This window comes from Pyrus communis, chromosome 1 (genome assembly GCF_963583255.1).
Source record: "Pyrus communis chromosome 1, drPyrComm1.1, whole genome shotgun sequence".
NCBI lineage: Eukaryota > Viridiplantae > Streptophyta > Magnoliopsida > Rosales > Rosaceae > Pyrus > Pyrus communis.
Window position 1 is genome coordinate 22,930,116 of NC_084803.1, and position 72,089 is coordinate 23,002,204.

General features: G+C 37.4%; 4 protein-coding genes and 1 non-coding gene across 5 annotated transcripts; 4 read left to right on the plus strand and 1 right to left on the minus strand.

The window, feature by feature from the left end:
• Positions 1 to 21,337: 21,337 nt before the first annotated feature.
• On the plus strand, positions 21,338 to 26,051 carry LOC137732971 (putative U-box domain-containing protein 50). The gene is made up of 8 exons (XM_068472201.1): positions 21,338 to 21,503; positions 21,596 to 21,708; positions 21,802 to 21,929; positions 22,019 to 22,442; positions 22,561 to 22,701; positions 22,938 to 23,477; positions 23,752 to 24,450; positions 25,854 to 26,051. The coding sequence occupies exons 1-8, from the start codon at positions 21,338 to 21,340 to the stop codon at positions 26,049 to 26,051; spliced, it is 2,409 nt and encodes an 802-aa protein (XP_068328302.1).
• A 9,829-nt stretch (positions 26,052 to 35,880) lies between these two features.
• On the plus strand, positions 35,881 to 40,483 carry LOC137742720 (putative U-box domain-containing protein 50). Its single transcript, XM_068482662.1, has 8 exons — positions 35,881 to 36,301; positions 36,524 to 36,636; positions 36,756 to 36,883; positions 36,963 to 37,380; positions 38,175 to 38,315; positions 38,394 to 38,933; positions 39,166 to 39,879; positions 39,982 to 40,483. Exons 1-8 carry the CDS (start codon positions 36,139 to 36,141, stop codon positions 40,177 to 40,179), a joined length of 2,415 nt encoding a protein of 804 aa, XP_068338763.1. The 5' UTR covers positions 35,881 to 36,138; the 3' UTR covers positions 40,180 to 40,483.
• Positions 40,484 to 41,068: 585 nt separating this feature from the next.
• On the minus strand, positions 41,069 to 47,629 carry LOC137742728 (nucleobase-ascorbate transporter 11). Its single transcript, XM_068482673.1, has 11 exons — positions 47,550 to 47,629; positions 46,673 to 47,439; positions 45,755 to 45,852; positions 45,500 to 45,670; positions 45,159 to 45,259; positions 44,598 to 44,733; positions 44,422 to 44,472; positions 43,394 to 43,681; positions 42,821 to 43,055; positions 42,295 to 42,575; positions 41,069 to 41,577 (listed from the first exon to the last, which is right to left on the minus strand). Exons 2-11 carry the CDS (start codon positions 47,331 to 47,333, stop codon positions 41,365 to 41,367), a joined length of 2,235 nt encoding a protein of 744 aa, XP_068338774.1. The 5' UTR covers positions 47,334 to 47,439; positions 47,550 to 47,629; the 3' UTR covers positions 41,069 to 41,364.
• Positions 47,630 to 51,684: 4,055 nt separating this feature from the next.
• On the plus strand, positions 51,685 to 51,792 carry LOC137720550 (U6 spliceosomal RNA). Its single transcript, XR_011066537.1, has one exon. It is a non-coding gene; the product is annotated as a U6 spliceosomal RNA (small nuclear RNA).
• Positions 51,793 to 63,279: 11,487 nt separating this feature from the next.
• LOC137744686 (exosome complex exonuclease RRP46 homolog) lies at positions 63,280 to 66,500 on the plus strand. The gene is made up of 8 exons (XM_068484460.1): positions 63,280 to 63,524; positions 63,759 to 63,872; positions 63,981 to 64,081; positions 64,741 to 64,761; positions 65,141 to 65,213; positions 65,291 to 65,358; positions 65,900 to 66,029; positions 66,164 to 66,500. The coding sequence occupies exons 1-8, from the start codon at positions 63,419 to 63,421 to the stop codon at positions 66,262 to 66,264; spliced, it is 714 nt and encodes a 237-aa protein (XP_068340561.1). The 5' UTR covers positions 63,280 to 63,418; the 3' UTR covers positions 66,265 to 66,500.
• Positions 66,501 to 72,089: the final 5,589 nt, after the last annotated feature.

Here is a 72,089-nt window from a genome sequence, read left to right on the forward strand (position 1 = left end):
ATTGCACAAGTCTTCTTCTCCTTCCTTCCTTGCTTGCGGCACTAAGGTGGTGTAGGGTGAGTTGTGGTGTTTGATGGCTGAAAGTATGAATGAATGAATGAGTGAATGGATGGATTAAATGGTGAGGCATTGGCTGTTTCTATAGGCTAATTATGCACACTTAGTGAAGGACAAGGATTGCACAATCCCATGGAAAAATGGTTAAGTCTCTGTAGAAACCAAAAGGGAAAGGGATAGGGAGTTTCGCCAGAAATTAAGGGCTTCTAGAAACTAGGTATTTTTTGGCAGAATTTAGACTTCTAGAAGGGGTAAAGGGTAGATTTCTGGACCTAAATGGATAAGGACTTATGATATAGGTGTAGAGGAAGGATTGCAACTCCTAAACCTACAAGGAATGGTCCACATGCGGCAAACAAATGGATAAGGCTTCTAGAAACTGAAATAGGTGTTTTAATGTGTAATTAATCCCCTCTAATTAGCTAGATTTAAGTCCTAACCTGATTTGGATAGGATAGGATAGGATAATGTTAGGGTTAGGAAAGGATAAGGTTGGTTGGGATAAGATAAGGTTGGATAAGGTTCCTTATTTCTTGCTATTTCCTTATCTTCTTTGCATTAGGACTTCATCCACCAGATTTGTAGCCTTTCCTAGCCCTTCTTGACTTCAATTTCGTCCATCCTCTATGCTCCATAGTTAAGCTATCAAATCCATGCCCAAAACTGCTCCATTTAGCTTCAAAATGCCCTTTCTTGCTCCTTTTGCCATTAGGACCTAAAAACATACGAAAATAGCTTAAAAGACTAAAATAAATAGTAATTAACTCACTAAATGCAAGAAACAACATAACTAAGTAGCATAAATATGCTTCTACAAAAAAGACAAAACTAATTTTTTTTTCCAAATCCAAATTTAATCATCATACATATACGAACAATAATATCGAATTTAGGTTTTTTGTTTAGCTTACCTAATGAGATTCAAGCATGGAAGTTGTGGACCTAGGGGAGATAGGAGGTTGCAGACTGGGGGATGGAGGTTGCAGAGACCTCCTTTAGGGTTTCTTCCTTTTTATTTTATTTTTAATTTCTTTTCCAAATTTTATGTTTTTTTTAAGTTTTATTTTTATCTTTAATATTAGTTAAAATCTACATAAGCATTCATGGCATTTAATGAATAAATAAGAACCCTTGGATGTTATAAAATCTAAGGGCTACAAAAAAGTGTTAAAATGTTTGTAAAAATATTTGTTCCTTGATCCTATCCCATATATATATATATATATATATATGTTTGTATAGTTTCCATATATACATATAATAATGAATTTTCTATATGACTGCCGTAATTAAATTAATGTTTATAATAAATGATGTAACAATGAGAATTAGGAAATCATTATAAATCTTACGGGATGCCTTAATTAAATTTACGGCTATGAATAGTATTATGTTGACTAGAATTATCGAATCACTGTGGCATGACTATATTTATGCTATATGCTCATCATTTGCTAAATCGGTGTTAGTACTTGCCCGAGCTAGGGCCAGTCTTTCACGTGTATGTTCACATCGCACTCTACGCTCACTTTGGATCCATTGTAGGTGCCAGTCTTGTCCTAGATTGCTATAGGCAATTAGGACTCGTATGTGATGTGCATAGTGCCAATCTTCACGTGATTGTAGTACTAGAGCCTAAGTCATGATTACACCTAGTTTTGTTCATGTCAAAATATCTCTACATGAACTCGTGTGTCAACATATGTTGATGAGCACTCAATATGATATGTTCATTTATGCGAGAATATGTGATTACGAACTTCATATGTTTATTTACGAAAGTTTGTGACGTATTGCATTCTTGAGATACTGATAGCTCTAGTAAGTATTTTCATATTATACGTAGTATTTATATTTTAGAAACTATACTTGTTTTACGGCTTATGTTTTCGAAAAGGTTTTTATCAAGCTTTATTTTCAGGCCCACTCACCCTTATTTTTCCCCCCTCCAAGTTTTAGTGGCTGAGCTTTTGTGTCGACGATGATTTCTGGCAAACTATTGTTATGGGAATACTACCAACGATATAATTCCTCTTTTACCTTTACTGTACTTTACTTATGCTCTGACATCACGCGTGAAATGGGTTTATTCTCGCTCACAAGCGCACTCTTATATATTTAGGCACATTTAGGTTTAAATTTATTCAAATTTTCCACATCACTATACTTTATGGCTTCATCACCCTTCGGGTGTCGGCTAGCACATCTCGATTCGAAGTCCAGTTGGACATTCCAGGTCGGGGTATGTCACAAGGCCCTTGTCTTGTTTAATTAATATTAATTATAAAGGACTAAATGGTCTAAATCCTAACTACTAGTATAAAGGACTAAACCTATATAAGGCTATTGGGAACCATATGTTTCCCAATGTGGGACATGGAATCACAAAACTCCAAGGTTGCTTCATCACACTTCAAGTGTTAGCTAGCATGTCTCGATTTCAACGTCAACATGGATATCCGGGCCGATGTGTGTCGTATAAAGTTCGGATGGAATTATAATCTTGCAAATGATATTGAGATTTACATAAAATGGGATTATAAATCTCATAAAATGTCAAACAATTAATGTCAAATATATAGAAATATAAATATTAATAGTAATATAATGAGGTGTACAAAGTCAAGGAACTTTGATCAAAATTGAATACCATTTAAGGTTTTAGTCAAAGAGTGTTAGTGACTAGGGACCGAATTCAAAGTCTCCCAATTTAAAATTCACAAATCTAAACGACATATTAATAGAGGGTGAAAAGACTATTTAGTCTTCTATCACACACAAAAAAAAGTTTTGGGCAGTAATGTAATTTCACAAAACAAAATTTTGCTGTTCTTTTATTTAAGCTTTACCTACATGTGTAACATCCCACATTGCCCAGGGGAATGGATCTTGTAAGCTCTATATGTATATTCCCATCTCTACCAAATACGAGGCCTTTTGGGAGCTCACTGGCTTCAGGTTCCATGGGAACTCCGAAGTTAAGCGAGTAGCACGCGAGAGCACTCCCATGATGGGTGACCCACTGGGAAGTCCTTGTCTGAGTTCCCAGAAACAAAACCGTGAGGGCGTGGTCAGGGCCCAAAGCAGACAATATCGTGCTGCGGTGGAGTCGAGCCCGAGATGTGGTGGAGGCCTGGGTCGGGATGTGACAACATGTGATTTTAGCATATATCTAATATTAAAAATTAAAAAAAAAATGAAAGACAAAAATCTCTCTCCCCACTCCCACTCCCACATTCTCCATCACCCTCTCTCCTTCCCATTTTAAAAACAAAAATAAAAAATGTTTAGACACAAAAGTGTGTGACATATGTTAGTGTTTAATTGATAAAATGTAGAATTCGTGAGCTCAAATATAATTTCCTCTTTTTTTTTTTCTCATGCACCCATGTCTAACCTTGTTGATCTGCAAATATTTGATTAATTAGTACAAAATGTTAGATTGTTAATACAACAATTAAAGACAAAATTAGACAATAGAGTAATAAAATTAGGCATTTTATAACTATTTTTTTTTTCAGCGTTTGTTAAAATTTAGCTTTATTTGTCACAAAAAGGAACTTACATTTTTTTAAGGCGCCCCTCTTAGTTCTGACTTCACCACTGCTTGTTATAGGTTTTAACCACTAATTGGACTAACTTAAGGCAAGGGGTTTGGCTTGTTTTAGCTATACCGAGATATATTTAATGTCTGAGACCACATCTTGGTAAACTGAGTACGGTCGAATGGCCCTAATTTCTAATGCTGGCCATAACTGGGAGTATCGTAGGCGAATTTGGTAATTTTACCATCTCCTAATAACAAACAGTAGCTAATTTAAGTAAGTTTAGGATAATATAGAAAACCTTTTTTTCCAAACTTTCTTTTCAAAATCTACGACAAATGGAAATGTACAAATTCAATTTCTCTTTTTTTTTTTATATTTTATTTTGTGTTTTGATACAATGATGTAAATTGGGTGCCTATTTAACAAACAAACGTTTCATAATGATACACTTGCATGCATGCATGTTTATTTGCGTAATGAGTGAGTGGTGTATGTAATATGTTTGTAAAATTCTATACATGATTATGCTGATGCATGATGTCTATAAACTGTGCTGCTATGTTTAATAGATGAAGTATATATAATTAAACTTATAAAATACTGACATTTAAAAATTGTGATTCTTGTGATATTGTTTTACTTCTTGCAATTGAAAATAATAAGGTTATATTAGATAATATTTCGTTTTTAACTTTTAGTTTTCAATTTTTGTGTTTGAGGTAACAAGCTAGTATGGGGAGAAATGAGGATTGAATGAGGGTGATGCGAACGAGGAGAATAAATAAAGAAAAATTATGAAAACAAAGTCTCGAAAGTAATAAAACCTAAAACCGTTTTTGAATTATAAAATTTACCTAGCTTTCATTTTGTGTTTCTTTTTTTATCCGTTTCTTCTACGTCGCTCACAGTATCATTCCTCCTGGACCTCCACTTCCATTTCCAGTCATCTTTCTAAGAGAAAACTGATGACAAAGGCCTAATTTTACGGCTTAACTTTTCTGTATTCCATAATCCTAAATAAAAGTATATACAATACTTGTTACAAAAGGAAACAAAAATAAAGGACACAATATTCTTCCTAAAACATGACTCTAATAATTACAAAATATTTACACTCATTTTCTCTTAAAATATAGACCCACGCCAATACTCCCCCTCAAGTTGGAGTATAGATGTTACACATGCCCAACTTGATAAGTGAATCATCGAACCTCCTACTACACATGGCATGAGTAAGGATATCTGCAAGTTGTTCCTCTGAGTTCACGATCGGTATTGACGCAATCTTCTTTTCCAGCCTTTCTTTGATAAAATGTCTATCAACCTCAACATGCTTAGTCTTATCATGCTGTACCGGATTCTCAGGTATTTCTCTAGCAGACTTATTATCACAATACAATTTCATCGCCTCCTTCTCTTTAAAACCAAGACCCCAAAGCAACTTTTATAGCCAAAGAATCTCACACACACCATGTGCCATACCCCTATACTCGGCTTCAGCCGAGGACTGTGATACCACATTCTGCTTTTTGCTCCACCGCGTAACCAAATTACCTCCAATAAATGTGAAATACCTAGATGTAGACCATCTGTTAGTCACATCACCTACCCAATCAGCATCAATAAATCCCTCAATCCTCATATGTCCATGATGTTCATACAAAATTCCCTTTCCCGGAGCAGACTTCAAATATGCCAAGATTCTCATTACTGCCGCCATATGATCCACACTTGGTGAGTGCATAAACGAACTAACCACACTTATGGCACAGGCAATATCCGAACGAGTGTGAGACAAATAAATCAGTCTCCCCACTAGCCTTTGATATCTACCTTTGTCAACTGGTTCTTGATTTGGATAAATCCTCAAATAATGTTTCTCTGTGATGGGAGTGTTCACTAGTTTACATCCCAACATGCCTATTTCCTTTAATAAATCCAGAACATATTTACGTTGAGACAAGACTTTCAAATCTCCACTCCAAGGAAATATTTCAAATCTCCCAAATTCTTCATCTCAAATTCAGCGGCAAGACTTTGTTCTAATTTCATCATCTCCTTCGAATCATCACTTGTTATTATCATGTCATCCACATAAATAATTAAAGCCGTCACTTTACCACTTCTCCGTTTCACAAACAACATGTGATCAGAGTGACTTTGATAATACCCAATCCTCATCATAACTTGAGTGAATTTACCATGCACGAGGAGATTGCTTAAGCCCATAAAGTGACTTTCGCAACCTACATACTTCGGTTTTCCCTCCATATACCCCGAAGGAAAATCCATATATACTTCTTATTCCAGGTGCCCATGAACAAATGCATTTTTTTACATCAAACTGTTTCAGTGGCCAATTCAAAGCTAAAGAAATAAGAACTCGTACTGTATTCATCTTCGCTACTGGAGAAAAAGTTTTCTGATAATCAGCACCATAAGTTTGTATATAACCCTTTGCTACTAACCTTGCTTTATACATGTTCACGTATCCATCTGCCTTGTATTTGATTGTAAAAACCTATCTACTCCCAACCGGTTTTTTTTCCTTTTGGTAGCTCTGTTACCTCCCACGTATCATTCTTATGCAGTGCCATCACTTCTTCATCCATTACAGTAACCCATTTAGGATCCTTCAAGGCCTCCTCAACTCAGGTTGGTGCCTGGATTACTTCCACATTCCAGGCTTGACGTTCCGGTGCAAGGTTCGAGCATGACACATAATTAGCTATTGGATACTTCATTTTTCCTTCAGGAGAAAACATGTCAGGTGGAACACCACAATTTTGCCTTGGCGACAACTTATACGTACTCATAATATTATCTGGATTAGTTACATGAGCATCAGTTATACTTACTTCAAAAATATTCAAAGAAGACACATTGGTAGGCACTAATGAGCTTGAGAGAAAGAGGGTACGGGTTCGATAGCTACTGGTTTGGCAGACTCCTACCGATAATCTGCATCATACTCGGCAGACTGTTGCCGAGAAACATCAACTGTTTTTGTGCCTGGCAACTGAACAGTAGTCCAATTTTCGACAGGCTGTTGACGAAAGTCCTCACTATCTTCACTGTTTTCATTCTCGACAGTGTCTTGCCGAGAGCCTTCACAATTTTTGTTTTCAACACACGCTCACCCTGAGCTACCAATTACATTGTCTAGTATCTCCAACCACCCAAGATCACCACTAGTATTCTCCCCCTGATGATCAGAATGCGATGGAATCGAAGCATAAAAATACTCGGATTCCGAGAAAGAAACATCCATGGTCACATACATGTGGCGAGTTTCAGGGTAGTAGCACTTATACCCTTTCTGTTAGGGAGCAAACCCAAGAAAGACACATAGGAGAGCACATAGATCTAATTTACTACGATGAATCTTGTGAATATGAACATAGGCTACACATCCAAACACACGAGGAATGAGAGTATTAGTGGACACTATAAGAACAAATTTTGTCAACACTTGGAGAGGTGTACAAAAGTCCACAACTCGGGATGGCATACGATTAATCACATACACGGCATAGGTAATGGCTTCAAGCCAAAAACGTTTAGGCACAGACGCACCAATAAGTAAGGCACGAGCAATTTCCAAGATATGATGATTTTTCCTCTCAGCAACTCCATTTTGTTGTGGAGTATGCGAAGAGGTAGTTTGATGAATAATTCCACGATCTTGTAGAAACCGGGATAACTCATAATTTATGTACTCTCCACCATTGTCAGAACGCAAAACTTTAATATCAGAGGAATACTGAGTTTTAATCATTTGTTGAAATAGACGAACACATCACAAACCTCACTTTTATTTTTCAACACATACAATCACGTCATACGAGTGCAATCATCCATGAAAGTAACAAACCACCTAATTCCTGTAATACTACTAACAGGGGAAGGTCCCCACATATCCAAGTGTACTAGCGCAAACGGAGAAGATCTTATATTCATACTTGGAGGGAATGAAGCATAATGACTTTTGGCCAAAATACATACTTCACATTTTAATTCTGAGTCCTCAATACCACCAAACATGTCAGGCAATATATGTTTCAAATAACCAAATGATGCATGCCCCAAACAACGATGCAATAACAATACCTTCTGTAGATTACTATTACGTGACGCATGAACCAAATTAGCTCTTCCAGGAACCACGTTATCCACATAATATAGCCTCTCTTTCTTAGTGTCACGCCCAATGATCTCCTTTGTCTAAATATCCTGAAGCAAGCAAAATGAAGGATATATTAATACAACACAATCCAACTGTATAGTGACTTGAAGTACAGACAATAAGTGATGGGACAATGACGGAACCAATAAACAATTATGTAAGGGAAGAAAAGGTGTAAGAGACACTGTTCCCGCTCCAACAACAACAGCAGTAGTACCATTGGTAGTTACCACACACTTTCTATAAGGATCTTTCAGACTGAAACAAAGTTCTATCATACATCATATGATTCGTTGAGCCGGAATCTAAAATCCAACCGATATTAGTCATTGTAATAACAACTGCACAGCATAACAAACTACGAAATTGCAGCCAACGGTTGCAGGTAACCATGCAGCACAATACTGCAATTCTAGCAGTAAACACGTTGATCCACGGACAGAAATAACTAGCACAAATTGTAGCCCACGATATAAGAGAACAATTCATGTGCCGTAAGAGCAGCAAATCCCTTTTTTCTTTTTCTTGTTTTGGTCAACAAATTTACATGCTGCAATCATGCAGCAAGAAGCATCAAATCCCTTTTTAATTTTTTTTTTTTTTTTTTTATCACTAGCAGTAGCCAAATCACAGTATAAAAGAGGAAATAATCCACAAGGCACAACAACCTAAATACAACACAAAAAACCAAAGGCAATTATCTAAGGATAATTACCCACTGTGCGAATAACAATCACACTTATTTACCGGGAACAGTGAAGTTACAGACTGCAACACAATTGCATGGCAACAACAGAAATCCATGTTTGTAGCTCTTACACGGGCAGACATCACAGCAATTGTGAACCGCGATCACAAGCAGCAGCAATTGTAAAACAAACACACCAATACAATACACAATTGAAAAAGCACAACACCACACATGGTAGCAACAAGATCACACTGTTGTAAATCCAATATACACGGCCTGACCGATTTTTGCAACAAGCAGCACAGGAACAAGTCGACCAAACACAGCAGTGGAAAAAAAATTGTTTTACAGTTTCTAGGGTTACGGAAAACTTGGCTCTGATGCCAAATAGAATTTTACAGCTTAACTTTTCTATATTCCATAATCCTGAATAAAAGTACATACATCCTCGTTACAAAAGGAAACAAAAATAAAGGACACAATATCCTTCCTAAAACATAACTCTAATAATTACAAAATATTTACACTCATTTTCTCCTAAATATAGACTCACGCCAATAACTTTAATGAAGAAAGAGTTGCTACCGGCATCACCAAAGTTCAACTTATGTACAATGCTGCCACCATGCCCAAACTTTCACTTATTTATGATACTGCCAACGTTCCCTTGCTTATGTCCTTATTATTAGTGAAATTCCATAAGTGTAACAAAGATAAAAATCGAAACTTTAGAATAAAATGATTATTAAACGTTCTCTAAAAAAAATCATATATTAAAAAAGGTCTTGATTGAGATTACATGAATTTGTTGACATATCCATAGTGATCATGCCCTTTTTCATAACGTGTAATATTTTATGAGTCAAATGATCGCTAGCAATTGTTGATCTTTTGGTTCAAGTGAACTAATTCATGAGTCACCACCACCACGGAGTAATGGACGTGGCCACCTCTTTTAAGAAACTGATCACAAAATGCCACCTCTCCCACGAACAAGTTGTTTGGGCGAAGATTTCTCTGGAGAAGGATCCTCGAACCTCAGCCCAGCTCCCCAAGGGATTGGCACTTTGGGTGTATAGTTGGGCTCTTGCTTGTTGATGTACTACAAGAAGAGAACATAGTTAGTTCTGAAAGATGTCTTCGTAGGGCCTTAGGTCTAGGCCTTGAGGCTCGCAATCAAAAGTAACTGAGTGCTAGGCATGCCACTGCTATCTCAGTATAGTAGATGTAGAACAAGAGTGTTTTTAGTCAATTACTTGCGTCCCAAGTTACTCGGACTTCTTGTTATCAAAGGAGATGGGTTAAGTTCACATTAAGTTCTTTTTCTTGCCTTGTAAACAAGAACTTTTAGTTCATAATCTTGTATGTTCGAATGAAAGGAGTCCAGAGTCCTTTAAGCCATTTGTTTGGTCCTAGATTGCTTTTAATGAAGACATATCCATTAAGCTAACCAAATCCATATACAAATAAGACTCTTAAAATAGGTAAAACAGGTGGAGATGACTTGAATACATACTAGAGAATGCATTAAGTAATAGATCTATTAACTTAGAAAACAACAAAGAGCTTCGGGCAACATTTCATCTTGTATGGCAAGGTTGAACTTCTTGCAGTTACTTCTCTTTGAATTAACAGGGGTTTATATGCTAAAAAGGGATGGATGGTAAACAGGTTTACACAAGGGAATCGATACTACGCCACTAAGGGAGATAGCACAGCTTTAAATTGGACAAGAGATAGCTTGTTGCTAAAAGGACTAAATCTAGGTTGATTTCAGCTTTTGAATCAAAATCTAGCTTAAGAGTTGAGTTTGTATGTTTGTTTGTTTGATTGGTTGAGTGTCCTTGTCTCTGGGGCATCTTCCTCATTTTATAGGCAAATTCACCCGACTGCTATGACTTTCTCTTGCCCGAAAACACTTGGAGGGTGGTAAGTCATCAGCTTTTTACTTGGAATGCCACTAGAAAATGTTCTTTGGCTGGTAGTAGGTTAGTCTTCATCACTTGTTACTTCAATGGTAAGCACGTGGCTTATATCTTGGCTGAGAAGACTTCAGTTTGCCTTTGGGCTTGTGCTGGGCTTCGAGCAAGTCCCCTTTTAGTTAGCATCATTGGGCTTTCCTTCATTTAAGTCCAATGTTCAAATATTAACGTAAATAGTGCCCATTTTAATCATTGTTGAGTATGCAACCCAAGACACTAATAATGATTAAATAGCCGTTGCACGCCTTCACTCGGGACTTACGCCATTTAAAACAGCCGTTGGTTAACTATAACCCTTACACTAACCCACGAATTCCATCGTTAATTAACCACTTATTATATAATCATCATGTAAACTCCTCGGCAAAATACCTTAGCCATTTCGAGCCTTCAAATTCCCAGAATTCTCAGAGTCTTCAAATTTTCCAGAAACTTATCTCGTTCTTTAGTTCTTGCCCCCAATTCTGATTTTCTTCCCATATTCTCCTCAAAATCATCTAATGGCACCGAAAGTTACTCGAACTCAATCTCCCTGTGAGACTGGTGAGGGGATCTCCACCATGCGTCGCTTGCTCAATGGCCTTCATCGCCCTCGTGCTGGCCTGCATACTGAACTTTTCAACCTTTGCCTCACTACATCTCTTCTCTTTTGGAACTCGGGTACCAACACTTTTGGCTTTAGGATGGGCCCCATGTCCTCAACTATCCTGGATATGGCGCAAGTCTTCGGGCAAGGTCCTAGATGTTACCCATGACTGGTCATTGGCTTCTACAATATCCTCAGAAAGGCACACTACGTTTAATTTCTGTTTCAAAACTTTTATGGCATTGAGGAGCAACCAAGTAGCTTTAATCACATCGGTAGATTCCACTTGTAAATATAAAGCTATATTCCCTTACAATGATATCCACAAGCCCAGACTTCCTCATAACTTCTGCTTTCTTGATCACTTCATCATCATAGTTGCATGCTTCAGGATCAACTACCATGACCATGTTGGTTTTAGGATCAATGTCAAAGACTTTGGTAGGACTTGTGGAAGAAGGCTTTGCTATAGAGGCAAGGATTACAGAGGTGTCTTTTGAAATTGAGAGGTTAAAGGAGCAACTGTTTGTACTTAAGGCTAAACGAGTGACTCTAACCAACCAGCTTCACAAGATGATTGAAGCGGTCAAGAAAGTAAATGTTGAAGTTGAAGATGCTAAGCATAGTTAGCTAATAGTAACATTGTTTTAGAGGAACCAAGCAGAATCTTCACTATCATGTAGACATACCACTCTATGACAGCTGCCATCACCAAGGATGTAATACTATTGAACTGATTTTTATGTAACTTTAACATTTAATGAAATGAAAATGACTTCTTTAATCCACTTTAGCTTACATCTCCTCCTTGAAACTCAACTATGATGAGCATATAAGTGAACTTTTAGATCTCTTACAATATCTAAACTTCTTTAATGTAACAATCCCTAACATCCCATAAGGTTGGGTGATATTTCTTCAAAAACTTAGCATTAATTGGATGCCAGTATAAGCTTCATTTTATATCTACCAAGTAATATCCTCTTCTTTCTAGTACTTGGTTGATAATGAAAGGACCCTCCTAAGTCGGACTCCACTTCCCAAAGCCTCTAATTTGAGCTCCTAAAGGTAACACTGTTTTCCATACTAATTCCCCCTCCTTGAAGGTTTTTAACTTTGCTTTTTTATTGTATGCTTGGGCAACAGCTTTCTTCCCCTCTTGAATTTTATCTAGAGCTTCAATTCAGCTAGTTCTTCAACTCCTTGACACATAGCCTGAATATATTCTTCATTGTGTAGCCTGAATTGGTTCTGAATTCTAATAGAACTTACATTAATCTCCATGGGGAGTACATCATCTTGCTCGAACGTTAGAGCATAAGGAGTAGTTCCAGTTGCTGTCCTCTCAGAGGTTCTATAAGCTCAGAAAGTTTCTCCTAATTTCTCATACCAGTTCTCTGGATTATTTGTTACCATTCTTTTAATAATGTTCACCAAGATCTTGTTACTGGCTTCTGCTTGACCATTTGACTGAGGGTAGTAAGGACTAGACTGAATCATTTTTATCATGAACTTACCTGCAAGCTCCTTTACTTCCCTTGAAATAAAAGATGGTCTGCGGTCTGTGACAATTGTCTCGAGCACCCCAAATCTGTGTAGGATCTTGGTTTCAATGAACTTCTTGACTGCAGTTGAGGTGATAGTTTTGACTACCGAAGCTTTTACCCACTTAGTGAAATAATATGTTGCCACGATTATAAATGTATGCCCCTTGCTAGAAGCTGGATAAATTTGCCCGATGAAGTCCATTTCCCACCTTCTAAAGGGCCAAGGCTTGACCACGAGGTTCAAAGGTACTAAGGGTACATGTTAGAGAGGTCCATGACATCCCCAATTTTCTTCTCATTGCTTTCACTACACCCTCTGCCCTCAATTTCACCATCATCATTATCAATATATATCCTCCTCAACAGTCAGTCCTCTTCAACTTCTTTATTTTCTTCATTTGCTAAATAATTCTATATATAGTTGATGCAGCATGCAGGACCAATATAGTGTTTTGTGTATATATAATTACCTTATTGAAATAGTTACTGTGATGTTGGCCTAGTTTCACTCAGAGAAGAAGACTGCTTACAGCTTACTGCAGCATCTGCATGTATGTAGGAACGTACGTTGTGGTTGGTCTCCTGAATCTGATTGAGCCGTGCCAATATTGTTATGAATGAGGGCAGGAACTTTCTGATGCACTGGGTTGACTTTGAGAAGCAAAGGGCTCTTGTTTTTTTGGAGAAGATGTTCTTCTTCCAAATAGAGGTAATGGACTCCCTTCTCTGCCAAAGCAATTTTCACTCTCATGACATAAAGACTTGTCTAGAATCCCACAAGTGGAGCAAAAACAGCAACAACAATGCAACAAAACTGCAGCAAAAACATTCAATATATGGTGCAGTTTCAGTTTCGATGCGGTTTTGAAAACCCAAAACCGAAACCAAACCTTTTTCTTTGATGCGGTTCGGTTTTGAAACCACAACCGTTTCAAAACCGCAAAACCAAACTATTTGGTGTGATCCGATTCGATTCGTATTTCGGTTTTCGGTCCCAAGTGCCCACCCCTACTTTCCAATCTCCCAGCCGCCGTCCACATCCTCTCCAACCTCTCTTACCAACCATCGCTCTCTCCCAAGCTCTCTTCTCCAGTTTTCTCACTTCTCAGTCTCAAAGCAGAATTCGATCAAAAGTTCGAAACCCTACAAAAAATCAATCACGTCATCTTCTTCCTCTAGTCGCAATCGCCGTCACTCCAATCATAAATGGTAAGGCAATCTCTTGAATTTATTTGCATTTTATAAAATTAAGGTCTTGATTTTTAATTTTTACGTTCAAATTGGGATTAGGATTGGGGTTTTACTGGAAATTCTTGTTGATTTAGAAATTGGGGTTTAGGTTCACTTGTGCACAAGGTATTGATTTTTTTCGTTTTGATGTAATGTAAATTAATTGGGTTTTGCTGCTGTCTCTGCGTAATGTGGCGCATGTGCGTAATGTGCACATGTATATGTGCGTAATCTCAGTGTGTGTGTAGTGTGTGTGTGTAATATGTGTATGTGCGTAATCTCTGTGTGTGGTTTGCAATTTAATGATTTTATTTTTTTTATTTTTTTGTGAATAATTTATGAATCTATTTGAACAATTTAAGCTTACTCGAAAGTCTGTTGTATAAAACTCTTTAACAGATGTCAAAGTGTGCAGCTCAATACTAGTGTTGAAGTCATGGATAAACCTGAATTCTTAGTCTGAAGCGCCTTATTTTGGTATATAGATAAGCCTTTTTGGTATGCATTCTATACAATTCTTTCTTATTTAAGTTAGAGACCACTTTTGATGAGTTATTATACGACTACAAGACTGAAGAACTCCCTTGCTGCTCATGAAAATAAGTTCTTTTATAACTAATATGTCCACTTTTGACAAATTTGTTGGCTCAAGTGTAATCTGCTTCATGTAAGATTTTTTTTTTTTTTTTTTTTTTTTTTTTTTTGGCATTTTGCTCTGTACTTGTGTCATACAATAGTAGATTGGCATTGTTAATTGCTGTTAATCATTGTAAAGTAAGATGAATTATTAAATATATTTTTGATTATTCTTAATCATTCTAATTAAGTTCTAATAGAACTTAGAATAAGCAAGAAGACGCCGGATAAGGACTGCATGTCTCATTGCAACTTTGGTAATTGACAATGCTGGAGGGGGCACTGAATTATGAATGATGCAACTTCTTTTATTGAATATAGTTGTTTTGGTGTGATGTGCTCATGTGTTTCTATTTTATCATATTCCCCTACTAGTTACAAACTGTAGTCATTAATATAATATCAAGTTGTTGTGAGAATTTTCTTAGGTGTCATAATTTCTTTTGTATTCTTAAGGGTTACTAATCAATCCCATAGTTGAATTGCTTCTTAACTATTATTGTGTTGGCATCTAGAATAGCATTCGACAATTTCTGTCATAGGAGGCTTCCTTCAGGTAATTTATCTTTTGGCGAATTTATATTAAATTGTTGTTGGCATCTACAATAGCTTTCACCATTTCCAGCACATATCACAGAAACTTTAGAATGAATAATCTAGAGCGTCTGGTTTAGGCTTCCTAAACCCCAAAGCCTTTGGTTGGAATTGCATGGCTATTTTACCATCTAAGATGTAAATGAAATTCAATTCTTATATAAGGACATGCATGCTTTCTTGTTGACAAATTGATTAAGCTTTCTTGGATTATTGTAATACTATGGTGTTATTGCAGCTCTTACTCATTTTCTAATTTTTTTACTGTTGTGTCAAAGTGTCTTTTTGAATGTATTTTCATCACGATGTAGTGTGAACTGGTGCATGATTTGATTATCTCGGTACTAAGGATGCTTTTTGTCACTTGATATTTCTTTGAGTTTGTTGGCTATGAGTATTATATATAACCAAAGTTCTCTGCTTTTCTTGATTTTTTTTTTCTTTAATATAAGTGAAATGTCTGAGAGCTTTTCTTGTACTCTATGTCCAGAGATTGGAAACTGGAAAGTTAATTGTTTGTATTTGGGAATGTAAGTGTTTTTTTTTTATGCTTGAAATCTGCTTCAAGGTTAAGGAAAGTTGATTTATTGTTTTTAATATGTTTCAAGGTGAGAGAAAGATGATTGAGGGATCATGGCAACAATAAGAATAGGATCTCCTGTTTTGGAGCCAAGCACTGGTAATTTCTTGTCATCTTTACTTGCTACTACTTTATAATTAGTCTGGTAGTGTTTTTTTGAAATCCATTTTTATTTATTGTGTTTTGGTTGATTTTATTTCATTTTTATGACATATGTAGTCTCTATAAAGCTAACTCCAAATCTTAGTATCTTTGACTTACCACACATCTCAGGTTTTGTTTGTCTCTCTCTCGATTTTCACTCTCAGATTTGTATGACAATGATTACGTTTTCTTTCAGTATCACTTTTCTTACTTGAGATTAAATGTGTATTTCTACATATAGCAGTACTATATATTTTCTTTTGCTCCATGTGCTTATGTCTATGCAGATAGACATAGCAATTAGTGTCGTTCAAGTATTAGGAGCAGTATTTCATTTTCAAAGGACTTCGTTTGGAGGTGTTCAAGGAAAAGTGAAGTATTTCAAGTGACAAATTTCTTTGTTATTAGAGACCTATTTGGTATTTCATGTGTAGTTTGATATTGACCTTAGCTTTGATCAACTTGTAATACATTTTGACAATATGATTATTTATGAAATTATTGTATTATAGTAAATGTGTAATTTTGTCGATTCTTCTATATATATATATATATATATATATATATATATATATATATATATATATATTAAAAATTAAAATAAATGTAAATTACTGTATGCAAAATTAGCAGTAATTGTTGATGCAAGTCTTTGTTTACGATGTACGACGTATGCCGTAATTGTTTTCATAGTATTATGAAACTCAACAAACGTCGTATCAAATGTAAATTACGTCACACAGGTATGTCGTAATTGTTTTCGCAGTATTACAACACTCAACAAACGCCTTATCAAATATAAATTACGGCACACATGTATGCCGTAATTGTTTTCGTAGTATTACGACACTTCATTAACGCCGAATCTAATACCAATTAAGGTGCGCAAGGCACGCCTTAAAGAGCATTTACGACGTGTTTTGCTTAAATTATTCATGGCTACTTGAGAACGTCGTATTTGACAAAGCATCTTTTACGACAGGGGCTTTTACTACTTGGGGACTTACGCCATGAATAACCGTTTACAGCACTCGTTGTGCGTCGCAAAAGACCAAATTTGTTGTAGTGCAATAACAATTTGAAAAAAAATTCTAGTTACATAATAACATATGGTGCACCACCCTTATTCCATGTACCATAAAAAATTTATTCTTCCCGTCCCTTCCTTTGTTAAAGATTTAAAAATCCATTTTTTTAGCCAAATATTTAAGGAGATGAGGATCCTATCTGAATCATCGTTGTGAAGATCCTTTGTAGATTTTCTTTGTGAAGATTCTAAGGGTTTAAGATCATCACAACCTGTCTGTTTATCATATATTATACGGTTAATTCTTGTTAAATACTATTTATGTTTAATTTTAAATAACAAAAATTCATACCGATGTAAAATGAACATATAAAATGTAAGGATCCTGAAGGGATTAAAGCCCGTTTTAAAAATCCTTTGCTAAACTCGTGTAATCACTACTTTTGACCTTTGACCGGGAAAAACACGTGCGCGGGATCTTTGCGCTCGAAATACATCTCGGTGATTTCGGTTACGCGCGTGCACTCCATCTGCCCCAAACCCGACAAGCTTCTATTAACTTAACCTAATCATGCCTTCAATGTTAAAACAATATTTTTCAATCTTACTGACAAAATCACATTTTACTTTTATATTGTTCTCCCATTGCTTTATTCATGTGCTTAATAACATACATTTCTTAGTGTGTGTGGCACACCCACACCACTTGTTTGAATTTAAGCGGAAAAATATTAATTTTTTTTTAAAGTGGAAAAATATTAAGTGAAATTAAGCCCTGGTTTTGTATTTAAGTGATTCTAAAAAAGTAGATATCAAAAAAAGTTGGTAAACTTTCAACTTCAACTTTTTTTTACAATTTTGGGTGAAAAAAAAGCCAAAAAATAGAAACAGCAAAACGCAACTTTGAAAAACCGACTTTTCAACTTCTACGCAAACCTCTTTTCTAAGAGGCGCTAAGCGCTTAATGAAACTTTCATGTATCCCAAATGACCGTAAGCAATTAAATAATTTACAATCACACGAGATGCTTTTATCATCTTCCATTTTTTTCGATGAGCTATTTAGGAATCCGTCAGAGTCGAGGCGGCAATGCAACGGGCAAGATTGCACCAACCTTCTCTGTCCATGGCGGCGCCAGATGCCTCTCTCAATGGTGATATCCAGTCTACCTCCGATGGTAATATACCCACAACCCAATTGAACTAACAAAATCCAAGATGGAATTACCAACAATCTGAAGCTCGAACACTCACCTTCCATGCCGAGACTAGATATTTTTTTGAGGTCGTTCAAGATCGTGAGGCCGTACTTCAAGACCTTGGAGCGGCAGACCTTGAGCTTTTGGACCAAGCAAAGCTATCCTAGCCCCTCCTCCATTATCGACCTGGTTTTTGAACTTGCGATCTAACCCGCCAATGAACCATCCAACACAGAGGAAATTTTTTCTAGGATTTCAATTGAGAAAGAAAGATATCGCATGGAGAGAGGAAGATTAAGAAAGAAAATGTGAAATGGGTTGGAGCGGCAGAAAGGATGAGAACGGGAAAGAAAAGAAAGCAATGTGAGAGAAAGAGGGTTTGAGAGATGCTTCTAGAAAAATGTGGACTGATTTTAATTATGATAATAAAACATAAAAAGATAGGGATTTTAAATAATAAACCAGTTTAATTTTTTTTATAAAATAACCATTAGTGTTGGAGATGTTTATGATAAAGAGTAATAGTTGTATAGTAAATAGATATTATAAATATTGGATTATATGTTAAATGTTGGATTATGATTTCTTGTTAAACGTTGGATTATATGTTTAAGATAAAGTTTATAAATATTTTTCTTTTAAAAATAAAGTATATTTAGTAATTCACCTTTATTTGTTAAGAAACTTAAATTAATGGCATATCTAGTATTATACCCTTTTTGGTCATTTCATACAGTCACAGCTGTTTTACATAAAAGTTTACTAAACACTATAATATTGTTTGTTTTTTTTTTTTCAAAAGCACTTTTACAAAAAAGTTTACCAAACACTTTGCTGCTTTATTTCATAGCTACTTATTCTCACAGCACAGCAGAAGCAATTTTTTTATAAAGCATAGCAATACCAAACCAGCCCTAAGTCTTCGACGATAGTCGCGTGACATGCACCTACTTTCACCGGAAAGGGTGAGAACCATTATATTTAGAAACCCCCGGTAATTCCTTCTTCACCAATTTTATAGAGTAAAACTCATCAAATTATCATTTGCATAAATTATAACATGTAATGTATCACCTCATATTTAGTATAATATAAAATTTTCTATATTAATAAGGTGCCCATTTGGTGGAGTACTTCTAAAATATTATATTCAACTTCCACGTTGATTGGGTGGGTGTCTAATACAAATTTTGTTTATTGTGCATGTGTACTCAAGTTTTTCTTAAAGGTTTTAGCACATTTTCTTACAATGATTAAAACGGTGCCTACTTTACACATGATCAAAGACCAAGTTACAATTAGATTTCTTTGAAGTTAGGGTTTCACATTCACCACTTCGGATTTTTTTGGGTTAGTACCATGTTCACTTGAGCTATATTTCAATCGTGACATCTGACTTTCTGATACAATCGAATAATTTGGTGTATGATTGTTGTACTATAGTTCAAGTTTCACTTTGGCCCTCACTTAATCTACAAAAGGATGTAAAACAAGAAGCTTTCTATTTGCCCTATAAAAAGGCAACTCTCTTCAATTTCATCCTAACATTTCTTCACTATCACCTCCATTTTCTCAAAGGCGCATGAGACTCTGAGATTTTTTTTATATTTTTTTTAGTACAACGATATATTTTACACTAAGGGAAGGGAGAGTTAGTTAAGCTACACAATGGGCAACCTAATTTGGTATTGAATTCGCCATCTACGAGATTTGAATCTAAGACCTCTTATTAACATATTTATGATGAACCGTCCATTTATTTTATAGTTTTGGATCACTAAACAGTCTCCAATTTAAATGACTCTTTTTTTCTTTTCTTTTTTAAGAAATGATCTTTAAAAGATTAAAGAAAAAATTCGATTATAAAATTTATATGGTAAATAACTACATTCTGCTAGGGATGTGATAACTGATACGTACACTTCTCAAGGAATGGGATGCAAGTATTATCCTAGGAATAATAATACGAAACCTAATAAGCTTGTTAAGGTACGTTTGTTAACTATTATGTTTTCCGTTCTTTTTTGCTAACTTTTTAAGTTTTCAAATACTTAGTTTATTAAAAACTTTTACCAATGCACTTGAGGTCCTAAGTTTGAGAAAATATTGTTTACCATCTTAATTAATTATTTTAATATATGACAAGGGGACAATACTTATCAAATCTACCCGAGAGGCCCCAACACAAAATCTAATTTTGTGTAAATTCGTATCATGTTAATACGTCATATACAATCTTTCCAGCTCTACTTCAATTGTCACGGAAACTAATCTAATTCATTATATTTAAAAAGGCCTTTTAGCCAAAATGATCCCTGAGATTGACATAATTTCTCACTTGGTTCTTGAAATTTGAAGTCGATAGAAGCGGTCCATAAGTTTGTCCACTATCAATCATTTTGGTTTTCCATGAAAATTTTTGTTAAATAAGGGTCAAAATGACAAAAATACCCTCAATTTAGTAACAATAGGCCAAAATTATTTAACAAAAATTGAGGGTACTTTTGTCATTTTATTCTTATTTAATAGAGATTTTTCATAGTATGACCAAAATGATTGATGGTGCGCAAACTCAGAGACCACTTTTATAGTTTTCGAATCTCATGACTAAAGTGAAAAGTTATGTCAATCTAAGAGACCATTTTGGCTAAAAAGCCTTTTAAAAAATAAAATAGTTATTAAACAAGTTTTCAGTTTTCAAAAAATTGAAACTAAAAACTAAAAATAAAATGATTATCAGACAACCTCATAATTCTATAGCGTTTGCATGAGATTGCTTTTGAAAAGACTAAAGAAATTTTTTACAACCAAAAGCATTTTTAATTCAAGCACTTATGAGTAAAAATGCTTCCTAGACAAAAATCCCAACGAGATATCAACTGGCCCGGCCAAGAATTATAAATCGAATTATGACCAAAACCTCATTTTAATCCGTAAGAGAGTCACATAAATCTCATGTCAAGTCCTAAACATAGATGTCCAGTCCCTACCTATCAATGAACGTACATTCCCAGGAAAGACACCAAGAAAATTCCAAACCTTAAACTCCTATCGTTGAAAAGTATAACAAAGTAAATCTTGCCACGCTAAGCCAGACAGAATATTCCAAGAATAGGCCGTCCTGCAACAACTGACAGAGAAACATAATATTAAACATCGTATATGCTTACGATATACGAGGCAAACAGGATACTGAATGTGCTTGTAATTTTTCTATATGTCCATATCCTTTGAAATTCTCATCCCATAAAATTTGGACATATTTCAGGTAGAATTCTGTTGATTTAGGGTTTTAGCTTTGAAGAAAGTGAATTGAATTAGCCAAGCAGTCATGGAAGCCCCAGTAGAGAAAGTGTATGTTGCACTTGGAAATGAGCTGCAAGATGGATTTAAGACCTTGGCATGGACACTGAGGAGGTGGAAATCTCAGCCTATTTCCATAGTCATTCTCCATGTAACCTACAGCATTTCAGGGAAGGATTATGTTTACACACCATGTAAGTTAACCACAAATATTGGATTTCAATCTCCATGTATTTTAATTGAATTTCAGATTGGATTTTACTGTTTTTTAATTTATTTGTTGCAGTTGGCAAGCTCCCTGCAAGTTCTGTAAGTGATGAGAAATTGAAAGTTCTTAGGAGGTATGAACAGAAAAAGATGGACAATATCCTTTCCAAGTATGTAGCGTTCTGCGGCAAGGTCTGTACCAATTTCTATGGAGTATGGAGTATGGATCTTTGTGCATGGTGTTTCTGGTTTTTGTGTTTTTATTAACTTTCATTTTGCTATTAGGTGAAAGCTGAAATACTTAAGGTGGAGCAAAATGATGAATCTATTCATAAGCTCATCCTAGACTTGATTTCGGGACTTCACATAACGAAATTGGTCATTGGATTTACATTCATCAAATCATCATCATGGTATGCAACAGCTTAATTTAGTCCTAGTATGTATATAAATGCAACTTTGTGATTGTAAATCCAATTCATTTTACTTATTTCCCGAATAGGAGAACGAAGACTGCAATCAGCGTGTTATTTTACATCCACGAGCACAAGACTGTGTCCTGTGAATTGTTCATAATTTGTGGGGGAAAAGAGTTATTTCTAAGAGGAGAAAATGATCAAAGAATCCAGGAGGATGGGAAAGGAGTGATGGGTGCAAAAAAGAAAGACAAGGTCAGCTTCAAATTTATGTTAGAAAAGATGTTCCTTGAAAATCGTCACAGCATGTTTGGTTCACCAACAAAAAAGGACTCGGCCAATTTGCAAAATTTGTGGGAGAATTGTGTTCAAGAAATGGAAATTTACTACCAGCAGTTGTGTTCAAATTTGGATGTAGAAAATTGTGACCAGGGAAATGGTACAGGTACTTCTAAGCAGCCTAGTCCAACAGAGGCTATAATGCTGCAAATTAATGGGAACCCTAATATGGTGAGTTAGTAGCATATACAAATTATATCATGAGTTTCAGTATTAATATATGGAGGAAAAAGAAAAAGACTTGGATGCTTCATAAACTAATGCATAAGAAAATTTGGCATATTGTCAGAGCCCTGCAGAAAAAATTGGGTTTCTTAGGAAAACAATAAGCGAAACTCGTGGGATGATAAGAATGAAGAAGAAAGAAGCCAAGGAAAATGCTGACAGGCATGCAAAAGCGGAACGGGCCATTTGTTTATGCGAGCGCCGGGTAATATTATATAAACCTGAATTATTTTTCAGATATATATTTCGATATGTCACGTTGTTAGGGGATATATATGGTCGCAGACATAATTTCATTAATCGAGTGATTATTGAAAATATGATGACAGAATATGGCAGACTGTTAGAAAAAAAAAAAATTAGCACTCAAAATACTCTTAAGTTGTTGATTTATTCTTTTGTTTCCATTTTATCTGGTTTAAAAGAGAAGTGTTTTTATAGGCTCAGGAGTTAGACGTTCAAATTAAAGAAGAGGGTGACAATAGAAGAGAGTTGAACAAAGAATTAGACACGGAAAAAGAACAACTCCATGAAGTAGTTAACGAAGTTGAAGAAAGCAGGAACAAGATGAAGTCACTCATAGAGCTTCAATATGAGCTTTCACACAAGCTCCATATGTCCAAAATGGCAAAATCACAAGCGGAGGTCCAGCTAGAGAATGAAGTGATGAAATGTACAGACATGGGGAGAGAAATTGAAGTACTCCGACAAGAAAGAGATGTGTTTCGACGAAGGATTGAATTTTGCAGACAACAGGATGCCACAGGAACGGCAGAAGGGTTGGGTGAATTGAGCTGCTGTCTCAGAGAGTACACAGATGAGGAGATCAAACAGGCCACCAACGAATTTTCAGAACGTTTTAGATTGAAGTCAGTAAGTGATTTGAGCAGTGTCTATAAAGGGCGTATCAATCATGTCACAGTTGGTATCAAAGTTCTTAACTCGGCTAATGGACTGTCCCAAGAAGATTTTCAGGCTAAGGTAACTGCTATAAGAAATGCTAAACGAATATGCATGGGATGTGAACTTATTTGTTACAATAAATACTAGAGTGTTGCTTTATGGGTGGGCATATAATTTCATCAGACAAGTGTTTACGTTGTCAAATAGTGCATCTAAACCACACACCTGACAAAAAATCATGATCGATGAAACAAATTCACAGTTCTACAACACAAACATCTTATATTGTCAGATATATCGTCTAGCAAGAGATCATTTCTTCAATCTAACAAAAAACTATGCATATGTATAGGTGAAGCTAATCAGCAACATCAGACACCCACACCTGCTTGCCATGATGGGCTACTGCTTCCAGCCAAACTGCACTGTCTTTGAAGACATGCACAATGGTAGCTTGCAAGACGTCTTATTTTCCTCCCATGAAAAAAAGAACCCGGCCCGGGACCTTCAGTGGCAGGACCGCATCCGCATTGCGGCAGAGGTTTGCTCTGCCTTATGCTACCTCCACATGGCTCAGCCCAAACCCATTATTCATGGCCACCTCAGCCCATCCAACGTCCTCCTTGACCACAATCTCGTGGCCAAGGTCAGTGGTTTAGGGCTCAACCAGTCCTACGACGAAAGTCATGTCGGATGGGACATACAGGCCTTTGGGATTTTGACTCTCAATCTTATAACTGGGAAGAACTGGGTTGATGAGGCAATGCTCATGGAAAAGGCAGGATTAGTTCGAGTTTTAGATGAGAAGGCTGGAGCATGGCCATTGGATTTGGCAGAAGAACTTGTGAGCTTGGTGTTAAGGTGTTTATCCGTTAACAATGGACCCAATACGGATTTAAGAATGGTGACAATAATGGAGGAACTTTGTGAAATCAGAAAAAAGGCTGATGTTTTAATAGCAAGAGGAGGATCTGGCTTGAATATTGAGGGAATTGTGCATGGAGAGGTCACCAATGAAGTCCCGAGGGTTTTCTTATGCCCCATATTTCAGGTTTGATGTTTAATATCTCACTAGCTTTTGGTAGACATAAAAAAAAATGGTCGATCTCTTTTTGTGTTCATGTCGTATTGATCATAAACTGCATTTTTAACGGGTCTTTTAGGGTTGGTTTGGTATTGTTGTGTTTTGAAAACAAACTGTTTCTGCTGTGCTGTGAGAATAAGCAGTTGTGAAATAAAGCAGCACAGTGCTTGGTAAACTTTTTTGTAAAAGTGCTTTTGAAAAAAAAAAAATCTATATTATAGTGTTTGATAAACTTTTATGTAAAACAGATGTGAAAAAAAAATGGTTTTTCAAAGCTGGGTTTTGCAGCTTTGTGTTTTTAGCTTTTTTTTTTTTTTTCACCCAAAACTATGAAAAAAAACTGAAGCTGAATGTTTACCAAACATAAAAAAGCTCCTATCTTTTTTTTATAGCTACCTTTTTCAGAATCACTACCAAACTAGGTCTTAGACTATAACTCTTAAGCTAGGGTGGAGAATGCTCGACCCAAAACCAAACTGCTTTTGAACGGTTCGTTTAATGGGTGACACTTCACAATAAAACTTTATTTTTAACCCTTTTGAACCAAAGATCTTATGCATGATTCTCTCCGGCTCATCATTTTTCATGAGTGACCGGTTATTTTTTTATTGTCTTTTGATACTTAGGAAAGCAAAGTTCTATGATTTATGCACTTAAGAACAAAACAAGCAGAATATTAATACTAGTCTATACCACATTAATGGGTCCAACTGTTATTAAACTAACCACCTCGAAATTGTAATTTGTTATGTGAATCCGAATTTTGAGTTCAGACTCAGTGAAAAAGAAGGCTTAAACTTGTGATAAAGTTAGAAGGCTTAAACTTCTGATAAAGTTAAGAGTATCTCCAAAAGCCTAGTTATTCTAGATTGCTTAACTATTTTAACTGAAAATTTTTCAAAATCAATCTTTAACAAACTAGCTATTCCACAAATAAAATTAACTTAATGAACAATTACTGGCTAAATTTAGCTAAGTAGAGACAACTTTTCAGAAACTTAAACTTATAATGTATTTAAACTTTTAGCGTTCTCTCTTTAAAAGTTGCAACCCTCTATTAATTTGGCATTCAGAAGGACTTGACCCACTTATATGAGCATGCTAAAATTTTAGTATTTGGGTGTCTTGGCCCGCTCAATGTATGAACATACATTTTTTCTTACTTGAGCAATATTCGATCTAGACTAATCTTAGTTCCGAAGAGAGAGATTCGCAAAAGAGGAGTATATTGTTTTAGTAAACTTTGATATGTTCAAGTCTGCCAAACCTACTTTATTTTACAAGAGTTTGCAACTTCGATATGTAGAGACACTTTTGTTGGTGTTCACAAGAGTAAAGAATGATACAAATATGTGTTATTTTGGATGCAGGAAGTAATGAAGGATCCACATATAGCGGCTGATGGATTTTCGTATGAGAAAGAAGCCATTGGAGAATGGTTGCGACTGGGACACGATACATCACCGATGACAAATTTGAAGCTTGAGCACAACATTGTAATCCCTAATCACACCTTACGGTCTCTCGCTCAAGATTGGCATTATAAAAGATCAATTCTATATCCATGAATTGTGACGATCTTATTTTAGAAATTCCAATGGACATAATATCTTTGTTGTACATATTTTTAGCAAGTGTGTGAATTTTGTATTGTGTAAATTGTATTATTGATGTATTTCACTTAATCAAAACAACAATAAAGTATTCATTTTTAGTGAAAATTGTATGATTGGATTTAATTACTATTCATTATTTTCTTATGATCTGGTTATTTGTGAAAAGAGAAATATTTCTAATTTTCAAGAAGAAATAGTCATTTTCTTAACATTCAAGCATATATGTAAGTTATGATCCCTAAATCCTAACTCAAATCAAAACTTGCCATTTTAAATTTCATCCAAATGGAATCCTAATTTGTTTTATATCAAGGCCCCAATAGCCTAACCTCTTACATGTCCTCCACTTCTATTGCAAAATGATAAGAAGAGCAAACACTTGTATAGTGCCAAAATAGTTTCAGGACCACAACTCTTACTGATTGGAAGCTCCAAAATTATTTATTTTATTGTATTTTATAACTCTAACCATTAGAAGATAAATGTACGAATAAACGGATCATGTAAATAGAGAAAGCGAGTATCGTGAAAAGCTTCAACCGTGTAAAACCACATGAAAAAAAAAAAGCTTAACTAAGAAAAAGAGACCCACGTACCATAATAAAAAATTTAAACATAAACCACCACATTTTTATAAGGGGGACAACTGATGGCAAACCACGATTATCTACCATTTTCGGGAGCCGAGAAGACTCACAAAGGCATTTCAGTCTTCTCCTAACCACAAATATGGCTTTAATTTTTAGTTTGAAAGAAGTCTCGCAATCTGCTCTTTACCACTGAACCACCAGCTTGTGGTTAAAATAAACCATCACATTGAGTGAGTCTATTCCAAACACCATCCATGAGAGAGTATTATATGGCAGATATTCATTCCTAGTGCCAAATAAGGCGTCTCGTGTATTTTATTTATAAAGAAATAAGGCACAAAACTAAACAAATATGTTAGAAGTGATTTTCTTCCGTACTTAAATTACAAATTTAAATTTAGAAACATTGCCACATTATTTTAAAGCCAATTGGATAATCTTGAAAAGAATTGCGTATTCGTAAAGATTTAGAGAAGCTGTAGGTAGATTACGAACATCTCATTGTTCCTCATCCTAAATTATATTGAATTATTCTGAAGATACATTATTATTATAGAATGCTAGCCGTGTCACATCCCGGCCCGGGACGGATCACTTCCCGGGCCAGCTTCACCATCGTAGCACGATATTGTCCGCTTTGGGCTTACCATTCCCTCACGGTTTTGTTTTTGGGAACTCACGAGCAACTTCCCAGTGGGTCACCCATCATGGAATTGCTCTAGCCCCCTTCTCGCTTAACTTCGGAGTTCCTACGGAACCCGAAGCCAGTGAGCTCCCAAAAGGCCTCCTGCTAGATAGGGATTGGAATATACATATAAGGATCACTCCCCTGGGCGATGTGGGATGTCACAATCCACCCCCCTTAGGGGCCCGACGTCCTCGTCGGCACATTTCCGGCCAGGGATTGGCTCTGATACCAATTTATCACATCCCGGCCCGAGGCGGATCACTTCCCGGGCCCGCTCCACCACCGTAGCACGATATTGTCCGCTTTGGGCTTACCATTCCCTCACGGTTTTGTTTTTGGGAACTCACGAGCAACTTCCCAGTGGGTCACCCATCATGGGATTGCTCTAGCCCCCTTCTCGCTTAACTTCGGAGTTCCTACGGAACCCGAAGCCAGTGAGCTCCCAAAAGACCTCGTGCTAGGTAGGGATTAGAATATACATATAAGGATCACTCCCCTAGGCGATGTGGGATGTCACAAGCCGTACCTGTAATTGGCTTCTTTTATTGTGTAAGGTGTTAATGTGACTCGCACAACAAACTATATAATTGCATTATCCTAATTATTATTACTACTCTCCGCACAACAAATTATATGATTGCATTATCCTATTTGTTATTATTCCTCTCACAACAATCTATATAATTGCATTATCCTAATTATCATTATTACTCTCCGCACGACAAATTATATGATTGCATTATCCTATTTATTATTATTCCTCTCACAACAATCTATATAATTGCATTATCCTAATTATTATTATTATTCATCTCACAGCAAACTATATAATTGCATTCCTAATCATTGTTATTCATCGCACAACAAACCCTTTGGAACATGAAATTACATCAATAAAACGATCTGTATCGTAAGTTACTTGCAGTTTTTTATGTTTTACTCTTTTTGAGTTTCTCTCTCACTATTTATTTAGATATATGTTTTACCGTTTTGAGTTTCTCTCTCACTATTTATTGAGATATATATATATATATATATATATATATACAGTAAAATAAACAATGTAACCATTTACTTATGGACTAAATCCACAATAATTGCAGTATAAATTGTGGATGCAAATTTCTTCCTTCTTATTCTTGGACGAAAATCTACATGCAAAAACAATTAACACCTTAGGTCAAGGCCAAGGGACAAAGTGGTAATTATAGGGGTGTGATTGGCCCCTTTGGAGAGGTGGGAACCGGCCACATTTGGTGGTTTTTGGTTTAATTGCAAGATATTATGTCACCATAATATCTTGCAATCAATTAGGAAATTAATTAATTAATTAATTAGAAAATAAATTAATTAACTTAGGTAATTAATCTATTTTGAATGAATATTTAGAGGTTACCTTGTGGGGAGAATTTGATGAGGATGGATGAAATATGTTTTGAATAAATATATATTTTGATCACTTTTGACCTTGATTGAGTGATGATTGTCCGTTGCTCGCGCATAGGGGTTCCGATGTACCTCGAGGGTAGACCCAGCAGTTTCTGACACAACACGAAAATAACGAGTTTCGGGTCAACATGATAACTAATTGGGTCATTATCGAGTGACCCATTAATAACGGGTATACACGCAGGTAACACGTGGGTAACCCGTTTCGACCCGTTAAGAAAAAAAGTTATTTTGATCATTTTAAAGTTTAATTACTAAAAGATATATTATAAAATACAATAGCCATATTAATATATACAATATATTCTATATTAAATATATAGTTTTGTATTATTATTCTATATAAGTTAAAAAAAAAAAAAAGTTTTTGTCATTATTTATTTTTATTATGAGAGTTCCTTATTATCATTACTAGGATAAATTTTACTTAACTTGTTGTCTAAAATTAAAATAAACTAGTATAGTATTTGTATAGGCAAGAACTAAGAAGACATACATACAAGTATGAAAAATATGAAAGAATATATAAACACTCGTGATTCATCATTATTCCTCCACAAGTAGATAATGGTTACACTTACATTATCGTTTAGATTTTTAAAATCCTCCAAACCCTCATGATTAATGTTTTTTATTTGAGGGCAAAATTAATAAAATTAATAATAATTATTGTAGAAGTGTAAAAAATGTAAAACAAATTATACAATCATTCATAGTGACAAGCTTTACAACTTTCATGAAGGAGTTAGCTTCGAAATCCAACACTATAATCCATAAACCTTAAATTTATATTTAACTGTCGACTGTCATTTACGCTTTATTCTTCTTACTAAATTTCATTTTTTTAATTTTCTTTTCTGAAAACATGATCATCTGGCGGATGTAAAAATTATGAACGGTTCAGATCTTTGATATCATGTTTCGATATTTACGGTTAACTGAAATATGAGTCGATGTCATATAGTTTGTAGAAACTTTATAAACATCAAGCAATATTTTCACTAACCGTAAAACTCTGAATATAATATTAACGATCCAAACTGTTCATCTTCTTGCATCCTCTAATAGATCATATTTTCAAACAAGAAAATCTGAAAAACCAAAATTTGATGAGAACAATGAAGCGTAAATGTAAACAACAATCAACGGTTAAATTTTGATCTATGATTTATATGATTATAGTGGCGAATTTCGAAGTTAAGCTCTTCATGAAAGTTGTAAAGCTTGTCATTATGAGTGTTTATATATTTTTTCTATATTTTTTACACTTCTACATTAATTAAAAAACTATTAAAGACTTTACTTAAATAATAGCCGTAAGATAAATAAGAGTAAATCTGTACCGTTGGATTCTATTTCACTTGTATTATTATAACTTTTTTGGACAAAAAAAAACCCCTTCTCTATTCCAATATTTTCCAATTTTACCATTTGATCAATTTAGGTAAGTGAAAGTATACTTAAAAGAGAAATGTGTTTTCATGTTTTGGATGTAACAATATGGTATGTATATATTTATTTAGTATTATGTTTTTCATTTTATTATTTATTGGTTTAAAATATATTTTCCTTAACGGGTAACGAGTCGAGTCATATTACCTGTTAATATTATCGAGTCGATTTCAGGTCTTGTCATTTTACCGTTTATTTTAATGGGTGTTACACGACACAACCTGTTAAGATATCGGGTATAACACGAAAATGACACAAACGCGGAAAACACAATACGAATGTCAGTTCTACTCGAGGGTAATCTTGTCTTTTTAACCCAAAAATCCACATGTCGCCTCCACATTTTTCTTGATTATTTTTTGCCACATAAATGCCCCCACACCTGTTGGGCTGCTCATAGGAAAAGGCAGCAGGTGTAGAGATCTACTTGATTTAGGAAACGTAGGATTGTTTCCTATTTTGATGTAGATTCCCTCTTTAATTGGAAATTAGATCCTTCTAAGAAAAGGAAATAAATCACTTCTAAAGTTAATTTAAGTCTACCTTAAGTAGATGATTAAATCAACTTTAGAGAGCAATTTATTCTATCTACAAGAGAGAGAGAGTTAGAGGATACTTGTTCCCCCTCCTCAAGCAATCTTCTACACTTGCCCGTGCAAAGGATCGTCTTTTGTTGCTTTCTTCATCTTCTCTGTGCCGCACCGAGGTAAGAAAAAATTAATTTTCCTTGTCTTCTCATTGGATAATGATGTCGCAGGGTAGGCTAGTAATAGCCTGGGTTAAGAGCCCTCTGTGCTAAGGATTGGCCTCCGGAATGATTTCCACAAACGCCTTCGTGGATTGAGCTTAGAACCTTTAGGTCGTCGAGAGGCACTAGGCAGCGGTGATGTGGTTCAGTGTAGGATGTCGTTCCACATGTAGTAGCGTGCTGCCTTTATTTAGAGCTTTCTAGACTCTAACCTTTCCGTGGGGAGTGTGTCATTGACCAGGTAGTCTATAATAGAATTTGCCAGTTTGGAGTTGTACTAACCTGTGACACTTCGGCCGCCGGCTCCACCTCTATGCTTGGCTTGTCTAGATATTCCACCAGGATAAAGCGTTTGAGTTAATGGTCAAGGGCGAAGCCTAGGCCAGTTAGTGCGTTCGTGTGGGCGTTGTCTGCCCGCAGAACTTGAGTGAGGGTGTAAGTCTGAAATGCCTAAAGTTGCTTGCGTACTTTCTCTATGTATTGCGCTATCCTTGGATGTTTTTCCATATACTCCCTAGTAGTCTGGCTGGTGATTAGCTAGGAATCAGAATGAATTGTAAGCTTTTCCACCGCCAAGTCTTTTGCCATTCGAAAGCCTGGTAATAGGGCTTCGTACTCTACTTCGTTGTTGGATGCCTTGAAGCCTAAAGTAATCGCGTGCTCAAGCATCGAACCGTATAGGGTGACAAGGACCATGCCTGCTTCTAAGCCTTTTGTAGTTAGATGCGTCGTCGACGTGCAAATGCCAAAAGTCTCCATCAGGCGAACCAGGCACGGTTAAGGAGTGCTCGGCTACCTTCGGAGCATCGTTGGGTCGCTCTGTTACATCGCCTAAGCTAGGCATGAAGGTATGGTAGGGAACCATGGAGTTGGGCCATGTTACACGTAGCAGGAGATGCTTAACTGCTGGAATCAGGCCGCTTTAGAGCCGAATTATGGAGCAAGGGTCGACTGGGGTTGTGTGATGTGCAGTAGGAGGTGGTGCTCAACTTGCTGGTACATGTTGCTCCTATGTAGAATTTTATGAGGCAACAAGGACAAAACTTGCTTCCGAGTGTCCTTCTAGTGTTCGTCTGCCCTTGGCGGGCCTTTTGAGCCTAGTTGTTGTGTTCGTCAAAAAACTTTGCACCGCCAGTGTCTGCGCCTTTATCGTCGCACATTTGGATTAGGCGGAATAGTGCGCCATAAGGATGACTACTTGTGTTTGAAGTTATAACTTGAGCTTCTGAGTTGCAACAACTATCGCCAAAGTTAGCTTTTAAATTTCTGGTAGCTGGTTTCCGCATAGAAGAGAGCTTTTGAAATGTGGAGTACAGGTAGTTGGGTCCCTAACTCTTCTTATATAAGGGTAGAGCTTATTGCTGCTTCAGATGCAGCTGCTCATCCAGTCAGACCTTGAATCTCCTTCAGAGTAGTGGGGGACTTCATATTCATGATCGCTTGGATTTGCCTTAAATGTGCATCGACGAACCTCGTCCCAAAGTGCATGCTTCTTTTCCAGAGCGAAAGAGTCTACTAGAGTAAATCTTCTTTCATGATCAATTTTCCGAACAGCGGGTGGTCTGCTGGGAGTCCTTTTTGGAAGGCTGCTCTAGCTATCGGGTCGTTGCATCTGCCTATCTTTGCCTTCTTTGCTTTGAACCTCTTCACATAGTCACAAAGCGACTCCTTTGGGTTCTTCTTGACGTTGAACAAATGGTAGGACTTTTTCTTAATCGAGTGATAGGATGAATATTCTTTGGTGAAAACTAAAGAAAATTCGTCGAAACTCCGGATGGATTGTGGCAGCATGGTGTTGAACCAATCTTGCGCCTCGCCTTGTAGAGTGATGGCGAATATCTTGCACATGAGATTGTCGTTGTTTTGATAAAGGATCATTGCGCTTCGATAGTGCTTTGGTGTATTTCCAGGTCTTCATCCCCTTTAAAGGATGTGAAATGTGGCATGCTGAACTTACGTAAAGGCTCTGCCTGCTCGACCTTGTCCGTGAAGGATGACCTGTTTATGTTGGTCATGTCCTATTGTAGTGCCTCGTTAGTGACCTTGTTGTGTTGGAAACCGCGCAATCGCTCGATCAGAAGCCTTTCTACTTCTTCCTGAATTTGCCTTTGTTTGGATAACAGAGCTCTCGGCTACCTCAGATCGTGACCTATTGGTTGAGGCTGCTCTTCTACGTGCTCATCTCATCTATATCACGGCTGCGGTGCATGTGGTTCATTCCTAGCAGGCAAAGGAATTCTTCACAAGCTGCTGATTGAGCTTGAGCCTGACTGAGTGACTGCTTCTCTCCGTCCTTCGTGCTACATATTCCGATGTGAGGTGGAGGATGCTCCTTGCAGGCCTAGCCGCGAATAAACACTTTACCTGGAAGGTTGCTCATCTTGAGATCGGAGTGTGACCCCAACCGTGAATGTATGCTCGTCAGTGGGCCTAGAAGAGAGTGCACGCTCCTTCACGTGCTAAGATAGGAGTATACACTATCTCGAGAGCCTAATTGGGAGTGTACACTGCTCGAACACTCGGTCTGCGGCTGGTCGAGTGGTTGCTTGCCGGGATGCTGCTGGAGAGGTTCTTCATCTGCCCTTGTCCTACTTCGGGACACCATGTCTGTAGCACGTTGCATCTCGGTGTGCTACAAGAGCTTATTTACCGATGTCGTTTGTTGTGCAAGGGTGCTCGTCAATTTTATAACTTGTCAAGACAAGTGTTGTTCTCCATTTGGGTTGAAAGAGCTTGGAATGAATGCGTCTCCTTGAGCAGTGGAAGTGTGGTAGACTCTATGTTACATCCCGGCCCGGGGGGGACCACTTCCCGGGCCCGCTCCACTACCATAGCACGATATTGTCAGCTTTAGGCTTACCATTCCCCCACGGTTTTGTTTTTGGGAACTCACGAGCAACTTCCCAGTGGGTCACCCATCATGGGATTGCTCTAGCCCCCTTCTCGCTTAACTTCGGAGTTCCTACGGAACCCGAAGCCAGTGAGCTCCCAAAAGGCCTCATGCTAGGTAGAAATGGTAATATACATTTAAGGATCACTTCCCTGGGTGATGTAGGATGTCACAATCCACCCCCTTTAGGGGCCCGACGTCCTCGTCGGCACACTTCCGGCCAGGGATTGGCTCTGATACCATATTGTCACATCCCGGCCCGGGGGGGACCACTTCCCGGGCCCGCTCCACTACCGTAGCACGATATTGTCAGCTTTGGGCTTACCATTCCCTCACGGTTTTGTTTTTGGGAACTCACGAGCAACTTCCCAGTGGGTCACCCATCATGGGATTGCTCTAGCCCCCTTCTCGCTTAACTTCGGAGTTCATACGGAACCCGAAGCCAGTGAGCTCCCAAAAGGCCTCATGCTAGGTAGAAATGGGAATATACATTTAAGGATCACTTCCCTGGGCGATGTGGGATGTCACACTCTAGGCGCGAGATTTGAGTTGGGAAAATCAAATCCGCGAAGAAATGGGGTGAAATACCCTTAGTTCAATCGTAAGCCCAGAAATTTGAAGCCAAGACAGTTAAAATAATCTTAGATTGATTTGGGCTGCTTGGAAGGCCACGGGAGCAGGCTGGGCCACTGGAGTGGGCTGCTCAGCATGTGGCACACGTGGGTGCAAGGCTAGGGATCGGCTTGGCAACGCATTGGGTTCGCATCGAGCTTGAGTGGCTCGGGCCGTCTCACCTTGGGCTTGGGCACGTGTGGGCTTAAATGGCACGACTTAGGCCGTGGTTGTGGCGTCGTAGGCCTTACCAAGGGTGGTTGCCGTGGTGGTTGCCACAGTGGTGCCCCGTAGGTGTGGTGCCGCTCCACTCATCGTTGTGTTAAGCCTCGTAGATCGCTGCGATCCTAATCCTTGAACATTGGAATTTCCGTTCATCGAGGTTTTTGAATCTCTTGCCATTGTACTTTTCTTTTACATTTTATCGAAGAATTTTTAAAAATAAAAATTCCAAGAATATGAACGTACGAAAAATCTACAAGTGAACAAGAAAAAAAAAAAAAAAACTTGAATGCGAGAGTCTTCTACGAGTGTTTGATCAAGACTCTCAATGAAAGCACCAATTTATGGATGCAAATTACTTCCTTCTTGTTCTTGGACGAAAATGCACCTGCAAAAACAATTAACACCTTATGTCAAGGCCAAGGCCTCAAGCGCCCACGATGAATTTGGGGGGGGGGGGGGGGGGGGGGGGGGGGTGGTGAGCTTTGGCCGAAGAACCTCCGATTCCAAAGTTAGAATTTTGAGGGAAAAGTGTTTGGAGAATTTAGAGTTGCAAGAGGGTTCAACTTAGGTTTTTGGAGAAATGAAGTGGTATTTATAGGGGTGTGGTCGGCCCTCTTTTGAGAGGTGGGAACTGGCCACATTTGGTGATTTTTGGGTGTAATTGCAAGATATTATGTCACCATAATATCTTGTAATCAATTAGGAAATTAATTAGAAAATTAATTAATTAATTAATTTAGGTAATTAATCCTATTTTAAATGAATATTTGGAGGTTAACTTGTGGGGAGGATTTGATGAGGATGGATGAAATAGGTTTTGAATAAATACATATTTTGATCACCTTTAACCTTGATTGAGTGATGATTGTCAGCTGCTCGCGCGTAGGGGTTCTAATATACCTCAAGGGTAATCTTATTTTTATTACTCAAAAATCCACGTGTTACCTCCATATTTTTCTTAATTATTTTTAGCTCCACATAAATCACCTCTTTCTTTCGCTCTCTAAGATTGTGATGGTGATCGTGAGGGCATGTGGGTGTACTGTCGAATGTTGATTTGTCATGCCCTCTAGAACACAAAAAAGTCCAAGGGTGACCCTCCTACTACCATAAAAAATTAAAGGGAGTTGAATCCTTTTCTAAATTTCTAGTCCGTTTGACAAATCCATACAAACCTTGAGAAAATAATGAATCCAACGCTCCCACATCAACTTTATCTTTCCACTTTTTGTTAAAATCTTACTGACTACATGCCTATTTTCAATCCTTCTCTGCTGATTGGTGTGGTATGTATTTATTTATGCAGTTCTGTGCATATATAATTAATGGAGGGCCTTACATGTTTCTGGAAACCAAACATATGATTTGAAGTACCAAGGAAGGCAATGGATACTCAAGCAGAGAAGGTGTATGTTGCCGTAGGGAATGATATAGAAGATGGATTTAAGACCTTGGAGTGGACCCTAAAGAAGTGGAATTCCAAGCCAATTTCCATTGCCATTCTCCATGTAACTTACAACATTTCCCAGGAGTTTGTCTACACCCCATGTAAGTTGCATAATTGGATTTCAATTTCCTTGATTAATTTTCAATATTTTTTGTACGAGCAAGAAATTGGCGCAGGGGGAATCAAACTCGGAACTTTGGATGCATGGTGTGAATGCTCTTAACCAATTGACCTACAAACCTACAAGGCCCTTATCATTTTCCTAACTTTTAGTTTGATAGGAATTTCTATTTAATTTTCTTTTATTTTTCATTTTGGTTCAGTTGGGAAGCTCCCTGCAGGTTCTGTGAGTGATGAGAAATTGAAAGTTTTTATTAAGTATGAGCAGGAAAGGATTGACGAGTTGCTGTCCAAGTACATATCATTCTGTGGCCAGGTTTTTGTAATTGCTTGATTTTTTCCTTCGATTCCTGCTAAAACGGGATTAATTATATTGTCCTAACTACCATCACAAGTTGTTTCTTAATTTTCCAGAACTTTATTTGATGTTCATAGGTGAAGGCTGAATTGCTCAGAGTAGAAAAATGTGAGCAACCAATTCATACAGTCGTCACAGATTTGATCCGTAGACACAACATAACCAAACTGGTTATTGGATTTCCATTCCTGAAGAGTTCATCTTGGTCCGCTTCTTCATTTTATTGTTTTCTTTTTCATTTTCATTGATTAATTGTACTTAACTTTTCGCTCTTTGCCATGTAGGAGAATGAAGAGTGCGGTAAGTGGATCATTTTATGTTCATCATCACAAGCCCGATTTCTGTGAATTATTCATAATTTGTGGGGGAAGACGGGTTTTCCTCAGAGGGGAGAACAGTAAAGGAGTCATAGAGGATGATCAAGGTGTAACAGTTGCAAAAATCAGAGAAAAATCCAGTTTCAAAGCTTGGCTAGCAAAAATGTTCAATGAAAATCCAGCATATTCCCTTGATACAATTTCTCATCCCTCTCTCGGATCTTTTGAAAATCCCTACTCCTCTAGCTCACAGAACCAACGGGGAAATAGTGTCCAAGAACTTGAAAACTATTTCCAGCATTTGTTGTCTTTGAAAATGGATGAAGAAGGAGTGCACAACAGTCGAATGGAGTTGGCTACGCCGAAACATGCGGACTCTGATATGGTTAGTTGGTAAAAATGACTGCGACCTTGCTCGTCTTCATTGATTGTTGTTAGATTAGTATGATTTAATTAATTCAAGACACGAATGTGAAAATTTAAACTAATCTAACAACAATTAATAAAAAAAATGAGCATCCCCCTTACTTTTAAGAGGTGAGCAAAATTGTTCCCTTATAAAAAAAAATATTTATTTAATGCTACCAAAACTATCTTTCTTGGTCTAATTTTGAAGTAGGTAAAGAATGATGAAGCTATTCAACGGCTCCACTAAGCTCTCTTTTGTACCAAATACCATCATTTTGTTTCCTTGCTTAAATTTCTTTTTGACCTTAGAAACATATGAGAGTGTTGGTTATACTCCAAACCTTCTAACACGTAATGAGCTAATGTTTTTATCTACAAATCACGGTGTAATACATATCACATTATGACACGTGCAAAACTAATTCATTAAAATTACAAAAAATAGTATGTGAACGTGTCATATTTTAATTTGCATACATAAAGAAATAACTTATAGCATGTCAAGCTGTAATTTGTTTGTTTGATACTAAGTATAATTTGCACTAGAGCCTCCTTGTCAAGTAGAGGTCATGCCTATCCTGTCCATGTGTTTAGACTTTGCTTCCCCAAAATTCAAATAGGACCAACCTTTTGCCATTTTAAATTATAGGAGAACCCAAATTAAGTATTATATATGAAATTCCTTTGATCTTAACATATAGTAACAGTTCATGTTATACTGTTCTATTTTTAATATCTAAAAGAAAAATGCCACAACTTGGCTCATATCAGATTGCTGCAGAAGATATAGAGTCCAGGAAGAAAACTTTAAAGGAAGCTCAAGACATGATCAAGTTGAAAAGAAAGGAAGCCAAGGCCAATCTTGAAAGAAGCACTAAAGCACAACGGGCCATTTCTTTATGCAATCGTCGGGTAATACACATGATATAAAACAAATCAATTTTGTTCTTCTTTTTTCGTGAACCTGTAATGAATTTTCATGTTTTATAGGCTGAACAACTTGAAGCAAAGATAAATGAAGAGGCGACTAAGCGAGAAGAGTTGAAGAAAGCATTGGACTCCGAAAAGGAACAACTTCATGAAGTTATAATGGATACTGAAGAAAGCAAGAATAGGCTAAGTTCACTCATGGAGCTCCAGTTTGAACTCTCAAACAAACTTCAAATATCTACATTTGCAAAATCAAACAGTGAGGCCCAACTAGAAAAGGCGGTAAGTACCCGAGCGGAGATGGTTAGAGAGATTGAGGAACTACGGCAGCAGAGAGATGTTCTTCATCGTAGAATCGAGTTTTGCAAAGAGAAGGATGCGATTGGAATGGTCGCAAGGCTTAGTGACACGAGCTGTGGTTTCAAGGAGTACACAGCCGAGGAGATCAGATTGGCAACAAATGATTTTTCAGAGCGTTTGAGAATTAAACCAGGAGGAGATTGGACTCGTATATATAGAGGGCGCATCAACCATGCAACAGTTGCAATCAAAATGCTCAACTCTGGTAATGAACTCTCTAAGCAAGATTTTCAAGCCAAGGTAAACCCTATACAAGAAAATGTTCATGTTCTATTATGTTATATTGTGAGGAATGTGTTGTTCCAATTCATAAACCGATAATATAACATATTTGACTGTTTACAGTGAGAACATTACGCATTTCCTAAAATATATGCCCCTATAACCGAAGTAATTGATTGATTGCACACCGCATATCAGTTTTGAGGTTGTTTCAAATTGACAGAAAAACGTTGATGATTTGCATATGCAGGTGACAGTCCTTGGCCACTTTCGGCATCCAAACTTGATCACAATGATTGGGTTCTGCACTGAGCTAAGGTGCATTGTGTTCGAATACATGCACAATGGTAGCTTGAGAGATATATTCTTGAGGGACATATTGTTCTCCTCCCACCTAAGCTCGAAGACAAGAAAAAGAACCATAGGATGGCACGACCGTATACGTATTGCATCCGAAATATGTTCGGGCTTGGGCTTTCTCCACATGGCAAAGCCAAAACCGATTGTTCATGGTCGGCTTTCCTTGTCCAACATCCTCTTGGACCGCAATCTTGTAACAAAAATCAGCGGTTTTGGCCTATTACTTACCCATGATGAACAAAGTGTTCGATCTGACATTCGTGCTTTCGGAGTTTTGATGATGCATCTTTTAACTGGAAGGAACTGGGCGGGGCTAGGTCAGGCAATGAACATGGACCAAGCAGCTGTGATCCGAGATTTAGATGACATGGCTGGACAGTGGCCATTGGATCTAGCAGAGAAACTAGCAGGTTTAGCATTGATGTGCTTGACAAGTAACCGCAGGCCTAGTCGAGATTTGAACCTGGCAACATTGACGGGAGAGCTTCATGAGTTGAAGAAAAGAGCTGATGATTTAGTGGCAAGTGAGCGGGTGAAGGACGAAGATGTAAAAGCAAAAGAAACGCCTGATGTACCTAGTTTTTTCCTGTGCCCCATTTTTCAGGTTTGTTGTCCTTTCAACTCACATAACAGTGTTTCGTTTGTTTTACTGCTAATCATACAAGAAAATACATAATTTACTAACAGAGTGCGCTTAACTTTGCAGGAAGTGATGAAGAATCCACATGCGGCAGCAGATGGGTTTTCATATGAACTCGACGCCATAGAGGAATGGCTAAGAATGGGGCATGATACATCGCCCATGACAAACTTAAGGCTCAAGCACACATTTCTTACCCCTAATCACACCCTCCGTTCCCTCATCCAGGACTGGCATAATAAGAGATTACTTCCACCCCCATAACATGTATATACGAGATCAGATTGGTTTAATTTTCGTAGCAATCAAGAAAAGAGAACTGTCATTTCCGCCCAAGAAACACTTAATCATGCATGCTGATAATCAATCCCACGTTTCTAATTACAGTTGTATGTCTGCAGTCTCCCTGGTGACAATATAGATATCCAACACCTAGTCAAATATAATATGCATCTCACTCTCGGAAAATCTATATTTTCAAGTCACAGGACCAAGTCTGCTGCATGTCAACGACTCTAAAACTAGGCAACTGTAAGTCCGTTACATCGTCTACAACTTCTTTTTGCTTCTTTTGCAACCCTCGTATATGCATTCCCACTTTTTGAGACCATCGGCTATCCAACTTCGAAGCCAATCAGATATAGGTGCACTATAATCTACTGTAGAAGGATCCCTCAAATCGTTGCAACTTGCAAAATGTGTCTTGTTTGAGCAGTAGATCTTATCCTTCCGTTCTGTCAATGTCTTTTGTCCAAGGAGAAAATCCTCTTGGTTCTTCATATTCTTTTACATTATGATGAACTGCAATGGAAAATCAACTTTTGGATAGTGCACAGGTTAGTCCAGAATATTGGCGGATTGCTTTACGGCTTGCTTCACCGTTGAACTCGTCGATCTGAGGGAGGTAATGGCATGATCTGCATGAATCGAGTTCCAACTCTGGGTTGAATGACTGCAGTGTCACTCTTCTTTTCTTTGACATCCTCCACCTCATCTTGTTAAGACAAGGTCTTGTAACGAGGTTATTTATTGGAATAATGAGTTTAGTCAAAGACCAAGTGGGCCGTAAAACTAAGTGGGATGTCGCTAATACAGGAATCACACTCCTACATATTAGGCCCGAAAAATTGAATAATTCTTCCACTAATGCAAGAGTCAGTTAATAAATTTCTATTTAGGAAGAATAATTGTATTATGAAGTTACAGATCACAAAGAGAAATTTGTAGCCCTTGCTAAACTTTCCCAGTCATTTGCAGAATCAATTGAATTGATTGCAAACTATTATCTAACCTCGTAATTTTACAACATTTCCAATTTGGTGTAGGCAGCTAATTGCTGTGTATATAGTTATTTTTCTTCACTTGAGCCGTATCCAAAATCTACCAAGTGCCCTTGAATTTTTATTCTACTCCGAGCTCGTACATGTGGTCTGCTAAAATATCACCCACCTAGACGTTTCGCCTGGCAAAAATATCTGGAAGCTTTCTTGGCAAGGAATAATCTTCAAGCGAAGATGGATCCATCGAGATGTCTTCTGGACGTGACCATAAATAAACCCCTCGTTCTTGCCGGCTGCCTGGGACAGTGTTTTCCAATACAAATGCTACCAGAAACGTCACCACCATGTTCAAAGACATAAGTCCATTCATAGCAAAATCAAGCTGTCAGACATTTAAACAGCGAATCAGCTCGTATCTAACTCAAAGGACACAAACAGAATTTGAAACTGTTCAAAGAACAGACTCTGACAATAAGTTTCTTTACTTGTTCTAAAATGGACCCTAGAGGCGTCATATTATGATCATCTTTATCTGCCTAGCAAAAAAAGTATGGGCTTTTTACACATAAGCCGATGATAACATCACAATTTAGAGAAAAACATTTCAAACCCAATGCTTTAGAGAAAACCCCAACTTATTTTGCAACACCAAAGGAATTTTCACAGGTAAAATCAATTAGAGTATGACAAATGGATAGATGACGGTTTTTTACTCCAACTGAGCGCTTGATTTGTTTTTTCTATAACTTATAGTTCTGGGGATCTTTTCTCTTATTTACTACAAACTTAATACCTAAAAATGATTTTAACCATTTTCAAAAACCAGGTCATCAGAATAAGTGGTCTTTTAACTAACTAGAATCTGAACTAAGTTGGACAGTCCATGACAATCAAGCTAATCAGCAGGAAATTTTATACAAATGGTATTTCAAAACTAGAATGTTTCAGCGGTTCATCACTATTTTCATAGAAACTTCTCTACTTATTTTCTTTCTTTCCTTGTCTTTTAATTTTTAGGGGGGCGTGGTAAAGCACTGATATTTCATGCGTTTGTAAACTTAGAATCATAAAGGAAGCAAAGATAAAATAGCTTTCTTACTTGTTTAATGTTGGTGTGGACAGGTCCATTAGATGCTGCACCATAGGGAACAAAATAGCTAGGCAGTATGAGGCTGGTTTCGGGTTGATATTGTTGAAAATATGCTGGGATAGAGAAACCAAGGAATAAGGAAACACCAACAATCATTATGTTTCTAAAACTTGCTGCTCGACTATACTGCAAAGTTGAGAGACCCAGTGCCACCACAAGGGCCCACGTGAAGCAGAGTACTGAAGCAGCCAAGGATAGTGGTATAGAGGCAAGAATGGCACCCACTTTTCCTACAGCATGAGTGAAAACAATACATGTTATTCAGAAGAAGAAAAGAAGTTCTAAATTATCCACCAAGAATTGCCAGCAAGCTAACTATATCTGTCAACAATGGCAACCAAATAGGCATGCGAACTGGTATTGAAAAATTGGGATCCGATATAATATTTTTACATGCACTAAATTGTCAAAATGATACAACATGTATCCAGTACATATCATAATTTAACACTTATTACTTTGTGCTTCACTTTACCTATAAATGAGAAGAAGATTAGGAGAACTGCTCCAAGTTCCACAGCCCTGCGACTTGCTACCTTTGTTATGTCAACTGTGTGCATATTTTCTGTCAATGTTGTTGACCCAGTACCTGAACCCCAAACTCCAGCCAATATACTGCAAAAACCCTCCAGTGCAATTCCTCTGCTGACAATTCCTGGGGTTGGAGGCTTCAAATTAATTCGCACAGATGTAGTGTGGTATGTTCCAACCTAAACAAGTTATTGTACCATATGCATCAGTGTCATGGTGGTATTTCAAAAATTTTGCTTATATACCATCCTAAACATACAGATCTAAAGTTTCTTTAGCATTAACCAGACAGAGATTGGCCTTTGCCAATTACAAAGCCTTCAACGTAGCACAAATTTATAGCATTATTCAAGGGCATTTTACTAATCCCCTACTCAGAGACAAGACATTTTGGGAGTTTATATGCTTGCCTTACCAATGGCCTGACATAAGCAGCAGTGGTGTGTGCACAAACACAAGCATGTGAAATCATATTTAAAACTGATTTTCAGCTGCATTTGAGTTACAAGGTACCCACCGAATCAACTGATGCAACAAGCGACACAAAGATGAGGATAATAGAAGTCCTGAAATGGAAGATAGGAATACCCCACTGTAAAGGGTAAGGAATCCGAACCCATGCAGCAGTTCTCAATGCATTCGAAACATCGGTCCTGCAATGTCTCATTGTATATGCATGCTTTCTGCAAGCATCTATTAAGATATTTGAACTAGGTACATCAGCACTGCAGCCCTTGTAATCATATGCTCCACCGGCTGTCAAAAAGAATGCATAAGTCCAGATGATCATAACACTCAATGGAACCTGCAATGAGAAAATGTTTGCAAGATCAATTAAGTCACAATCTCGGCTTGTACCAAAAAAAGTTACAAAAACATTGTAAGTGATACCAACAACTAGACAGAAGGGAGCAGAGTGAATTATCATGTTATTCATTCTTCTTTTTTAACTATCAAATGAAAAACTGTAAATTGTTTGGCCTTCTTGTTCATGGGCAGGGTTTTAGGAGAGGCTTCAGATTGGTGGTTTGGCTTGGGTAGGTTTTTAGTCCTACAATTTGTCCAATGCATCTCTTATTAAGAATTTGGCATGTCAGACAGTCATGGGCAAAACAGTCGTGTCCAACAAAGTCCATAACTGATGACCACAAAGATATACAACAAAATTACCCAGCCAGGATTTGGAAAACAGATACAGCAATAGAGCTTAGATGTCAATTAAAGTACATATTCGAACCTGGGAGTAAGAACTTGGATACTTTTAATCTTGTCCCAAAAATGGGCAAAGCTTAGATAGCATTAGAGGCCTCCCCTAGAATGATGTTGGGAATTGAAGTTTCCACTATGGCACAATACGTGGACCATATGAGCTCTTTTTCCCGTCAAAAGAGCAGGCAAATTATAGGATAGGGTTCAGTCACACATACCAAACACTGAAATCTTCAAGCTTAAAAGACTTCAAAGAACAATATCTAATTTAATAAATAAATACAGTTTCAGTAAAATAACACATTTGTAAGGAAATTAGCATTTGTTAACACTTACCGCATAAATCTGAAAAAAGCGATTCCCAAAGATGGATACCCCTCGAAGGTACTATAATCGAAGCAAAAAAAGTAAAGGAATTAGCATTTGTTAGCACTTACCAAAAGCATTTAAGACAGTTAATGAGGTATAGAACTACAGGCTTCATAGGCATATGTAGTACCAAACATGCTCACCAGGGTGAATATGAGAACCAAAAGTATCAGCGGAACACTGATTTCCACACAACTACCAGCTTGAGGAAAGCCATAGCTAAAAAACGCTAAACCTACAGCGGCAACTGTTGGTGCAACAACAGTGGGATTTATCAATCTGAAAGGAGTTATCATACATATCAGAAAGGGAAATTGCATAACTTATACATGCACAAGCAAACATTAATCAGTTTTAAAGTATTAGCCATAGCAAATGCGCTAGGCCTCCTGAAACAAACTATATATGCAACCATGATTTAATTTCTCAATACTACGGCTATATTCTATCAAATTATCTTTGCTACGTCCCCATGACATGATTAAACAAGCAAAATATGCAAAAATAATATGTCTCCTAAGTTGTTTTACACTGTCAATTGTCATAAATAAAGAAAATGAAAGATAGATAATCCAGTAGGATTAGGAGCAGAGCCAATGTATACAAGAAACACATTTTCATTCCAGAGAATATATTATTTGTCTTTTCAACAAGCACTGAAATATTGGCAGAACGAAAATTTTACAAGAAACCTCTTGGATTACCTCAGCAGAAAGGACATTAAACCACTAAATCCCAGGAGGCTTTGAAATATCGAACCAACAATGACAGCTCCTTGCAGTTCTCTCATTATATGCCTAAATTTCTGCAACAAAATTAATGAACAATAAAATTATGAGGTCCCTGTTACTTCTAACATGAAAATAATGACAGTCAACTTAATTTCAGAAGGGTATAATTTTTAAATACTCAAGATGCAACAGCAAAAGCCACTAATTCAAGTAGGAAAATTCACCTTGATGTAAACTTTCTAGATAATTATGGCAAAACTCAAGGAAATTACAGTTGATAGAATCTCAACCATTGTTTGTTCTACTGAACTTACATGCTCTGTAACATTTCGATATTCCTGAGCATTAATGATAACTAAGGCCGGTGCCAAGTATACAAATGAACTTCCTTGAACTAATGGAAGTCGGGTTCCAAAGTAAGAGTGCAGTATTGTTGTAATGCCAGAAACCAGCAGCACTGTTGAAATAACCGTGGCAGTATCCTTCTATGGTTATATAGGCAAAAACATACAGTGAGTTTTCCAGTTTAAGTTGACAGACAAAAAGAACACAAGACAACACATGCTTACATCTGTTCCACCCATGGCCGGTACCATGATCAGGGGGATGAATATAAGTGAGCCAGCCAGTGATAAATAGTGCTGCAGACCGTAATACATTAGTGGGACTGCAATAAAAAACAACCAAATGAGAGTAAGGAAAAACAAAAGCTGTGATCTATTCCAACAACATTCAAGAGTGGAAATTCATTCTTCCAAAAAATGTTTTTCAGTAGTAAGGATGCTTTTCAATTACTAAACAAAGCCAAGGGAAATCAATCAATTTATTCTAAGAGAAGACCGCAACTTATTTTACTTTTGAAAGCTTTGTCTGCACTACATAATAACATGAAAAAAAAAACTTACGCTAAGCCACTAAGCTTGAATCTAAAGCTGGGAATCTTATTTAAACTAAAAATGTTCGAGAAAACGTTTTTCAGCTATGCCGCTCTGGAAAAAGAATAGTGGGTTAAATTACAAGCATGTGTGTTCTTTCTCTCTGCTACTTGCCCATATCTGATGGAAAGGAATGGAGGTTGCTTAAGGGAATCCAGTCTCCCCTGTCACAAGAATCCGTCTATTTGTTATTTGCCGAGGTTTACTCATATTAAAGAGTGAAACATTGAAAGATTAATTCCCCCATATCAGCTTCTTTTCCCTAACCTTTTCAAGTACTGAAAACTTAGTAAATCAACAACTTTGTTCCACTTACTATAGACTTTTACAAAGAATAAAAACAAAATAGCTGTCTTTTTACTAAGATGGCTAAAGCTAATAATAAGGCTAAATTGATTCTGTCCTATGGAACATTATTGTATATTCCTAAAATTAATGACTGCAACCATCACACAGCAACTGCATAAACAAATACGATTATGCGAATCAACCTATGAATCGACACAAAGACCCATCAACAAATTATCACAACAGAAGGGCGAGTACACTAACCAATCCCCGGATTTTCTCTCAAGCCAAGCTTCATTGCAGACGGTCTCCGCCACCCTCCATCAAGAGGTTCTTCCCCATCTGCATACAAATTCATTTCCACATCTCTCCCATCAATTATCTTCGGCTCCACCGCCGAAGCAACTGCTGTGACTCCATGCACATTCCCACTCCCATTCCCACCCCCATTCCCATCCCTATTCCTATGTGCATTCCCACCATCTGAAGCGCCCAAAACAGGCACATTCCCAATCCTCCTCTTACCCTCAGCCCTCACTGCTTCATCACCCTCACTCCTCAACCCTCCATGTCCAGCCCCGGCATCCGGCTCAATCTCAACCCCTTTACTCGGTTTAGTGCGACCCAGAACCGGGTCGATCTCGATTTTCGGAGAGGACCCGCCGCCCCGCCTCCTATCAACACCCCTGTCCAAACCGAACCCAGCACTATCATTCCTCTCACTGCCACTAGCAGCCGTCTCCCCTGAGAAAGTAGAGACGAATCCGGTTCTTTTGGCCCAGGATTTCAGCTCTCTCGGACTGTGATCCCTCCTCGGCACAAAGGCCGAGATCTTGGGTTCAACAGAGCCAATTGCAGCTCCACCCCTCGGACCCCTCCCCCTCTCGGCCTTGGCCAGTGATTCGGAGCCCGACCCAGGTTCCATTTGAGCTTGTTCTCAATTGGGTCCAAGTTTTTTTAACCAAATGGAGCTCCAAAATCAAAGAAAAGAGAGAGCTTTGCCTCAGTTACTCGCCGGAGAAGAACACCAACTAAAAAAACCAGAAAACAGAAAATATTAAATTGGAAAAAGCTAGAGGGAGAGTGAAAGCAAAGCAAGAAAAAATTATTATGTTGATGTGTGAAATTGAAAAATCTGAACTGTAATGATGAATTGGTGATCAGGTCGGCTGGTGATTGAGATTAGTATGTGAGTGAGTGAGGATTTGATTTGAGCATCTTATTACCGCTTTTGGAAGTACTTTGCCGCTCGCTAGTTGCTTTCAGTTGAAGGTTTTTCTTTTTAGCTGGAATTACTGGAACGCCCCTTTTTTCTGGCCGTTAGAAAGAAAATGCCATTTCAAACTTTGTCATTTTCTTACGCCAATGTAGTACCCTCATTTGGATTTCGCATCAGTCAACAATTGTCAATTATCTTCATCAGCGGACTACCGACCAAAGCTTCATGTAGACGTGTCAGCGGTTTATTACTAATCACTAACTTATTTGTTTTTATATGCACAAAATGTAAAGTGTGAGGGTTTGGTTATAAAATGTTTGGGTTTGTTATAATTAGAGGTGGAATTATTCAATATAATTCATAATTAATTTTGTCGATTTTCTCATGTAGGTATTACTCAATACACCTTTCAACAAGTGGAATCACCAGATAGTATATCACACATGTAACTAATTTCACATTGGTCATTCAAGTGTGGAACAAGGAAAGGTTATAAGTCAGATAAATCAACAAAGGCAAAGTGGACCCAATTCGAGTCCACTCGAGTCCAATCAAATGACTCGATCTGATAACATGTTAAATTGTTCGAAGAGACGGCCAAGCGACTAACCCACATATGCGATTCCGTGAGTGTGGTGTTTTATAACAAAAAGATCTTGTACAATTAGGATTAAAACCATTTAATATAAACAGCATGTCATTTCATGTTTCTTGTGTGTAACTCATTATTCAACACTCACTCGTGTGGAACCACGTCATAGGCCACACGTGAATCCACTCCACAGAGGGTTAGTCAAGCTACACACATGAATATTGTATACTTGGTATAGAGTCAATAATTTGCGTCCAATTGATGCCTATATTAGAAAGTATGTGACAAAGAATAAATGGTAGAGTAAAATGAAGAGCAACTTGACAAACGAAAAAGGAAATTCTAGTTGAACGCATTATTTATCTCTCTGCACCCAACTTAAAAATTAGATATGCATTTTCTAATTTACTGTAATATGAAATAATTATTAAAGACAAATGCGTATAAGATTAAAAAAAGTCACTGTTTTTTTCCAAAAAAATTGGGATAAAACACATTTTGATAAAATCCATGTTAATACAAGGTCCTTTTCCGATCCCTAAGAACAATACATGCCCAAGAGAAGGCCTGACTAAGGCCTAGGGAAAGCAAATATTGAAGGAAGACCCCAAAGGCCCACAAGGATAGAAAGGGATCTTGCTGAGCATTATTGCCGATCGCCACCAGCTCGGCTCGACTAGGTTACATAAACTACTTTCCGACTGACATGAGTACGTGGATGGACTGACAACTTTATAGGACAAGGCTCAAGGATCATGCCTATTCAATCGTCAACTCACGACACATAACAATCACCATTCAGTGTCAAAGTCTATGATGGGATGTAGGCGTGAAGGGAACGATACTTGGTCGGGCATAATTGGGTAATCGAGTTGAAGCAAGTCTCTTGGCTCCCATCACTTATAGAAGGATGCACACCCGAATGTGCAACTGTCACTTCATCGCTAAATAATTGACTAATGGATTAGAGCGGCACTCGTCATGTGGTGCTCTACATGAAGCGCTAGGCAAACTACCTGGAGGATACTCTACAAACGATCGCTTCCCAAGAAACTCTACAACTAGACTACCATTAAATGAAAGCACGTTAACCAAGGCAAGATATTTATTAGACTAGATATTTATTGGGTGGATAGGAGGAGGCCATGTCACCTTCTCTTTGAAGGCACGCATTAGAAAATGTGGTTATTTGCCTATTTAAGGGGAGTGAGGCAGAGGGAGAAGGGGTTGGTAGAGTTGGGGTGAAATGGGGGCATTTGCTCCACCGCTTCACCAGGCTAACTAAGGGTTTTGAGCCACTTTGTATGTAACCCCGTTTATGGATGAATCATCATATATCCTTGTGTAACTATTTAGCCCAGTATTTCACATTTTGTGTGCCAAGCCCACCAAGAGCTCAATATCTTTGATTTTTTCGTCCAGAATCTATGAGCATCCGCCCAGATTCGTCTGGGTTTGACCTACAAATTTTGAGCGTTAACAATCCATATTGCAAATCCTAATCAAGAACTATCAGAATTGAGACCCTTAATTCATGCAAAACCTAATGGAGAAGTTGCTTCCTTGGATTGAAGAAACCAACGTGATCACATGCTGACATTTTGTTTTGATGGCATGCTTATCTTAAACAAAGTGGAGCAGAAACTTTAGACCACTGCATCCATTAGTATCATTTCTTGGGACGAAATGAAACTAATCAAACACTAATGAAAGGAAGATTAACATAAACACTGATGATGATGGTGATGATAATATCAACGAGAAAAAATCGGAAATTATAATGACTCCATTATATTTTATGAGAGATTGAGATTCATGGACTTTTGGGTTTGTGCATCCAAAAATATAGGGCTGTAACATTTATATGTTTTTCCTTTGTTTGGTTGGGTGTAGAAAAAGAAACAAGAGAATCAATGTGAGACGTGGGATCATAGTGATTGAAGGTATTTAAGGGTTTAGGGAGATTATTTATTTATTTATTTAACAAACGATATTATCTAGTCTAAGGGGGAGGGAGTGGGCTAAACCTCACAATGGGCTAGCAATAATGTGGTTCGAATTCGCCTTTGGCGAGAATCGAACCTAAGACTTCTTACTTACAAATGAAAAGGAATACCACTAGGAGAAATGTTGGGTTCAAATATAATCTCCCCAAAAACAACGTAAACATTGGGTGTAGAGTGAATTATTTCACTTTCGAGGTCAAAAATTGAGCTTTTAGTTTTGAGTGTATTGTGAAATTTTCTTTTGTGTTTCGAGGGTATTTGGAAATTTTCTTTTGTTCTCAAATTTATTTTTCTTCTCTTTTAGTAAGAATTCCTATTCCTTGCAGTGACATTCATAGCTTAAAAGCGATTAAAGATTTTACTAGTGAATGTTACTTTTAAGTTAAAGACAATTAAAAGATGGCTTTTCTGTTTGCTGGAATTAAAAGATAACTCACTCAACCTTTGGTTCGAGGCTTTATACACATAATTAAAAGTTGGTTTGTGGACCATCACAAGAGATCAATTGCTGGATCTCTTCACTACTGTTTGGATACTTTTATTTCAGTTATAATAATCAAAGAATAATCCCCAAGTCTATTTCTCCATTATTTTGCTTGTTTTCACTTTTAAATGAATCTACGTCAGAGATTAGAGAAAATAATGAAGGAATATAGTAGTAAATGATGCTTTATTGCACTAGTGAAAAACAATTATGCTCATGCACTGTGGTGGGGTTCGATCTCTACTTATTCTTTTCTTAATAACTAAGTATTTAACCCACTAACGCTATCACTCTATTAGTCAAGATCTCAAGTCTGTCTCATTGCTAGTTGCCAGGCAAATTCAAAAGAAACTTAGCTTGTAAGAAAACTAAGAGGTGTGAAAAATACTTTTCGTTTCATTCACTTGATAATTCAATGTACACATTTGACCCTAACATTTACAGCTAATTACAAGAAAACCCTTGACTAACTCACTCCAACTATACAAGAACTATTAGACTCTTTACACCCCCCCCCCCCCCCCTTTCAAGCTGAAACTTGATGCATGAAATGTTCCAAGAGGAAGCTTGGACTGTAGGAAACTAAATCTTTGTCACTATTAGACTCTTTACACCCCCCACCCCCCTTTCAAGCTGAAACTTGATGCATGAAATGTTTCAAGAGGAAGCTTGGACTGTAGGAAACTAAATCTTTGCTTGGACAAAGATTTTGTGTGTGTATAAACTATTTGGTCTTGACCGTAAAAAGACAATCTCCTCGTCCTGTAATTATAGTCTAATCCGAAAGAAATTGGGTCCTTTTGCTTTGCTTAATTATTGTCAAAGCAGTGGAGACACTTATCGTAAAATATAAGTAAGGTAGTAGATAAAATAAAGACGCTTTTGTAAGATTCCACATCTTCGTTTTTCTTTCCTTAATAAGTGATTGGCCTACCAAAAAGTTATTTTGGCCAACAAGAGCTACCACATATAATTGTTCTTTCGGGAACATTTTACAAAATTAGAACGATGCAATGAAGATTATTATGACTCTTGTGCAAGGATGACATGCATGAATTGAGAGTTAGCATATAATCAATTATTACCGACAATGCCATGAAATTCCATTCATGATCGGCAGTTGAACTTTGATTTTTAGAAGACAAAAATAGGACATTTTCTTTATTTTAGGGAAAGAAATAGGATAATTCGGTCATGCACAAGCCATGCACAAAACTGAAATTACTAAAATACTCATATATAAATACTAAAAATTATCAACCCATTTCATCACTTTTCTCATTTGGAAGAGAGGGATGTCGAGAGAGTTCTGTGAGCTCTAAGTTTCTGAGTTGAGCTCAGATTTCGAAGAGAGGGAAGTCCAAAGAGAGGTGAGAAGAGTGAGCTCGATTTTGGGTTGACCTCATACCTCTGATTTTGAATAAAGGGATGCGAGAGAGAGGTGAGAAGAGTGAGCTGGGCTTTGTACCAAATTTTCTATTTTGGCAGGAAGGTTTCATTTTTTTTTCGATGATTGAAGCTTTGACAAGCATGGTAAGGTAGGTTGTTTAGTTCCAAATTTCTACATCAATGATTTCGGGAATAAATGGATTGTTTGTAAAATGACTTTATACGTAGAAGTTAAATTAGGGTTTGAGTTTCATGTTAGGGCCTATGGGTTGTGGAATAAACTTTACTTTTTGACGTGCTATAAAACTGTGATAGAACAATTTCTGGTTCAAGTGTTTAATTGTAGAAGTTTGTGAAAATTTTCTCGTAATGTGCATGTGGTGTGCATGGCTACAACTTAATATGAGAAGCAAGAATGTTCACTAGTTATAATGCACGTATGTTGGGCCTCAAAATTTAGTGAGTATTACCGCAACCTAGTTGGCATCGGCAAATAAAAAAAAAAACAAAAGAAAAAGCTTAAAGGACGTTAAGGGTCATGCCTATCTATGAAATAACGACAACGAGTATCATGTTTTCCATGTGCACGGTTAAGTGGTGGTTGATATACGTAACAACACTTTTCAAACTACCACTGTTACCTTATCTACGTAACAATTATGTTTTAATTGTATCCACTATACCAATAGGTTGCCATTAAAGTTTCTTATCAATGCAAAAAACAACTTGTTGCTCGATCTCCAGTTATGTGCATATCATGTGCATGTACTGTACATATATATGGTGTGCCTGTGGTGTGCATACAGTGTATATAGTGGTGACATCATTTTTTTAATATAAAAAAGAGTGATGTGAGCTTTGAATTTTTGGGTTGGCTCAGATCTGTGAGCATATCATGTGCATGTTGTGCGCATGTCGTGTGCATGTCAAAAAGAGATGATTTTTAATGGGATTTCCAGAATCTAGGTTCAAGTCAAAGATTTGTAAACTACAGATCTCTAAGGGATTTCCAGAATCTAGGCCCCCATATATCCCCCAACGTCGTTAATTGCACTACGCATGTCCACAACAAAACTGACGTCGTTACACGTATTGGTACAGATAATAAATTTGGAATTTTCTTCAAACTTAGAGGGAGAATGCATTCATCGGCGAAGGGGGGAGAGAGAGAGAGAGAGAGAGAGAGAGAGAGATTGTAGCAGAAAAAATAGTGTCTTTAGTCTTTCATAATGGATTTTCTTTGACATCTGAAAAAATTTTGGACTGCAGATTGGTTTTGACCTATATGATTTTGAATGAGATTTCAAATTTGGGGAAGAAGATGTTGATTTGAGGAAGAAATCCGAATCTACAACTGCAAGCACATAAATATGTTTGTTTCCCAAAATAACCAATTAGCAAACACAAACAATCTCCAAATAAATCAAATCTTCCAATTGAGTTTTCTTTTATCTTTCACTAATTTAAGAACATCCAATAAATATCAATTTTAAAGAGAGGGAGGGAGGGAGAGAGAGAGAGTAGAGAGAAAGAAATAAAAAAATGGGAGAAAATAACTCATTTATATACGAGGACAATTTGATCATTTCAAGGTGTAGGAAAAATCATATCTTTATCCGATTATTGGGCATGACATGTGCATATTCAAAAAATCATATTTCTATCCCGAGATTAAGATTATGTCCTATTTTATTTCCCTATAAATTTAGATTGTTAGATCCAATTTTCTGAAAGTTTGAAAACCCATACTTGGTTGCACTTCTATGGCATATGTTCCATATGAATTGGGAATTAAGAAGATTGCTACTTTTGTAGTAAATCCAAAAACTGAAAAGAAACTAGCTAACCATAAATAAAGCGAGTAAAACCTAACCATATTCAAGGCCAGTAGGTTTGGAACTACCAGTGAAAGGGCTAAAAGTGTTGTTTATTTTATTTTTAAAATACTGATATATTTATAAATAAGGATAGTGTTGAAAATACTAGTGGGTAATGAATGCCCACAGTATTGAATACCTGCCACAACATTGAAAACATTGCCAAAGTGTTGAAAACCTTGGCAGAATATTGATATGTGGAGATTATATTGTGTGCTTGGAGTTGCTCTATAAATAGAGCACTCCGTATGCTTTGAATGCAGAGAGCAGAAAAAGAAAGAGAGGAAGAGGAGAGGAGAGAATATATAGAGTTATCTTTGTACTCCTATTATTCCAAATTATAATGAAAGCATCACTGCTGCCCGAGGACGTACTCTAGTCACACTGACTGTAGAGGAACATCGTAAATTTTGTGTCTTATTTTATTTATTCCACTGCACACACACCGTCGATTTTACAACACGTTATCAGCACGAAAAGCTCTCATGTCAGTGGAAAGCACAACGCCATAAATCCGATAAAGCACTATCCACCTCTCACCTCAGTCATCTAAAATCTCACACAATAAAAGGTATGTCCATTTTTCATCTCTCCCACTGCGCCAGAAGCGCCCCACCAAATTCCGGTGAAAATTGAAATTTACGACCTGAAGTCGTCACGAGATGAGAAAACTCGTACTTAACAACTGGTTTCCAGAGATCCAGAAGAATCTATCAGACTTGGAAACCCAGATCACGTTGTTTTCGACGGATCTTGAGAACTCCCATGAATACTTGGTTGTTTGAGATGGTGATGGCAAGAATGAATCCACACAGGCCTCCCTCTCTTGTGCCTTCATCAACCCCACTGTCATCTATGTCTCTGTAGGGAGGTTCTTGCTTAACGATGCCATGTTCCCTGGGTCATGCAAGAACAACGCCAGTCTCTGAATTGAATTTGGGCAACCTCCATAACTACCCAGCTGGCCTTGTGTTTCGAGACTGGCAGAGACAGAGAAGGAAGAAAAATAATAGAAAAGGGGGATTAATGGAATGACAAGGCACATGTGAAGAAAAAAAAAGGAGATGTTGACTGCAACCTAAGAAAAAATATATATATAAAAAGGATTTGAATGGTGCATGGCACCATTTGGTCAACATAACATAAATAGGTTTCTGTTGGTGCATAGCACCATGTTGCAGGTTTGAATAAGTGCTGACAAAAGAAAGAAAAATAATAAATAAAAGGAGGTATGATACTTCTTGTTATTTATGTGAATTGGTGTTAGTTTAAAACCCTTTCGCAAGTTCTATTTTCTTTAAAACAATTTATTTATCATGGACGGTTTTACCGCCTACCGCTTTAAGTTTTGATTTATGTGAATGGTGCTGAATTAAAGCCCTTGTCACAAGCTTTATTTACTTAAATGCAATTTATTCATTATGGCTGGAATTACCGCCTATTGCTTTAATTTATTTATTGTACTTCTTTTTGTTACGATGAGTACATACTGGACCCGAAGTTCCTTGATCAGATTAGAACCTGTAGTTTCTTGATCCTCATCAAATAAAAATGATTGGACCTGAAGTTCCATCAAACAAAAAGATCGGGCATGAAGTCCCTTGATCCTCAAGATCAGGACATGAAGTTCCTTGATAAGTACCTTAAATTTGAAGAGCCAAAGTGCCTCAACTTAATTACAATAAAAGCCATAAGAATCTTAGTCTACAGACTATTAAATAAGGACCAGAAGTTCCTTATGTCCATACTCAAAAATGGTTTAGCAGAAGCATTTATTAAGCGGATGAAATTGATTACCCGCGTTCTGCTGATGAAAATGAAATTGCCAAATTTTCTACATAGGACATGTCATTTTACATGATGCATTATTGATTTGGTTGAGACCTGTAGACAACCATCAATACTTCTCAGTACAACTCGTGTTTGGGAACCAGCCAAACATTATACATTTATGAGTTTTTGGTTGTGTTATCTATGTGCCTATTGCACTGCCACAACATACTGAAATGAAGCATCATTGCGGATTAGGCATTGATGTTGAACATCATCTATCATTCAATATTTAAAACCCTTGACTGGGGATATATTTACCGCGTGGTTTGCGGACTGTCATTTTGCTAAGACAATTTTCCCGCCGTTACGGGGAGAAAATAACTTCGTTTCAGAAGAACGATGAACAAATATCATTCCAGAAGAATGATGAGAAAAAACCGTTCCAGAAGAACGAAGAGAATTTGTCTTATTTTGATTCATGAAGCAATCAATATACAAACGAAGTGAGAATAATTGAATGATGCATTTAATGATGCAACGAAAGTGATGAAATCACATATACTTGCTGCAAATGTGCCTACAAGAATTAATGTCCCTGTTGGACAAAATAATATGGCAGCAAATGATTTATCTGTTGCACGCCTGAAGCGTGGCAGCCCCTAAGACTCAAAAGGTTCAGTCCTTAGAAAAAAGAAGGATATGACACTACTGAACTATTGCATTCTCGAAGCATAACTGTTGCAATAACAGTTGCCGCAAGGATACTTGTCCCGGAAAGGTCAATCCGCGGACATGAGAATATTGATGTCTCATGCATGAAGCATGATAGACGTATAGGTTCTAATGACTCAACTCCCGAAGTGGAGATTAAAATCCAAGCTCTATAACGCTCAAAAGGAGGTTATGATCCGCATTCTCTAAATTATGACTATCCTGGAACAGATAGTGTAATGCCCTTGAAGAGGCAATGGATATCCCAAAAGAAATGAAAAACTTTTATGCATGCGCATGCACATGAGAATGTGGGATCACAGATTGATGATAACCAATGGTAATTTTGGTTTTTACCAGTAGCTACTAAATTCATCAATGAGCTGTGGTGATATTGAGTCCCGTTCTTTTTCCATCAACAAAATTATGGGCCAAAATGGAGAAAGGCAATTCCATTGTAATTTTGTAATAACGTGGAAAAATAGACCTATATACTTGGATACAATACAAATAGCCAAAAGATGTTGAACCTAGAAGGTTACATATGGGCATTTGTAATACCGTGAAATACACTCACATGATATGGCACAAGGTTGGAAACAAGTTCGTATAAATGGAGAATTATATACGAAGGGTTATGAGTCGCCCACATCATATCTCCATAAGTAAATCCCTCAAATATACATGGAAGCGAATTGATCTGTATAAATTCTAAGGGAAAATGTGTCATGAAGTGTAGAAAATCCCTGAAGGATTTAAATTGCTTGAAGTAAGCCCCGGAAGGGTAAAGTATAAAGTATGTACTCAATACCAATGGATGGTATAAATTGCCTTAATAAGTACTTCCATTATGGTATTGTTGCAACATACTAAAATCTCTTGCAAGAGTTGATGATATTAAATTGGGACTCCTGAAGAGTCAAGAAAGATTATAAAGTGTTGAGAGAAATATTGTCTCGAACTGCAGAATCAAACAATATGCCAACACGAATCTTATCCATGATATTTATGACATTAAAGAATCATATGAATTGAAGATCATGAGTTGAATACTCAAATGATTTAGACACTAAGAATGATCATTTATCTTCGCGAGGGGTAAAGATAAATTGATATTTGGTCCAGAAGTACCACATCTTAGTGAAATATATGCTTTATTGTATTTAACACAATACACTGAATGAAATAAAGCTTATATATTAATATCTCCGAGAAATTACATACACATGAGTTAAAACAAACAAATAGAAGGGAACCTTCACAAATGTTGCTCATGTGAAGCCTCAGTACTCGGAAGTACCCCAGAAGGGGAAGACACCAGAAGTTGATTATTTGGAGTCTCAATACTTGGTGGAACTCCAGACAGCTAAGACAATGGATGTCTTTGAAATAAAGACTCGAACCCCCGATTGTCATTTTGAGTCCGACCTTCGGATTCCAGTAGCTGGTTGAGCTTTCTTTTCATGCTCGTAGAGTAATTATTTGCAAGCATGTGTAACACTCTATTCTCATGCTTGAGCCCTCTAATCTCTTGTTTAAGACTTGCAACCTCAGCCATTAATGATTCAACTTGGTGAGTTCGAGCAAGTAAGCGCTGACCCATATTGGATACAGAGCCCGCACATTGAACATTGAGAGCCAATGAGTCTTGAATGGCTGCCTCATCAGACCGATTTGAAAGGATTCTGTTGTCCTTTGGAGTGAGAAGATTTCTGGCTACCACAGTAGCGGTTATGTTATTCTTCATCACAGAGTCCTCAATCGTAAGAGGACCATTAGAAGATGAGAAGGACGGGCGCCATATGTTATCCTGACGCTGCTCGTCTGTATCAATCCTGAGACTCAAATCTAAGCAAATGTTAGATGGGCAAGCCATTTTCAGAAATGATGAAGGAATTCAGATAAAATCTCAGAAATGCAAGAAAGGGAAATTTTTGCAGGCAACAATTTTCTGAGTGTTTCTGAACAAAATTGATATCTCTATAAAAGGAGGGGCAACAAGACCACTTATTCAAAAATCGAAGAGACACCGATTTTCGAATTTCAAAAGCCGGATTTCCCTGCATGACGTCTGTCAACATTTCTCAGACGCAATCTCAGCTTTTGGATATCACGTGCAACTTTGTCAAAGATCTCTGATAAAGTTGAAAACGATTGAATCTTACTGTTCTAATTACACCACAGTTGCTGACAAGAGTAAAGGCACAACACTACTACCTGTTATTGGGAAATCCATATATATGTCAACCTTTGTCCTCCATGGCAAGGTAGAACTGAAAAATATCTAACTCTTCCTCATCTCTGAGAATGCATCTTTCACAAAGTATGTCGAAATACTCAGTTTTCTTCCTCTCTGAGAATACATCTACAAACAAGTCACACCAGAGTAAGAGTAACTCATATCATCAGGGATGAGAGCAAGAGTATCTCATATCATGCAATCTCCCTGTCATTTCCTTTGTCCTTGTTCTTACCTGCCAAGACAAGGACAGAGAAAGCAATATGTTGGAACCTCCACTCAAACTTTCGCTGCCACCAAGAAGTGATGGTCCATTCAAATGCAAGGTTTGCATTCCACTCCTGTATCAGATGACAAATACTACAAGAGAAGATGCCAAACCTGCATAAGGAAAATACCACTTCTGCAAGGGGAACAAGTAAGGCAAGTGAAAATGATACATTGAAGCATGTGGAGACAACCACAACAAATACATGTCAGTTCATCCCCGACAAAGCCTAAGATCACTTGTCACATGAAGCTCCTCATGATCCAATTTCATTCAAGATCAAGCCTAGACGGCCTTTGAAGAAATCACAAGTCCGATTCAAGATCAAGTATCTACCATCCTTGAATCAAATTCAGCTCCAGATAAAATAGGTAAATTCAGACATTTGGAGGAAGTCTAGCAGAAGACCCTCTAACTCAGTTCAAGAACAAGCCTGTGGAAAGTTAACAACAAGTGAAACACCTCATTCGGCAACTATCACCGCTAAAAGACTAAGGCAGCAGGATCAATGATCAGCCTAAAGAATTTGAAATCAGGGGGAGAAACTCATCAAGGGGGAGCATCCAAAAATAGATCAAGATTTTAACGAGGCAACTAATGTTGATATGTGGGCATCCAAGGGGGAGTGTTGAAAATACTAGTGGGTAATGAATGCCCACAGTATTGAATACCTGCCACAACATTGAAAACATTGCCAAAGTGTTGAAAACCTTGGCAGAATATTGATATGTGGAGATTATATTGTGTGCTTGGAGTTGCTCTATAAATAGAGCACTCCGTATGCTTTGAATGCAGAGAGCAGAAAAAGAAAGAGAGGAAGAGGAGAGGAGATAATATATAGAGTTATCTTTGTACTCCTATTATTCCAAATTATAATGAAAGCATCACTGCTGCCCGAGGACGTACTCCAGTCACACTGACTGTAGAGGAACATCGTAAATTTTGTGTCTTATTTTATTTATTCCACTGCACACACACCGTCGATTTTACAACAGATAGGTTGATAAATTATACTCATACCCTCTCTCTCTTCTTCCAGGGCCAGCGAGTTTGTCAGTGTCGCAAAATATCCAGCTGCTACGCGTGAGATTCATACTTATCATTTACAAGAATCAAATTTAAAATCTTTCATTTATAAGTGAAAAAAAAAAATCAATAATTATCATACTAAATAATTAAAAATATTTTTGACAACCAAAAGTACATGTGAATGCGTTTGGCATAAACAGACTATATTTCTAAATCATAGAAGCATTTTACTTATTTAAGAAAAAAAAATTTCAAATAATTTTTAAGAAGCACTTTTTATGTTTTTGTTTTTTTTTTATTTTTAAGAAGAGTACGATATTTCATTCATGAATAAGAAATGCATTACAAATACATATCGTAAGGAACTCATCCCAAAAGGGTCCTTGCAAACTTGATCTAAAAATATTACAATAAAGCATCACAAAACAATGAGCAGACTTAAAACATTCATATAAGCTCATTGGGAGCAACACTATTACACTTATCAATAACTATTAAACTTCATATTACTGGGAGATCGAGTGAGAACAATATCTCAAACATAAATTGGGACAGGGAGTATGCCCATAGGTCGATCACATCAGCTAATCACCACCACGATCCCAAACACCAAATAAAGTAGATCCAGCAAATCAACCGCTCCACCCTTCACACATAGATCCAAAAGAGGAAGCACATCAAAATGAAAATTAAAATCAAGCACTCTCCTAGAGAGAGAGCAATCATACTAGCAAACTCTCCAGATAGAGAAATCAAACTAAACTCCAAGACAATTCCTGCAAATTACTAAACAGAAACAAAATAAAAGGACAAAATCATGTCGCCGCTCCACATCCTTCAAACATCCAAAAGTTGCCTCATTGCACCAGCTAACCCCAAAATGTTGTACTGACTAAACTCGATCCTGACACAATTTGACATCTTACATGGCTTATTGCTTCAAACCTATATCGAAGGTGATAACTTGATCCAAAAACCTTGTGATAACTGTGTGTGTTGGCCAAAAGATGACTACAGTTTTCACACGACAATTCAACACCAAATAAGGTAAACGGAAAGTGAGAGAAAAGAGACGAAAAATGATTTTCAAGAGGATTGCTGTTGACCCCAAAACCAAAGACAGGAGCTACGGTCAAGAAATTTTCCTTTAATTTTAAGTAGCACTTAAACTTTGAATAAAAAATACAAATCCTATTTTTAATGGAACTTAACACAATCTGATGTGTATTTCTACGTTTGTGCTTCATAAACCATATACATTTTTTTGTTTGAAAAGGAATATAAACTATCTTCGTAGTTGTCATTTAGTATTACGGTCTAATTGTATTCTTTCTCACTTATAAGTGAAAGATCTTATATTTTCTCTATTAGTGGAGATAATAACGTTTGTTTATAAGAAAGGAATAAATAAATAAATAAAAGGGTAAAGTACAAAAAATTATCTCAACTATTGGTGTCACGACACTTTCATACCTCATTTTAAAAATTGACAATGTCATACCTCATTTTACGAATTTGTGCCAATGTCAGAGCTCCGTCAGTTTTTCTGTTAATTCTCTGTTAAATGCTGACGTGGCCTGCCATGTGTTCCACTCACTAATCCAACTGGATTAAAAAATAATTAAATATTCAAAAATTAAAAAAAAGAAAAAAAAATATATATATATATATAAAATCTCTCTCTCTTTCTCCTCCCTTCCACCCTTTCTTGTCTCTCTCTCTTCTCTGCATCCTAGAAGACCCAAAACCCCTTCCCACCCAAACTCTTGCCTATTGACCCATGTCCCCCCCCCCCCACTACCCCATAGACTCGGACTTCGTCCCAAATCAGACCTGTTCCCAATCTGAGTTCAGGTCGACGCCATCGTTTTGGGCGTCCAGGTGCAGATCGAGGGTGGCAGAATGAGGGAGGCGGAGTAATCAAAGAAGATGATGTAGTGGAACAGCGTCGTTGAGATCTCCAGACCACATTTTTGCAAATAGGTTCAGAGCTAATCTCAACGCCGTCGCCTTTCTCCGCACGCTCATCATCTTCAACAGACTTCAACTTCGAATTCAAACCCATATAACTCATCAATTATTTCTCAGTAATCAACAGCTAGGCCCCATAGAACAACTCTGAAGTGGCAGGGGAGAATCTAGCATTTGATCCCAACTTCAGCTCATCAACCTCCGCCATTGCGGATCGATCGAAACTTGGCCGTTCAAAGCTTCGTTGTCGCTGCGAATTGTAATAGTCTTTGGTCCGAGCTGAGCCGCCTGGACTCCTCTCCCAGCTCTCTTCCATAACCGAAACCATCGGGGTTAGCCTCGGGTGAGGGGCTCTCAGACCCAAATACTTGTCCCAAGAAGCCAGAGGCTCATCCAGTGACATCCAACCCGGATCGGGATTCGTATTGCATGATCTTCTCCCCAATGCGTACTCTCCTACTTTGGACTGGGTCTCCCTCATCTTCTTCGCCATGAAGCCCTCGTTCTCAACCTTCTTTGTCTTCTGCTTCTACCGCCATTGATTTACCTTTTTATTCAAAACCGACGCCATTCCCCAAAACCAAATCCACCCCTCACCCTTTCTTCCCCCTCCTGTCTTCCCCAAACCCAAAACTCAAAACCTCGCCGATGCGTTGGGCTAGCTGTTTTAGCGCCATCGTCGCCTGGTACGGTGGCCTGCAAGGGGGTCTATTGTCCAAGTCCCACAAGATCACGACTTTCTTCTACTTTGGCATGTATATGCCCTGCTTGTTTTGCACCATGTCGATTTCGGAGCTTGCGGATGACTTGATGACAGCGCAGCGGAAATTCGTGGTGGTTGAGGTGACGGCAGTGGTGATGATGGAGAAAGGGGTGGTGGAGGACGGGTGGGAAGGGGTTTTGGGTTGCAGAGGAGAGAGGCGAGAAAAGGGGGAGAGAGAGAGGAGAGAGTGAGAGAGATTTAATATATATATTTTTAATTTTTGAATATTTAATTATTAAAAATATATTTTATTATTTTTTAATCGAATTGGATTAGTGAGTGGGACATGTGTCGGGCCACGTCAACATTTAACTGAGAAATTAACAGAAAAACTGACGGAGGTCTGACACTAGCACAAATTCGTAAGATGAGATATGACATTGTCAATTTTAAAAGATGAGGTATGAAAATGTCGTGACACCAATAATTGAGGTAATTTTTTGTATTTTACCCTAAATTAAAACTATATTCGTAGTTGACCAAAATCAAACACAGGAAGAGTACAAAGTCAAAATTGACCCTCAAAAGCCCTAACGGCCATTCCCAAAACCCCTTGAACGGAACTCCAACTTTTGCCACCCTTCTTCAGCTTCGGCTACAATTTTTCACATCTATCAGTATCGCTTTTGTATCTCAGCTATTTTGCCTCTCGGAAGTATCAATTTCGTTAATTTTAACAGCCAAAGACAATGGAAATTGACAGAGTCGACGGACGCACGCCAAACCAGTTGAGACCATTGGCTTGTTCTCGCGGCGTCCTCAACCGCGCTCACGGCTCTGCAAGTTGGACTCAAGGTTCTTACTTCACCTCAAATCCACATACATTTTCTGTATTTTCAATGTGGCCATTAGCTGAAATGATCAGATTTTCAGTATGTCGTCAAACATTTGATTGTTAATTTTGATAAATTGAGCGATTGAGATTTGATTTCTGGTTATTTTGGCAAAAATATGAAATTTCATCTTCTTATCGGTGCTTTTGATTGATATTGGTATTTATGTTTAGGTTTGTTTTGTTGGTTTTGATAGGAGATACGAAAGTTCTGGCTGCAGTTTATGGACCTAAAGCAGGAACAAAGAAGAATGAAAATCCCGAAAAAGCTTGCATTGAGGTTATTTGGAAACCTAAAACAGGCCAGAGTGGTGAGTTTTTGCCGCTACTATACTTCCTCTGGACTGGACAATGGGTACGTAGAGTGGGGGCGAATCCTGTTATTTCCGTCTATTTTGAACCTTTTTTGCATTATATAGGAAAATTGGAGAGGGAATATGAGATGATATTGAAGAGAACCTTGCAAAGCATCTGCATACTGACTCTAAACCCAAATACCACAACCTCGGTCATTGTTCAGGTGAGGCAATTTTATTAAATGAAAAACTTCGTGGCTGAATCTTAGGCGTTGTTTTGCAGAGTCAAGTAGTGGATCACTTTAAGGATAGGTCAAAGTTTAGGAGTTTTAAGGGGCTTGTGGTAGTAAAAATGGGCATTGGCCCTTTTACATAGACAGGTAAAAGTTTCCAGGAAGTGTAACTGTGGTTTGGCTTTTGAGCTTGTGCATGGAAATGCATCTGTCGATTATAAGTTGTGCATTATGTAGGGCCTGTTTGGTATCCTTCTTGGATCCAATTTTGTTGTTGTCAAAAATGATGAATGTAGCTAACTTACTTAGTACTCATTAGTTTCAAAACCAAAAATTGGATTCAAGCAGGATACCAAACAACCTGGTGGCGGTAGTTTTTCCAACCCGTAAGATGAATTGTTATGTAAAACCAGTATACTTAGTGTAGTCTCCCTTTTCTAAATGCCGATTTTGTTCGAAGTTATGTCCATCTAGTAATGTAGTTTCCCATCTCTTATGTATCTTCATGTATGCGAATTGACCTTCTTATATGCACAGTAACTGAGTCACCGAATACTTCTTCAGTTTCCTTGGGTTATGTGTTATTAACTTGTTTACAACTATGTTAAGTAATCATCCTTTTATTTAAAAACATTATGTTTCTGCTGCAGGTTGTCAATGATGATGGTTCTGTATCCTTCAGTGTTTTTCATTTTTTGTACCTTAGAAGTTTAGCAATTTTAATAGGCTAATTGGGAGCTCCAGTTTGACATTCATTGAATGTCCTTATTTCCAGTGTATTCTTTCATTATTTCTGTTTGGCCCTGGAAAAATAAATATCTTTATATAACCTTGCGGGGTGCTGGTAGTGCCGTTATTCTCTGTGTGTTACATAAAGTTCCATACTGCACAAGGGACAAGTATTTTTTTTCGGTGGTGAATAACCTCTAGGCATTTAGATATCATGTTTGACATTTTCACATATCCAAGAATGTGTAAGCTACACCCTTGTTTGTTATCTTCTTTTACATGTTGATACAAGTAGAAGTACCTTAACAACTACTTGTGTAGCTTCTGCCATGTGCCATAAATGCAGCGTGTGCTGCCCTTGTTGATGCTGGGGCTCCTCTAAAACATCTTGCTGGTAAATGAGACCTATGTTTTGGTCTTCTATCCTACGTTTGATGAATATGTCCTGAGATGTTTTTATGCTTTTTGCAGTTGCTATATGTTGTTGCCTGGCAGAGAGCGGATACGTCGTATTGGACCCCAGCAAGCTGGAAGAGCAGGTTTTTCTTCGTTCGTATCTCTGTAAACATCTAATTGCATTTTAGATTATACTCCAAAATTCTATGGCTTCTTTAAGCAATAAAAGGGGGGGTCGATTCACACATGCATGCCTACATTACATCTGCAGAGCTGTAGTTTTGTTTTGTGCCATGAAATGCTTCGTGTTGTTGGACTAAAGATAACAGGCACCATGCTGTAATCTTACTGGAGTTATAGAAGTCGAATTGTTTTCATATCTAAATGTGTGCACGCAATAAATGTAATTATGTTAGTATAAGTTGAACCTATGTTACTCTTACTCCAACCTCAACCCCCCTGAACCTGGTGAGCCAAGAGTAAGGGGCATTCTTTGACGACACATCAATCTCCGTATGTGAGATGTTTGAGTTTGTGTGTATTTGTTATTCTCTATGTTGGTAATACCTTGAACTATGACTCGCTACGCCTCCAACCCATACCTTACCTGGTGAGCCAAGGGAGTCACGTTCTTTGGCACTACATAATTCTCCTTCCTTAATGGGGTTTGAATTTGTGACGCAGAAAATGAAGGCGTTTGCATATTTGGTCTTCCCAAACTCTCTCACAACCCTTCCAGAAGGAGGATTACAGGTGGGAGGTGAACCCATGGAGCATGGGATCATCACCTCGGTTACCCAGGGCGCAATGTCAGGTGTTTACCGCTCTTCATCTCCCCTTTCTAATCTATCGATATAGGAAATTTCCAGGTGTTTTATGCTATTTTGGTTGTGTTGGTAAGATTTACGATGCTTGATCTAATCGGGTTCTCACTCTATATTTTTCCAGTGGACGACTATCTTCACAGTTTAGAACGAGGGCGCGCCGCCACTGCAAAGATGTCGGCATTTCTCCAAAAGAGCTTGCAACCACTGCTTTCAGATGATTAAATCTAAATCTGGGAGATATCGCACAGCGCACAGCGCACAGCGCACAGCGTAAACGTTTCTGTAGCTAGATTTCGCAGCTCTACTCGATTAACATGAACCATACATACAATATTTCTTGTACTCCACTGTATCAGAACCTCAGATCAATGTAAAACGGTAACGTTCAATGTAGCCCTTTGGTTAATTTTGGAAGATCAAAACTCTTCCTGCGGTTATAATACAGCGGTAATTACTCTGTCAAAAGCACCATTAGCAGAATAGCATGTGATTAATTTCGAATAATCAGCATTCCATTGATGGTAATTTGGTATAATACATGCATAAAAGGGCCGGATAATAAATTCAGAGCCGTTAAATTAACACCCCCCAAAGGGGTTTTAGAATTACAATGGAAGGCACATCAAGTGTTAAAAATTATGATTTTTTATTATTTCCCTGACGAGAGGGGAGAGGGAGAGAAGAGGCGAGATTCGTATTCCTGTCGCTCGCGGAAGCGTCGTTTGAGGAACGTTTCGAGGATCTTCATGACGGAGACGAACCGTTTCATGTCGTCCAATCGGCGGCTGAGCTCCGCCTCACGAGCCCTGGCTCGCTCCAGCCGCGCCTCCGTCTGGGCAAGGCGGCCGAGAAGATCTGCGACCACCACCGCGTTCTCGTTCGGCTGTCGGACGGGGCGTGGTGGAGTCGGGGTGTCTCTGGAGAGGGGTGTTTGCTGACCGTAACACATGATTTGATTGATGAATGAATGTTCGGGAATTTTGCGGATAAGGGGAGACTGAAGATTTTTAAGTTCGTTTTAGGAAACTTGATATAACTCTAATTTTTTGAACCAATAGTACGAATTTCAATTTATTAAAATAAATTTAATTTAAAATTTAAAATTTATTTTAGGGGTAATTTTGTGAAAAATCAATAAAAAGTTACAATATTAACAATAAATCAGCAATATTAATGTTAATTATAAATAGGTCAATCATGTATTGTGATACCTAAATGCATCTAAAATAAACAAAATTATAAAATCTGCAACTACAACTGACACCTACTTCAACTAACACTCTCTTTCTTTTAGTTTTATATTTGGAATAAATCGATACAGATCAGACACTATATGCAATGTCTTCTTGATTCTGTTTTTTACATTTGGATTCAGACACTGAGTTGCAGTGTCCATTTATTGGTTTCGTTTTTTTCATCACTCACACGCCTCCTACATGTTCCTTTGTACATTTAGATTCAGACATTGCAATGCAGTGTCCGTTTCCTGATTTTGTTTTTCACTTTTGGATTCAGACGCTGCGTTACAGTGTCCGTTTCCTGGTTATATTTTTTCCATCACTCATACGTCTCCTACACTTCACACCTCACGCAACTCCTGATTTTACATTTAGATTTAGACACTGTAATGCAATATCCATTTCCTAGCTCTGTTTTTTACATTTATATTTTGAAACTATAATGCAGTGTTCGTTTCCTGGTTCTGTTTTTTCACAATTAGGTTCGAACACTGCAATGCAATGTCCGTTTCCTGGTTTTGTATTTTTTTTACATTTGGATTTGAACACTGCAATGCATCGTCTGTTTCCTGGTGCCTTTTTTTTTTGGCTTGAGTAGACTCTTTCATGTAAACGTAGGGCAAGAGAAAGTGATAGAATATACATATTCTAACTATTTATTGGATTCAGATCCTCTCAAGATCAACTCTATAGGAATAGAAATCCAACGGCCTAATCCTCTTCCCCCGCCTCTCTTCCCCCTCAACTCCTATTTCTCCCTCGCACCTCCATACCCCATCGTTGTTAACAAACCCCAAATTCAATTGCAGGTCATTTGTGCTCCAAGTCTAATTTGTTTTTTCACTACACTTTACTATTTTAGTTTTTTATTTGTCATCTCTTTCTTCTTCTTCATCTTTGAGATTTCTCTCACTCTAATTCTTCCATAGTTATGAAAAAGATCTTTGCAACAAAAAAACATTGGTTTGCACGACCCCTCTCTTTGTTGTTTCATTAACATCACCTGAGATTTTAAGGTCAAGGGACTTGCAACTGAGGGATGTGGTGGTGGTGGGGTTGATTTTGGAGAGGGTAAAGTGAGAGACTTGCAATTGGTGGTTGTGACTTTTGGGTTGGGTGGGTTTCGGTAGTGTTGGGGCTGATTTTGAGGTGGGGTTGAATTTAATTTGGAATTTGAGGGGTTGGTGGTTCGAGGTTGAGAGCTTCGAAGTGAGGGAGAAAGAGGAGAGTTGAGAGGAAAAGAGGAAGGATAAGAGATTTTGGCCATTGGATTTGTATCAATGGATGAGATCCATCGGCTCGGAAGATCTCCACAAATTGATTCGGAGATGATCTAAATCCATATTTGTAATAGCTTAAGCCCATATAACATTTATAGAGAGAGAAAGAGAGAGTGAATGATAGAATAGTCAAATTCTAACTATTTATAAGGACTTAAAGCCTATGTGGCATTCATCATTAACCTATGCATGATTAATAAAAATATATCATTGATTAAGTCCAAAACAGTCATTGACATATGGCTTAATAGTAATTTTTTTTATTGACCTTTAACTAAATTACCTTTTATTTTATTAATAATTATCTCTTCAGTGATAAGATTTATTATAAAAATTAAATTTCTTCTTAATTATTTTATTATTATTATTTTATATTTTTTTTTTTTTGTTATTTCTTCTTCTTGCTCCTGCTTTAAACCCCGTTTATAGATTCTATTTTTAATTTTTATAATCAACATATATCACAGGTTAATTATATTTATCTACTTATATAACTGATTATTTTTTATAATCAACGTAGCACAAACTAATGTGTCTTGCTTGTAGGTTTTTTTATTTTTTATTTTTATTTTTATTTTTTTTTTATTTTTTTTATTTTTAGGTTTCATATCTCACTAATGGGTATAATATACAGTGATATATTTGTTACTTGAGTTATGGTAGAATGTTTTGCAGATAGATTTATGTTAGTATATTAGTTTTTTTTTGTTATAAGATATTAATTAGATATTTTGGAGTTGGAAATTGCATAATATTAGAAGATTTTAATTGATATTTAACATTTTTAGAAAAAATAAAATGAGTATAAAAGAAATAAAAGCATATAATTAGATAATTAGACTCACTCCTAAAAACACTCTATATTTTTTTACTTGAATTTAAAAGCCCCTAATTAAAAAAGCTTCGGTCAATTTTTTTAAATTAAAAATCATATTAAACTTTTATTTAATAAAAATGATTTAAAATTTAATGTAAAAAGGACAAAACCATCAGACTCACATAAAAATAATCGTGTAAGTGGTGTCTACAGCTCCCACATGGATTTTTGACATCTTTGCACACCTATGCCCGTAGCCCACGCACCAACATTGATAACCATTTTTTTTCTTCCTATGTGGCAGTTTCTTGTGGCGTCCACCTCTCTCTCTTTCCCTCTCTTTCCCCTCTCTTAGAGCATGTCTACCGGTTGGTAGAAGGCAAGAGTACAAGAGTAAGGACATGTAAGTTGCCCTTGATATTCACCCTGATAGGACTTGTTTCTGTGTAACTCTACCAGTTTGAAAATTGCAAGAGCAAGAGCAAGTACTATGCACAAATACATACATATATATATATATATATATATATATATATATTTTATGCTTTGAAAATAAAACGATTGTTTAATTCTAATAAATTGTTTCAAATACAAGACAAAAGCATAGTATTACAACAAAGATAATTAATTTTTTTTAAAAAAGCAAAAAACTCCTTTAATAATATAACCAACTACAACATGGAAACATTGTTATCCTTAATAGCATTTAACTTAGGGGATAAAATGTCGATTATTCACGAGTTAGGATGTGAGCCATATTTTAGCTTTAGAAATAAATTCAACCAAGATATGGTGGAAAATAAAATTAAAATTATTTGGAACTGATTACACAATACATCGTGTAACAAAATCTTACATAAAATTTATCGAATACGCAGCGGAATAACTATGGTGCACAAATTAATTCATAACAAGAACTACGAATTAAATAATAATTAAATTGTAACAATTCTTTTAAGGAAAAACTAATGAAAAGAGTTTGAAAATTTTGAGTTTTAATGATATGGACAAAATAAAGGTTAAAGTGAATAGTACCAGGATTGACTTTTTAGTGTAAAAATGTGATTTTTCGTTAAAGTGAACAGTACTATGGGCTTTTCGTTAAAACTCCCTTCTTTCAAATGCATGAAATATACGCAAATGAGATGGATGAATGTACTTACTCCCTTCTAACCTCGCTAACACACACGTAAAGCATCCAAGCCTACACGTCTCATGCCATGTTATTACCACTTGGCTTCGAATACCATAGAATATGAGTTAACTCCTGTTCATCCCTTAAACCTAATTTTTGTAATTAAACTCTCAGTTTCCACTTTATTAAATAGGCATTTCCCTTGACGTCCAATTATATACTTAAGCCTTTCCCCTGACGCAATCCTCTTAGCAACGGTCGTGGCCACCTTCGGAGCAGCAGGTTTCAGAGGCTCAAATTCAACAGTTTTTTTATTCCCTTTGGGAGAAATCAGATGAACGACAAGTTTTTCTCTCTAGCTGACGCCCGACCCACATGGACCTCAACCTACAACTTTCTCTCCTCAACAACATGGGCATGTGTCCAGCCTACCAAGCACAATGCGTCACTCCTAAGTTGTGGCTCCAGGCACGCAATTCATGGCCCATGAAGCCTGGCATGTGGCCCAGGTCACAAGCAAGAAAGATGGCACTTGTTCCTCTTTCTCTCTCGTCATCCACGATATAACAGGCCCAAGCCTGCCTCGTCAAACTTGGCCCACGCCAAGCTGAAATCTTAAAGGGCTAGAGCCTCACGATTCGCCCAGCTCTGCGCCTAGTGCGCCGTTCACCTCGCCCACTCATAATCACCTTTGCTCGAGGCATTGAGTAACCTATGGTGAGACCTTAGCTGCTCCACACCATCCAACATGCCTGATTGATCCATGTTAAATTCAGACCCCCAGAAGAAGCTCGAGCCCCGTGGTTCACTCTGCATTGTGCCCTAGTGCCTTAAGTCACAGTCCCAAATGTGCAGCTGCCTTTGGTTTCAATTGAGTTGAGTAGCCCAAGCAATGGCCTTTGCCATGCCACATTTTCATCCCACACTGAGCCAGCTTTTAGCCTCTACTAGCCGACGTGCCGCACCACCCCGACAGCTGCCTCGTGGTAGCATCACCCAACAAGACAAAGAAAATTACCTTTTTCTTACATTGGTGCGGCGCGTAGAAGAAGAACAACAATGAGAAACAACTCTTTACAAAGGCAAGAGAAGAAGAGAGTTAGGAGAGGGGAACAAATTTCCTCTAGTTTCTCTCTTCCTTGTTGGAATAAAGATTGTTCTCCAATTTTATTTAATCCCTTACTTAAGGCAGAATTAAATAGGTATTAAGGAAACAACTCTACACACCCATGCAGCTTGAGATTTCTACACCTACTGCCATTTTCTTACGTTCAGCCCAGTAGGTGTGAGGGGCATTTGTGGAGCTTAAAATAATCCCAAAAATTCTAAAGGCGACATGTGGACTTTTGCTTAAGAAAGACAATATTGCTCTCATTAAATGGACAGGCTCCTCAGATACTCCCATGCGCAGTTCACACCCCTAAAGGTCCTTGCAGCTGAATACGACTGCCCAAAGCTCACTTGCCCTTAGGAAGGAAAAGTCAAAGCATTAAAGATGAGGAGTAATTACCCAAATCCTATATTTAATACATTCCCCATTGAAGATTGATTCCATTCAAGTACGTAATCCTTATTTA

Coding starts and splice junctions, on each gene's coding strand:
- LOC137732971 (XM_068472201.1), top strand. CDS start 21,338: ATGGAAGCCCCAGTAGAGAAAGTGTATGTTGCACTTGGAAATGAGCTG. Junction 21,930..22,018: donor TTCATCAAATCATCATCATG/GTATGCAACAGC, acceptor TTTCCCGAATAG/GAGAACGAAGACTGCAATCA. Junction 22,443..22,560: donor TTAATGGGAACCCTAATATG/GTGAGTTAGTAG, acceptor GCATATTGTCAG/AGCCCTGCAGAAAAAATTGG.
- LOC137742720 (XM_068482662.1), top strand. CDS start 36,139: ATGGATACTCAAGCAGAGAAGGTGTATGTTGCCGTAGGGAATGATATA. Junction 36,302..36,523: donor GGAGTTTGTCTACACCCCAT/GTAAGTTGCATA, acceptor ATTTTGGTTCAG/TTGGGAAGCTCCCTGCAGGT. Junction 39,880..39,981: donor TCCTGTGCCCCATTTTTCAG/GTTTGTTGTCCT, acceptor TTAACTTTGCAG/GAAGTGATGAAGAATCCACA.
- LOC137742728 (XM_068482673.1), bottom strand. CDS start 47,333: ATGGAACCTGGGTCGGGCTCCGAATCACTGGCCAAGGCCGAGAGGGGG. Junction 44,734..45,158: donor TTAATGTCCTTTCTGCTGAG/GTAATCCAAGAG, acceptor AACTCCTTTCAG/ATTGATAAATCCCACTGTTG. Junction 42,576..42,820: donor AATCTTCTTCTCATTTATAG/GTAAAGTGAAGC, acceptor CTCATGCTGTAG/GAAAAGTGGGTGCCATTCTT.
- LOC137744686 (XM_068484460.1), top strand. CDS start 63,419: ATGGAAATTGACAGAGTCGACGGACGCACGCCAAACCAGTTGAGACCA. Junction 63,525..63,758: donor CTCTGCAAGTTGGACTCAAG/GTTCTTACTTCA, acceptor TGGTTTTGATAG/GAGATACGAAAGTTCTGGCT. Junction 64,082..64,740: donor CAACCTCGGTCATTGTTCAG/GTGAGGCAATTT, acceptor TTTCTGCTGCAG/GTTGTCAATGATGATGGTTC.